The sequence below is a fragment of the Hyla sarda genome, unplaced genomic scaffold, assembly GCF_029499605.1.
Source record: "Hyla sarda isolate aHylSar1 unplaced genomic scaffold, aHylSar1.hap1 scaffold_199, whole genome shotgun sequence".
Lineage (NCBI taxonomy): Eukaryota > Metazoa > Chordata > Amphibia > Anura > Hylidae > Hyla > Hyla sarda.
The window spans coordinates 393,431-456,671 of record NW_026608649.1 but is presented as its reverse complement, the minus strand read 5'-3'; the positions used below and the strand labels follow the sequence as shown (position 1 = coordinate 456,671).

The 63,241-nt window shown below is 46.9% G+C and overlaps 1 protein-coding gene across 1 annotated transcript; it reads right to left on the bottom strand.

The window, feature by feature from the left end:
• Window positions 1-16,466: 16,466 nt before the first annotated feature.
• Window positions 16,467-61,773, bottom strand: LOC130317332 (zinc finger protein 420-like). Its single transcript, XM_056552841.1, has 12 exons — window positions 61,476-61,773; window positions 60,557-60,736; window positions 60,340-60,469; window positions 56,038-56,135; window positions 50,041-50,152; window positions 41,818-42,802; window positions 41,652-41,712; window positions 34,545-34,724; window positions 34,328-34,457; window positions 30,105-30,202; window positions 25,216-25,333; window positions 16,467-17,750 (listed from the first exon to the last, which is right to left on the bottom strand). The coding sequence occupies exons 1-12, from the start codon at window positions 61,539-61,541 to the stop codon at window positions 16,948-16,950; spliced, it is 2,961 nt and encodes a 986-aa protein (XP_056408816.1). The 5' UTR covers window positions 61,542-61,773; the 3' UTR covers window positions 16,467-16,947.
• Between the last annotated feature and the right edge of the window lie 1,468 nt (window positions 61,774-63,241).

Genomic DNA, 63,241 nt, shown 5'->3' with positions numbered 1-63,241 from the left:
GTGTATGTAGGTGTTGCAGTGTAGGTGTATTGAAGGTGTAGTGCAGTGTAGTGTAGGTGTAGTGCAGTGTATTGTAGGTGTAGAGCAGTGTAGTGCAGTGTATTGTAGGTGTAGTGTAGTGCAGTGTAGGTGTAGTGCAGTGTAGGTGTAATGTAGGTGTAGTGTATTGTAGGTGTAGTGCAGTGTAGGTGTAATGTAGGTGTAGTGTATTGTAGGTGTAATGTAGGTGTAGTGTATTGTAGGTGTAGTGCAGTGTAGGTGTAATGTAGGTGTAGTGTATTGTAGTGTAGTGCAGTGTAGGTGTAATGTAGGTGTAGTGTATTGTAGTGTAGTGCAGTGTAGGTGTAATGTAGGTGTAGTGTATTGTAGTGTAGTGCAGTGTAGGTGTAATGTAGGTGTAGTGTATTGAAGGTATAGTGTAGTGTAGGTGTAATGTAAGTGTAGTGTAGTGCAGTGTAGGTGTAATGTAGGTGTAGTGTATTGTAGTGCAGTGTAGGTGTAATGTAGGTGTAGTGTATTGTAGGTGTAGTGCAGTGTAGGTGTAGTGTAGTGTAGTGTAGGTGTAATGTAGGTGTAGTGTATTGAAGGTGTAGTCTAGTGCAGTGTAGGTGTAGTGCAGTGTATGTGTAGTGCAGTGTATTGTAGGTGTAGTGCGGTGTAGTGTAGTGCAGTGTAGGTGTAATGTAGGTGTAGTGTATTGTAGGTGTAGTGTATTGTAGGTGTAGTGCGGTGTAGTGTAATGTAGTGCAGTGTAAGTGCAGTGTAGGTGTAATGTAGGTGTAGTGTAGGTGTAGTGTATTGTAGGTGTAGTGTAGGTGTATTGAAGGTGTAGTGTAGTGCAGTGTATTGTAGGTGTAGTGTAGGTGTAGTGCAGTGTAGGTGCAGTGTAGTGTAGGTGTAGTGCAGTGTAGGTGTAATGTATTGTAGGTGTAGTGCAGTGTAGGTGTAGTGTATTGTAGGTGTAGTGCAGTGTAGGTGTATTGAAGGTGTAGTGCAGTGTAGTGTAGGTGTAGTGCAGTGTATTGTAGGTGTAGAGCAGTGTAGTGTAGTGTATTGTAGGTGTAGTGTAGTGCAGTGTAGGTGTAGTGTAGGTGTAGTGCAGTGTATTGTAGGTGTAGTGTAGTGCAGTGTAGGTGTAGTGCAGTGTAGGTGTAATGTAGGTGTAGTGTATTGTAGGTGTAGTGCAGTGTAGGTGTAATGTAGGTGTAGTGTATTGTAGTGTAGTGCAGTGTAGGTGTAATGTAGGTGTAGTGTATTGTAGGTGTAGTGCAGTGTAGGTGTAATGTAGGTGTAGTGTATTGTAGTGTAGTGCAGTGTAGGTGTAATGTAGGTGTAGTGTATTTGTAGTGTAGTGCAGTGTAGGTGTAATGTAGGTGTAGTGTATTGTAGTGTAGTGCAGTGTAGGTGTAATGTAGGTGTAGTGTATTGAAGGTGTAGTGTAGTGTAGGTGTAATGTAAGTGTAGTGTAGTGCAGTGTAGGTGTAATGTAGGTGTAGTGTATTGTAGTGCAGTGTAGGTGTAATGTAGGTGTAGTGTATTGTAGGTGTAGTGCAGTAGGTGTAGTGTAGTGTAGGTGTAATGTAGGTGTAGTGTATTGAAGGTGTAGTCTAGTGCAGTGTAGGTGTAGTGCAGTGTATGTGTAGTGCAGTGTATTGTAGGTGTAGTGCGGTGTAGTGTAGTGCAGTGTAGGTGTAATGTAGGTGTAGTGTATTGTAGGTGTAGTGTATTGTAGGTGTAGTGCGGTGTAGTGTAATGTAGTGCAGTGTAAGTGCAGTGTAGGTGTAGTGTAGGTGTAGTGTAGGTGTAGTGTATTGTAGGTGTAGTGTAGGTGTATTGAAGGTGTAGTGTAGTGCAGTGTATTGTAGGTGTAGTGTAGGTGTAGTGCAGTGTAGTTGTATTGTAGGTGTAGTGTAGGTGTAGTGTATTGTAGGTGTAGTGCAGTGCAGTGTAGGTGTAGTGTAGTGTATTGTAGGTGTAGTGTAGTGCAGTGTAGGTGTAGTGCAGTTTAGGTGTAATGTAGGTGTAGTGTATTGTAGGTGTAGTGCAGTGTAGGTGTAATGTAGGTGTAGTGTATTGTAGTGTAGTGCAGTGTAGGTGTAATGTAGGTGTAGTGTATTGAAGGTGTAGTGTAGTGTAGGTGTAATGTAAGTGTAGTGTAGTGCAGTGTAGGTGTAATGTAGGTGTAGTGTATTGTAGTGCAGTGTAGGTGTAATGTAGGTGTAGTGTATTGTAGGTGTAGTGCAGTGTAGGTGTAGTGTAGTGTAGGTGTAATGTAGGTGTAGTGTATTGAAGGTGTAGTCTAGTGCAGTGTATGTGTAGTGCAGTGTATTGTAGGTGTAGTGCGGTGTAGTGTAGTGCAGTGTAGGTGTAGTGCAGTGTAGGTGTAATGTAGGTGTAGCGTAGTGCAGTGTATTGTAGGTGTAGTGCAGTGTAGGTGTAGTGCAGTGTAGTATACGTGTAGTGTAGGTGTAATGTAGTTGTAGTGTAGGTGTTGTGCAGTGTAGGTCTATTGAAGGTGTAGTGTAGTGCAGTGTATTGTAGGTGTAGTGTAGGTGTAGTGTATTGTAGGTGTAGTGCAGTGTAGGTGTAGTGCAGTGTAGGTGTAATGTATTGTAGGTGTAGTGCAGTGTAGGTGTAATGTATTGTAGGTGTAGTGTAATGTAGTGCAGTGTAGGTGTAATGTATTGTAGGTGTAGTGTAGTGAAGTGTATTGTAGGTGTAGTGTAGTGCAGTGTAGGTGTAGTGCAGTGTAGTGTAGGTGTAGAGCAGTGTAGTGTAGGTGTAGAGCAGTGTAGTGTAGGTGTAGTGTAGTGCAGTGTATTGTAGGTGTAGTGTAGTGTAGGTGTAGTGTAGGTGTAGTGTAGTGCAGTGTAGTGTATTGCAGTGTAGTGTAGGTGTAGAGCAGTGTATTGTAGGTGTAGTGTAGTGTAGGTGTAGTGCAGTGTATTGTAGGTGTAGTGTAGTGCAGTGTAGGTGTAATGTAGGTGTAGTGTATTGTAGGTGTAGTGTAGTGCAGTGTAGGTGTAATGTAGGTGTAGTGTATTGTAGGTGTAGTGTATTGTAGGTGTAGTGCGGTGTAGTGTAATGTAGTGCAGTGTAAGTGCAGTGTAGGTGTAATGTAGGTGTAGTGTAGGTGTAGTGTAGGTGTAGTGTATTGTAGGTGTAGTGTAGGTGTATTGAAGGTGTAGTGTAGTGCAGTGTATTGTAGGTGTAGTGTAGGTGTAGTGCAGTGTAGTTGTATTGTAGGTGTAGTGTAGGTGTAGTGTATTGTAGGTGTAGTGCAGTGCAGTGTAGGTGTAGTGTAGGTGTAGTGCAGTGTATTGTAGGTGTAGTGTAGTGTAGGTGTAATGTAGGTGTAGTGTATTGTAGGTGTAGTGCAGTGTAGGTGTAATGTAGGTGTAGTGTATTGTAGTGTAGTGCAGTGTAGGTGTAATGTAGGTGTAGTGTATTGAAGGTGTAGTGTAGTGTAGGTGTAATGTAAGTGTAGTGTAGTGCAGTGTAGGTGTAATGTAGGTGTAGTGTATTGTAGTGCAGTGTAGGTGTAATGTAGGTGTAGTGCAGTGTAGGTGTAGTGTAGTGTAGGTGTAATGTAGGTGTAGTGTATTGAAGGTGTAGTCTAGTGCAGTGTAGGTGTAGTGCAGTGTATGTGTAGTGCAGTGTATTGTAGGTGTAGTGCGGTGTAGTGTAGTGCAGTGTAGGTGTAATGTAGGTGTAGTGTATTGTAGGTGTAGTGCGGTGTAGTGTAATGTAGTGCAGTGTAAGTGCAGTGTAGGTGTAATGTAGGTGTAGTGTAGGTGTAGTGTAGGTGTAGTGTATTGTAGGTGTAGTGTAGGTGTATTGAAGGTGTAGTGTAGTGCAGTGTATTGTAGGTGTAGTGTAGGTGTAGTGCAGTGTAGGTGCAGTGTAGTGTAGGTGTAGTGCAGTGTAGGTGTAATGTATTGTAGGTGTAGTGCAGTGTAGGTGTAATGTATTGTAGGTGTAGTGCAGTGTAGGTGTAGTGTATTTTAGGTGTAGTGCAGTGTAGGTGTATTGAAGGTGTAGTGCAGTGTAGTGTAGGTGTAGTGCAGTGTATTGTAGGTGTAGAGCAGTGTAGTGTAGTGTATTGTAGGTGTAGTGTAGTGCAGTGTAGGTGTAGTGTAGGTGTAGTGCAGTGTATTGTAGGTGTAGTGTAGTGCAGTGTAGGTGTAGTGCAGTGTAGGTGTAATGTAGGTGTAGTGTATTGTAGGTGTAGTGCAGTGTAGGTGTAATGTAGGTGTAGTGTATTGTAGTGTAGTGCAGTGTAGGTGTAATGTAGGTGTAGTGTATTGTAGGTGTAGTGCAGTGTAGGTGTAATGTAGGTGTAGTGTATTGTAGTGTAGTGCAGTGTAGGTGTAATGTAGGTGTAGTGTATTGTAGTGTAGTGCAGTGTAGGTGTAATGTAGGTGTAGTGTATTGAAGGTGTAGTGTAGTGTAGGTGTAATGTAAGTGTAGTGTAGTGCAGTGTAGGTGTAATGTAGGTGTAGTGTATTGAAGGTGTAGTCTAGTGCAGTGTAGGTGTAGTGCAGTGTATGTGTAGTGCAGTGTATTGTAGGTGTAGTGCGGTGTAGTGTAGTGCAGTGTAGGTGTAATGTAGGTGTAGTGTATTGTAGGTGTAGTGTATTGTAGGTGTAGTGCGGTGTAGTGTAATGTAGTGCAGTGTAAGTGCAGTGTAGGTGTAATGTAGGTGTAGTGTAGGTGTAGTGTATTGTAGGTGTAGTGTAGGTGTATTGAAGGTGTAGTGTAGTGCAGTGTATTGTAGGTGTAGTGTAGGTGTAGTGCAGTGTAGTTGTATTGTAGGTGTAGTGTAGGTGTAGTGTATTGTAGGTGTAGTGCAGTGCAGTGTAGGTGTAGTGTAGGTGTAGTGCAGTGTATTGTAGGTGTATTGTAGTGCAGTGTAGGTGTAATGTAGGTGTAGTGTATTGTAGGTGTAGTGCAGTGTAGGTGTAATGTAGGTGTAGTGTATTGTAGTGTAGTGCAGTGTAGGTGTAATGTAGGTGTAGTGTATTGAAGGTGTAGTGTAGTGTAGGTGTAATGTAAGTGTAGTGTATTGTAGTGTAGTGCAGTGTAGGTGTAATGTAGGTGTAGTGTATTGTAGTGCAGTGTAGGTGTAATGTAGGTGTAGTGTATTGTAGGTGTAGTGCAGTGTAGGTGTAGTGTAGTGTAGGTGTAATGTAGGTGTAGTGTATTGAAGGTGTAGTCTAGTGCAGTGTAGGTGTAGTGCAGTGTATGTGTAGTGCAGTGTATTGTAGGTGTAGTGCGGTGTAGTGTAGGTGTAGTGCAGTGTAGGTGTAATGTAGGTGTAGCGTAGTGCAGTGTATTGTAGGTGTAGTGCAGTGTAGGTGTAGTGCAGTGTAGTATACGTGTAGTGTAGGTGTAATGTAGTTGTAGTGTAGGTGTTGTGCAGTGTAGGTCTATTGAAGGTGTAGTGTAGTGCAGTGTATTGTAGGTGTAGTGTAGGTGTAGTGTATTGTAGGTGTAGTGCAGTGTAGGTGTAGTGCAGTGTAGGTGTAATGTATTGTAGGTGTAGTGCAGTGTAGGTGTAATGTATTGTAGGTGTAGTGCAGTGTAGGTGTAATGTATTGTAGGTGTAGTGTAATGTAGTGCAGTGTAGGTGTAATGTATTGTAGGTGTAGTGTAGTGCAGTGTATTGTAGGTGTAGTGTAGTGCAGTGTAGGTGTAGTGCAGTGTAGTGTAGGTGTAGAGCAGTGTAGTGTAGGTGTAGAGCAGTGTAGTGTAGGTGTAGAGCAGTGTAGTGTAGGTGTAGTGTAGTGCAGTGTATTGTAGGTGTAGTGTATTGTAGTGTAGGTGTATTGTAGGTGTAGTGTAGTGCAGTGTATTGTAGGTGTAGTGTAGTGCAGTGTAGTGTAGGTGTAGTATAGTGCAGTGTAGTGTAGGTGTAGAGCAGTGTAGGTGTAGTGCAGTGTATTGTAGGTGTAGTGTAGTGCAGTGTAGGTGTAATGTAGGTGTAGTGTATTGTAGGTGTAGTGTATTGTAGGTGTAGTGCGGTGTAGTGTAATGTAGTGCAGTGTAAGTGCAGTGTAGGTGTAATGTAGGTGTAGTGTAGGTGTAGTGTAGGTGTAGTGTATTGTAGGTGTAGTGTAGGTGTATTGAAGGTGTAGTGTAGTGCAGTGTATTGTAGGTGTAGTGTAGGTGTAGTGCAGTGTAGTTGTATTGTAGGTGTAGTGTAGTGTAGGTGTAGTGTATTGTAGGTGTAGTGCAGTGTAGGTGTATTGAAGGTGTAGTGTAGTGCAGTGTATTGTAGGTGTAGTGTAGTGTAGGTGTAGTGTATTGTAGGTGTAGTGTAGGTGTATTGAAGGTGTAGTGTAGTGCAGTGTAGTGTAGGTGTAGTGTATTGTAGGTGTAGTGTAGGTGTATTGAAGGTGTAGTGTAGTGCAGTGTATTGTAGGTGTAGTGTATTGTAGGTGTAGTGTAGGTGTATTGAAGGTGTAGTGTAGTGCAGTGTATTGTAGGTGTAGTGTATTGTAGGTGTAGTGCAGTGTAGGTGTATTGAAGGTGTAGTGTAGTGCAGTGTATTGTAGGTGTAGTGTAGTGCAGTGTAGTGTAGGTGTAGAGCAGTGTAGTGTAGGTGTAGTGCAGTGTATTGTAGGTGTTGTGTAGGTGTAGTGCAGTGTAGTGTAGGTGTAGTGTAGTGCAGTGTAGGTGTAATGTAGGTGTAGTGTATTGTAGGTGTAGTGTAGTGCAGTGTAGGTGTAATGTAGGTGTAGTGTATTGTAGGTGTAGTGCGGTGTAGTGTAATGTAGTGCAGTGTAGGTGTAATGTAGGTGTAGTGTCGTGCAGTGTAGTGTAGTGTAGGTGTATTGAAGGTGTAGTGTAGTGCAGTGTATTGTAGGTGTAGTGTAGTGTAGGTGTAGTGCAGTGTAGGTGTAATGTATTGTAGGTGTAGTGCAGTGTAGGTGTAATGTATTGTAGGTGTAGTGTAGTGTAATGTAGTGCAGTGTAGGTGTAGTGTATTGTAGGTGTAGTGCAGTGTAGATGTATTGAAGGTGTAGTGTAGTGCAGTGTATTGTAGGTGTAGTGTAGTGCAGTGTAGGTGTAGAGCAGTGTAGTGTAGGTGTAGTGCAGTGTATTGTAGGTGTAGTGTAGGTGTAGTGCAGTGTATTGTAGGTATAGTGCAGTGTAGGTGTAGTGTATTGTAGGTGTAGTGCAGTGTAGGTGTATTGAAGGTGTAGTGCAGTGTATTGTAGGTGTAGTGCAGTGTAGGTGCAGTGTAGTGTAGGTGTAGTGCAGTGTAGGTGTAGTGTAGTGCAGTGTAGGTGTATTGAAGGTGTTGTGCAGTGTATTGTAGGTGTAGTGTAGGTGTAGTGCAGTGTAGGTGTAATGTATTGTAGGTGTAGTGCAGTGTAGGTGTAATGTATTGTAGGTGTAGTGCAGTGTAGGTGTAATGTATTGTAGGTGTAGTGCAGTGTAGGTGTAATGTATTGTAGGTGTAGTGCAGTGTAGGTGTAATGTATTGTAGGTGTAGTGCAGTGTAGGTGTAGTGTATTGTAGGTGTAGTGCAGTGTAGGTGTATTGAAGGTGTAGTGCAGTGTAGTGTAGGTGTAGTGCAGTGTATTGTAGGTGTAGAGCAGTGTAGTGTAGTGTATTGTAGGTGTAGTGTAGTGCAGTGTAGGTGTAGTGTAGGTGTAGTGCAGTGTATTGTAGGTGTAGTGTAGTGCAGTGTAGGTGTAGTGCAGTGTAGGTGTAATGTAGGTGTAGTGTATTGTAGTGTAGTGCAGTGTAGGTGTAATGTAGGTGTAGTGTATTGTAGGTGTAGTGCAGTGTAGGTGTAATGTAGGTGTAGTGTATTGTAGTGTAGTGCAGTGTAGGTGTAATGTAGGTGTAGTGTATTGTAGGTGTAGTGCAGTGTAGGTGTAATGTAGGTGTAGTGTATTGTAGTGTAGTGCAGTGTAGGTGTAATGTAGGTGTAGTGTATTGAAGGTGTAGTGTAGTGTAGGTGTAATGTAAGTGTAGTGTAGTGCAGTGTAGGTGTAATGTAGGTGTAGTGTATTGTAGTGCAGTGTAGGTGTAATGTAGGTGTAGTGTATTGTAGGTGTAGTGCAGTGTAGGTGTAGTGTAGTGTAGGTGTAATGTAGGTGTAGTGTATTGAAGGTGTAGTCTAGTGCAGTGTAGGTGTAGTGCAGTGTATGTGTAGTGCAGTGTATTGTAGGTGTAGTGCGGTGTAGTGTAGTGCAGTGTAGGCGTAGTGCAGTGTAGGTGTAATGTAGGTGTAGCGTAGTGCAGTGTATTGTAGGTGTAGTGCAGTGTAGGTGTAGTGCAGTGTAGTATACGTGTAGTGTAGGTGTAATGTAGTTGTAGTGTAGGTGTTGTGCAGTGTAGGTCTATTGAAGGTGTAGTGTAGTGCAGTGTATTGTAGGTGTAGTGTAGGTGTAGTGTATTGTAGGTGTAGTGCAGTGTAGGTGTAGTGCAGTGTAGGTGTAATGTATTGTAGGTGTAGTGCAGTGTAGGTGTAATGTATTGTAGGTGTAGTGCAGTGTAGGTGTAATGTATTGTAGGTGTAGTCTAATTTAGTGCAGTGTAGGTGTAATGTATTGTAGGTGTAGTGTAGTGCAGTGTATTGTAGGTGTAGTGTAGGTGTATTGTAGGTGTAGTGTAGTGTAGTGTATTATAGGTGTAGTGTAGTGCAGTGTAGTGTAGGTGTAGTGTAGTGTAGGTGTAGAGCAGTGTAGTGTAGGTGTAGTGTAGTGCAGTGTATTGTAGGTGTAGTGTAGTGTAGGTGTAGTGCAGTGTATTGTAGGTGTAGTGTAGTGTAGGTGTAGTGTATTGTAGGTGTAGTGTAATGTAGTGCAGTGTAAGTGCAGTGTAGGTGTAATGTAGGTGTAGTGTAGGTGTAGTGTATTGTAGGTGTAGTGTAGGTGTATTGGAGGTGTAGTGTAGTGCAGTGTATTGGAGGTGTAGTGTAGGTGTAGTGCAGTGTAGTTGTATTGTAGGTGTAGTGTAGTGTAGGTGTAGTGTATTGAAGGTGTAGTGCAGTGTAGGTGTATTGAAGGTGTAGTGTAGTGCAGTGTATTGTAGGTGTAGTGTAGTGTAGGTGTAGTGTAGGTGTAGTGTATTGTAGGTGTAGTGCAGTGTAGGTGTATTGAAGGTGTAGTGTAGTGCAGTGTATTGTAGGTGTAGTGTAGTGTAGGTGTAGTGTATTGTAGGTGTAGTGTAGGTGTATTGAAGGTGTAGTGTAGTGCAGTGTATTGTAGGTGTAGTGTATTGTAGGTGTAGTGTAGGTGTATTGAAGGTGTAGTGTAGTGCAGTGTATTGTAGGTGTAGTGTAGGTGTAGTGCAGTGTAGTTGTATTGTAGGTGTAGTGTAGTGTAGGTGTAGTGTAGTGTAGGTGTAGTGCAGTGTAGTTGTATTGTAGGTGTAGTGTAGTGTAGGTGTAGTGTAGTGTAGGTGTAGTGTATTGTAGGTGTAGTGCAGTGTAGGTGTATTGAAGGTGTAGTGTAGTGTATTGTAGGTGTAGTGTAGTGCAGTGTAGTGTAGGTGTAGAGCAGTGTAGTGTAGGTGTAGTGCAGTGTATTGTAGGTGTAGTGTAGGTGTAGTGCAGTGTATTGTAGGTGTAGTGTAGTGCAGTGTAGGTGTAATGTAGGTGTAGTGTATTGTAGGTGTAGTGCAGTGTAGGTGTAATGTAGGTGTAGTGTATTGTAGGTGTAGTGCGGTGTAGTGTAATGTAGTGCAGTGTAGGTGCAGTGTAGGTGTAATGTAGGTGTAGTGTAGTGCAGTGTAGTGTAGTGTAGGTGTATTGAAGGTGTAGTGTAGTGCAGTGTATTGTAGGTGTAGTGTAGTGTAGGTGTAATGTATTGTAGGTGTAGTGCAGTGTAGGTGTAATGTATTGTAGGTGTAGTGTAGTGTAATGTAGTGCAGTGTAGGTGTAGTGTATTGTAGGTGTAGTGCAGTGTAGGTGTATTGAAGGTGTAGTGTAGTGCAGTGTATTGTAGGTGTAGTGTAGTGCAGTGTAGGTGTAGAGCAGTGTAGTGTAGGTGTAGTGCAGTGTATTGTAGGTGTAGTGTAGTGTAGGTGTAGTGCAGTGTATTGTAGGTGTAGTGTAGTGCAGTGTAGGTGTAGAGCAGTGTAGTGTAGGTGTAGTGCAGTGTATTGTAGGTGTAGTGTAGGTGTAGTGCAGTGTATTGTAGGTGTAGTGTAGTGCAGTGTAGGTGTAATGTAGGTGTAGTGTATTGTAGGTGTAGTGTAGTGTAGTGCAGTGTAGGTGTAGAGCAGTGTATTGTAGGTGTGGTGTAGGTGTAGTGCAGTGTATTGTAGGTGTAGTGTATTGTAGTGCAGGTGTAGTGCATTGTAGGTGTAATGTAGGTGTAGTGTATTGAAGGTGTAGTGTAGTGCAGTGTAGGTGTAATGTAGGTGTAGTGTAGTGCAGTGTATTGTAGGTGTAGTGCGGTGTAGTGTAAGTGTAGTGCAGTGTAGGTGTAATGTAGGTGTAGTGTAGTGCAGTGTATTGTAGGTGTAGTGCAGTGTAGGTGTAGTGCAGTGTAGTGTAGGTGTAGTGAAGTGTAGTGTATTGTAGTGTAGGTGTAATGTAGGTGTAGTGTATTGAAGGTGTAGTGTAGTGCAGTGTAGACGTAGTGCAGTGTAGGTGTAGTGCAGTGTAGTATACGTGTAGTGTAGGTGCAGTGTAGTATACGTGTAGTGTAGGTGTAGTGCAGTGTAGTTGTAGTGTAGTGCAGTGTATTGTAGTTGTAGTGTAGTGCAGTGTATTGTAGTTGTAGTGTAGTGCAGTGTATTGTAGTTGTAGTGTAGTGCAGTGTATTGTAGTTGTAGTGTAGTGCAGTGTAGTTGTAGTGTAGGTGTAGTGCAGTGTAGGTGTAGTGTAGGTGTAATGCAGTGTAGGTGTAGTGTAGGTGTAATGCAGTGTAGTGTATTGCAGTGTAGGTGTAGTGCAGTGTAGGTGTAGTGTATTGTAGGTGTAGTGCAGTGTAGGTGTAATGTAGGTGTAGTGTATTGTAGGTGTAGTGCAGTGAAGGTGTAGTGTAGTGTAGGTGTAATGCAGTGTAGTGCAGTGTAGGTGTAATGCAGTGTAGTGTATTGTAGTGTAGGTGTAGTGCAGTGTAGTGTATTGTAGGTGTAGTGCAGTGTAGGTGTAGTGCAGTGTAGTGTATTGTAGGTGTAGTGCAGTGTAGGTGTAGTGCAGTGTATTGTAGTGTAGTGCAGTGTATTGTAGGTGTAGTGTAGTGTAGTGTAGGTGTAGTGCAGTGTATTGTAGGTGTAGTGTAGTGCAGTGTAATGTAGGTGTAGTGTATTGTAGGTGTAGTGTAGTGCAGTGTAGGTGTAATGTAGGTGTAGTGTATTGTAGGTGTAGTGCAGTGTAGGTGTAATGTAGGTGTAGTGTATTGTAGGTGTAGTGTAGTGCAGTGTAGGTGTAATGTAGGTGTAGTGTATTGTAGGTGTAGTGCAGTGTAGGTGTAATGTAGGTGTAGTGTATTGTAGGTGTAGTGTATTGTAGGTGTAGTGCGGTGTAGTGTAATGTAGTGCAGTGTAGGTGTAATGTAGGTGTAGTGTAGTGCAGTGTATTGTAGGTGTAGTGTAGTGTAGGTGTATTGAAGGCGTAGTGTAGTGCAGTGTATTGTAGGTGTAGTGTAGTGTAGTGCAGTGTAGGTGTAATGTATTGTAGGTGTAGTGTAGTGTAATGTAGTGCAGTGTAGGTGTAGTGTATTGTAGGTGTAGTGCAGTGTAGGTGTATTGTAGGTGTAGTGTAGTGTAGGTGTAGGTGTAGAGCAGTGTAGGTGTATTGTAGGTGTAGTGTAGTGTATTGTAGGTGTAGTGCAGTGTAGGTGTATTGTAGGTGTAGTGTAGTGCAGTGTAGGTGTAGAGCAGTGTAGTGTAGGTGTAATGTAGGTGTAGTGTATTGTAGTGCAGGTGTAGTGCATTGTAGGTGTAATGTAGGTGTAGTGTATTGAAGGTGTAGTGTAGTGCAGTGTAGGTGCAGTGTAGGGGTAATGTAGGTGTAGTGTAGTGCAGTGTATTGTAGGTGTAGTGCGGTGTAGGTGTAATGTAGGTGTAGTGTAGTGCAGTGTATTGTAGGTGTAGTGCAGTGTAGGTGTAGTGCAGTGTAGTGTAGGTGTAGTGAAGTGTAGTGTATTGTAGTGTAGGTGTAATGTAGGTGTAGTGTATTGAAGGTGTAGTATAGTGCAGTGTAGGTGTAGTGCAGTGTAGTATACGTGTAGTGTAGGTGCAGTGTAGTATACGTGTAGTGTAGGTGTAGTGCAGTGTAGTTGTAGTGTAGGTGTAGTGCAGTGTATTGTAGTTGTAGTGTAGTGCAGTGTAGTGTAGGTGTAGTGCAGTGTAGTATACGTGTAGTGTAGGTGTAGTGCAGTGTAGTTGTAGTGTAGGTGTAGTGCAGTGTATTGTAGTTGTAGTGTAGTGCAGTGTAGTGTAGGTGTAGTGTAGGTGTAATGCAGTGTAGTGTATTGTAGTGTAGGTGTAGTGCAGTGTAGGTGTAGTGTATTGTAGGTGTAGTGCAGTGAAGGTGTAGTGTAGGTGTAATGCAGTGTAGTGCAGTGTAGGTGTAGTGTAGGTGTAATGCAGTGTAGTGTAGGTGTAGTGCAGTGTAGTGTATTGTAGGTGTAGTGCAGTGCAGTGTATTGTAGGTGTAGTGCAGTGTAGGTGTAGTGCAGTGTAGTGTATTGTAGGTGTAGTGCAGTGTAGGTGTAGTGCAGTGTAGTGTATTGTAGGTGTAGTGCAGTGCAGTGTATTGTAGGTGTAGTGCAGTGTAGTGTATTGTAGGTGTAGTGCAGTGTAGGTGTATTGTAGTTGTAGTGTAGGTGTAGTGTATTGTAGGTGTAGTGTATTGTAGGTGTAGTGCAGTGTGTTGTAGTGTAGGTGTAGTGCAGTGTAGTGTAGGTGTAGTGCAGTGTATTGTAGGTGTAGTGCAGTTGTAGTGTAGGTGTAATGCAGTGTAGTTGTAGTGTAGGTGTAGTGTAGTGCAGTGTATTGTAGATGTAGTGCAGTGTAGGTGTAGTGCAGTGTAGGTGTAGTGTAGGTGTAATGCAGTGTAGTGTATTGTAGGTGTAGTGCAGTGTAGGTGTAGTGTAGGTGTAATGCAGTGTAGTGTATTGTAGGTGTAGTGTAGGTGTAGTGCAGTGTAGGTGTAGTGCAGTGTAGGTGTAGTGTAGGTGTAGTGTATTGTAGTGTAGTGTAGGTGTAGTGTAGTTGTAGTGCAGTGTAGGTGTAGTGTAGGTGTAGTGCAGTGTAGGTGTAGTGTAGGTGTAGTGTAGGTGTAATGCAGTGTAGGTGTAGTGCAGTGTAGGTGTAGTGCAGTGTAGGTGTAGTGTAGGTGTAATGCAGTGTAGTGTATTGTAGTTGTAGTGTAGGTGTAGTGTAGGTGTAATGCAGTGTAGTGTATTGTAGTTGCAGTGTAGGTGTAGTGCAGTGTAGGTGTAGTGTATTGTAGGTGTAGTGCAGTGAAGGAGTAGTGTAGTGTAGTGTTTTTAGGGTACATTCACACGGTCGGGTTTACAGTGAGTTTTCCGCTGAGAGTTTGAGCTGTGGCGGAAAATTAAAATTCGCTGCATCTCAAACTTGCATCGAGAAACTCACTGTAAACCCGAGGGTGACTGTACCCTGTACATACATATGGGGGGGGGTATAACTACAACCCCCAGCATGCACAAACTACCAAATGGCATGCCGGGAGTTGTAGTTGTGCCTTCTGCTGTTACATAACAACTCCCAGCATGCCCTTTGGCACACCCTTACCTCTTGCTGCTGCGCAATCATCCTTCTGTCTGCTGCCGTCTCCAGTCTTGGGGCCCCGCTGGGGATCAGGGGCCTGCGCTCCAGGTACCGACTCCCAGCACCCGCTCTCGCCCTCTGGAATAAGGGCGGAGCATGTGCCGTTAGGGACACCCCCACAGCAGGAGTCCTGATTCGTTGCCCAGTAACGGCCGACAAATCAGGATGATCGTGAGGTGGCACCAGTGCTTCCTCACTCCTGCTGCTAAAGGGTGATAGGCGCCATCTCGGACGGTACTTTTCACCCTTTTTTCCAGGTCACCGGGGACCCGATTGACTCGAAATCACCGCAAAACACCGATCTGAATTGATCGTTGATTTGTGGCAATCGCTGACATGGGGGGGGGGGGGTCTCAGGACACCCCCAGGGGTTTTTGTACGGGGCGTCTTCTGAATGATTTCAGCAGGCATCCCGTTCTGTTCACCGCCGGATTACTGGGGGTAACTGGAAACGTCCAGGGTGTACAGGTACGCCCTGTGTCCTGAAGGGGTTAAAGGGGTATTCCAGGCAAAACCTTTTTTTATATATATCAACTGGCTCCGGAAAGTTAAACAGATTTGTAAATTACTTCTATTAAAAAATCTTAATCCTTCCAATAGTTATTAGCTTCTGAAGTTTTCTGTCTAACGGCTCGATGATGTCACGTCCCGGGAGCTGTGCATGATGGGGAAATATCCCCATAGGGACTGCACAGCTCCCGGGACGTGAGTCATTAGAGAGCAGTTAGACAGAAAACAACAACTCAACTTCAGAAGCTAATAACTATTGGAAGGATTAAGATTTTTTAATAGAAGTAATTTACAAATCTGTTTAACTTTCCGGAGCCAGTTGATATAAAAAAAAAAGTTTTGGCCTGGAATACCCCTTTAAGGACGCAGCCAATTTTATTTTTGCATTTTAGTTTTTTCCTCTTCGCCTTCAAAAAATCCTTAATCTTATATTTTCATCCACAGACATCAATCATTTTACCATAAAATGTGCGGCAGAACCAAAAAAATACTATTTGTGTGGGGAAGTTGAAAAGAAAACCGCAATTTTGCTAATTTTGGAAGGTTTCGTTTTCTCGCCGTGCACTTTACGGTAGAAATGACGTTTTCTTTATTCTGCGGCTCAATACGATTAAAATGATCCCCACAATTAGATTCTTTTCTATTATTGAACCGTTCAAAAAAATCTTTTTAACAAAGTACGTTTAAAATCCCTGTATTTTGACGACCTATAACTTTTCCATTTTTCCGTATAAGCGGCGGTATGGGGCTCATTTTTTGCGCCGTGATCTGTACTTTTTATTGATGCGCCATTTGCATATATAAAAATTTGAATTCATTTGAAAAAAAATTGAGGGGGGGGGGGGGAAATATGATGTGACAAAAATGCAGCAATTTTGGACTTAAAAAAAAATAAATTGACATTTACGCCGTTCACCGTACGGGATCATTAACATTATATTTTGATAGTTCGGACATTTATACACGCGGCGATACCAAATGTGTTTATTCATTTATTTTTTTACACTTTCTGGGGGTAAAATGGGAAAAGGGACAATTTACATTTTTATTGGGGGAGGGGATTTTTCACATTTTTTTAGGTCCCCATAGGGGACTATCTATTTCAATCATTTGATTAAGCATAGGCATAGCACTGATCAGTGTAATCGACGATCTTCTGCTCTGGTCTGCTCCGTCCACCATTATGGATGATCGGATCATCCATTTTACCGCACTGACACAGATGCCGTGATCTGTATTGATCACGGCATCTGAGGGGTTAATGGCAGACATCAGTGCGATGTCCGCCATTACCGGCGGGGATCTGCGGTGCATGAGGTGAGCGGTCATGTACAGGACGTAAATGTACATCCTGGTGCATTAAAGTTAATCTGTCACCAGAGTCAGTACTTATAGGCAGTGCAGGTGACACTGATGACAACGGTACTTACCTTGTCCCGGTCCGTGGCGGGGTCTCCTGTAATCTTCTCCGGTATCTTCACTCCGGGCACCGGCATGGGCGGAGCTTAATGACATAACCGCTGCTGTTCCCAGGACTCTGAGAGCAGCAGCGGTGATGTCACTAAGCTCCGCCCATGCCCCAAGCCGCTGCTGATTTCTGCAGTGTCCCAGGCAGCAGCGGTGATGTCACTAAGCTCCACCCATGCCCCAAGCCGCTGCTGCTTTCTGCAGTGTCCCGGGCAGCAGCGGTTACATCATTAAGCTCCGCCCATGCCCCAAGCCGCTGCTGCTTTCTGCAGTGTCCCGGGCAGCAGCGGTTACATCATTAAGCTCCGCCCATGCCCCAAGCCGCTGCTGCTTTCTGCAGTGTCCCGGGCAGCAGCGGTTACATCATTAAGCTCCGCCCATGCCCCAAGCCGGTGCCCGGAGTGAAGATACTGGAGAAGATTACAGGAGAACCCGCCACGGACCGGGACAAGGTAAGTACTGTTGTCCCCAGTGTCACCTGCACTGCCTATCGGTACCGGCACTGGTGACAGATTTCCTTTAAGTACAAACCGCACCAGGATGGACATTTACCTCCAGCGTCGTTAAGAGGTTAAAGTGGTACTCCGCCCTTAGACATCCAAAGGATAGGGGATAAGGTCTGATCGTGGGGGTCCCAGCGGCGAGAGCTCCGCGATCAGACATCTTATCCCCTATCCTTTGGATGTGCAGCACCTGGTGTTCGTCCACACCCCTTCGTGATGTCATGGCACGCCCCCTCAATGCACGTCCAGGTCTATGGGAGGGGGCATGACGGCACGACTCCCGCCGCCCGATCCAAGCGTTCAGAACAAAATGTTCCGAACGCTTGGGCAGCACAGTACCCCTTTAAGCACTGATTTTCTGTGTCATAGTGATGATAACATGACCCAGTTACAGTAATGAAACACATGTATGCAGCTGTGCTAGAATTAAACAGATGGCGCTGTAGGACTAGTGATGGTGAATGTGCATTATATAGACCAAAACAAACCCCCAAACAAACAGAGTGCTCCTTTAATTGTACCCTAAATGAAGAATTCAAGAACTGGAGAGACAACTCCTATTATTTAAGACAGAACAATCTCCGCCCCTTCCCCCCAAATCGGCTCTATGCTAAATAACAGGAACACAAAAGGTTCCAACAATCTTTTGGGGTGAAGCTTCTCACATTTGGTGCTTATCAGCGTCTTCTCTCACAACTTAAAACAAAAACGACTTCTCCCCTGTGTGAAGTTTTTGATGTATAATAAGTCCTGATTGATAGGCAAATGATTTCCCACATTCTGCACATGAAAACGGCTTCTCTCCTGTGTGAATTCTCTGATGTGTAATAAGAGCAGATTTCATGGTAAAACATTTTCCACATTCCAAACATAAAAACGGTCTCTCTCCTGTGTGGATTCTCTGATGAACATTAAGATCTGATTTCTGAGTGAAACGTTTCCCACATTCCAAACATGGAAACGGCTTCTCCCCCGTGTGAATTCTATAATGTTTGACAAGGTAAGGTTTTTGGGTAAAAGATTTTCCACATTCAAGACATGAAAATGGCTTCACCCCTGTGTGAATCTTATGATGCTCTGCAAGACCACTTTTCTTAATGAAACATTTTCCACATTCCGAACATGAAAATGGCTTCTCTCCAGTGTGGATTTTCTGATGCTCTACTAGCTTTGCTTTCTGGAAAAAACATTTCCCACATTCAGAACACGAAAAAGGCTTCTCCCCTGTATGAATTTTCTGATGTTGTGCTAGAATTGATTTGTTGGTGAAACATTTTCCACATTCCAAACATGAAAATGGCTTCTCTCCTTTGTGAGTTTTCTCATGCTGAATTAGATTTGAATTCTTGGTGAAACATTTCCCACATTCAGAACATGAAAACAGCTTCTCCTTTGTGTGATGTTTCTTATGTTGCAATACATGGGATTTCTTTTTAAAACTTTTTCCTTCTGAGTTTATATATGAAATGAATCTTTGTCCTAAGTCTTTGCTGTGACCATCTAGACAGAAAGTAGAACAGATTTTTGGTGTAAAAAAACAAAATAAGTTATTTATGAAACTGATGTTAGGATGTTATAAAAATAGGAGTCCAGGAGTTTAATGGACACTCTCAGAAAAACATTTTTTTGCTATTGAACTGATTGTGGTAAATAAAAAATGTATTTTGTTTAAAAAAAATGAAGTTTTCTACGTTTTATTTGTGTTTATAAAAGCTGCCACTAGGTGTCTCCCTACTGGTTCAGAGCACATTCCCCTCATCTCTACCATAGATTTTGGACTCCTGCTGGCCTGGCAGAAGTCCAAAATCAGGAAATGCTGAGTGGGGTTTGTGCAGCCTTAGCCAATCATAGCTGATCTCCCATTTAACTTCTCTGGGCTGTGTGTAGCAGAGTGAGGGAGGAAGTTCTCCCCTGTATGGCTTCAGATAATGTCACACCTGCTGGGGAACGCCCCTTCCCAGTCTGTGAATCTGACTGAGACTGAGCAGAAAACACAGAGCAATATCAAGGTAGAAAACTAACAAAAAATAAAAATAAAGGCCGAGGGGGGGGGGTTATCATGATGGGGGCCGTGACCCGGGGGGGATTATATAACATTTATCATGATGGGGGCCGTGACCTGGGAGATTATATAACATTTATCATGATGGGGGCCGTGACCTGGGGGAGTATATAACATTTATCATGATGGGGGCCGTGACCTGGGGGGAGTATATAACATTTATCATGATGGGGGCCGTGACCTGGGGGGATTATATAACATTTATCATGATGGGGGCCGTGACCTGGGGGGATTATATAACATTTATCATGATGGGGGCCGTGACCTGGGAGGATTATATAACATTTATTATGATGGGGGCCGTGACCTGGGAGGAGTATATAACATTTATCATGATGGGGGCCGTGACCTGGGAGGATTATATAACATTTATCATGATGGGGGCCGTGACCTGGGAGGAGTATATAACATTTATCATGATGGGGGCCGTGGCCTGGGAGGAGTATATAACATTTATCATGATGGGGGCCGGGACCTGGGGGGATTATATAACATTTATCATGATGGGGGCCGTGACCTGGGAGGAGTATATAACATTTATCATGATGGGGGCCGTGACCTGGGGGGATTATATAACATTTATCATGATGGGGGCCGTGGCCTGGGAGGAGTATATAACATTTATCATGATGGGGGCCGTGACCTGGGGGGATTATATAACATTTATCATGATGGGGGCCGTGACCTGGGGGGATTATATAACATTTATCATGATGGGGGCCGTGACCTGGGGGGAGTATATAACATTTATCATGATGGGGGCCGTGACCTGGGGGGAGTATATAACATTTATCATGATGGGGGCCGTGACCTGGGGGGAGTATATAACATTTATCATGATGGGGGCCGTGACCTGGGGGGATTATATAACATTTATCATGATGGGGGCCGTGACCTGGGGGGATTATATAACATTTATCATGATGGGGGCCGTGACCTGGGGGGATTATATAACATTTATCATGATGGGGGCCGTGACCTGGGGGGATTATATAACATTTATCATGATGGGGGCCGTGACCTGGGGGGATTATATAACATTTATCATGATGGGGGCCGTGACCTGGGGGGAGTATATAACATTTATCATGATGGGGGCCGTGACCTGGGGGGATTATATAACATTTATCATGATGGGGGCCGTGACCTGGGGGGATTATATAACATTTATCATGATGGGGGCCGTGACCTGGGGGGATTATATAACATTTATCATGATGGGGGCCGTGACCTGGGAGGATTATATAACATTTATCATGATGGGGGCCGTGACCTGGGGGGAGTATATAACATTTATCATGATGGGGGCCGTGACCTGGGGGGAGTATATAACATTTATCATGATGGGGGCCGTGACCTGGGGGGAGTATATAACATTTATCATGATGGGGGCCGTGACCTGGGGGGATTATAACATTTATCATGATGGGGGCCGTGACCTGGGGGGATTATATAACATTTATCATGATGGGGGCCGTGACCTGGGGGGAGTATATAACATTTATCATGATGGGGGCCGTGACCTGGGGGGATTATATAACATTTATCATGATGGGGGCCGTGACCTGGGGGGATTATAACATTTATCATGATGGGGGCCGTGACCTGGGGGGATTATATAACATTTATCATGATGGGGGCCGTGACCTGGGGGGAGTATATAACATTTATCATGATGGGGGCCGTGACCTGGGGGGATTATATAACATTTATCATGATGGGGGCCGTGACCTGGGGGAGTATATAACATTTATCATGATGGGGGCCGTGACCTGGGGGGATTATATAACATTTATCATGATGGGGGCCGTGACCTGGGGGGATTATATAACATTTATCATGATGGGGGCCGTGACCTGGGGGGAGTATATAACATTTATCATGATGGGGGCCGTGACCTGGGAGGAGTATATAACATTTATCATGATGGGGGCCGTGACCTGGGGGGAGTATATAACATTTATCATGATGGGGGCCGTGACCTGGGGGGATTATATAACATTTATCATGATGGGGGCCGTGACCTGGGGGGAGTATATAACATTTATCCTGATGGGGGCCGTGACCTGGGGGGATTATATAACATTTATCATGATGGGGGCCGTGACCTGGGAGGAGTATATAACATTTATCATGATGGGGGCCGTGACCTGGGAGGAGTATATAACATTTATCATGATGGGGGCCGTGACCTGGGGGGATTATATAACATTTATCATGATGGGGGCCGTGACCTGGGGGAGTATATAACATTTATCATGATGGGGGCCGTGACCTGGGGGGATTATATAACATTTATCATGATGGGGGCCGTGACCTGGGGGGATTATATAACATTTATCATGATGGGGGCCGTGACCTGGGGGGAGTATATAACATTTATCATGATGGGGGCCGTGACCTGGGAGGAGTATATAACATTTATCATGATGGGGGCCGTGACCTGGGGGGAGTATATAACATTTATCATGATGGGGGCCGTGACCTGGGGGGATTATATAACATTTATCATGATGGGGGCCGTGACCTGGGGGGAGTATATAACATTTATCATGATGGGGGCCGTGACCTGGGGGGAGTATATAACATTTATCATGATGGGGGCCGTGACCTGGGGGGAGTATATAACATTTATCATGATGGGGGCCGTGACCTGGGGGGATTATATAACATTTATCATGATGGGGGCCGTGACCTGGGGGGATTATATAACATTTATCATGATGGGGGCCGTGACCTGGGGGGATTATATAACATTTATCATGATGGGGGCCGTGACCTGGGAGGATTATATAACATTTATCATGATGGGGGCCGTGACCTGGGGGGAGTATATAACATTTATCATGATGGGGGCCGTGACCTGGGGGGAGTATATAACATTTATCATGATGGGGGCCGTGACCTGGGGGGAGTATATAACATTTATCATGATGGGGGCCGTGACCTGGGGGGATTATAACATTTATCATGATGGGGGCCGTGACCTGGGGGGATTATATAACATTTATCATGATGGGGGCCGTGACCTGGGGGGAGTATATAACATTTATCATGATGGGGGCCGTGACCTGGGGGGATTATATAACATTTATCATGATGGGGGCCGTGACCTGGGGGGATTATAACATTTATCATGATGGGGGCCGTGACCTGGGGGGATTATATAACATTTATCATGATGGGGGCCGTGACCTGGGGGGAGTATATAACATTTATCATGATGGGGGCCGTGACCTGGGGGGATTATATAACATTTATCATGATGGGGGCCGTGACCTGGGGGAGTATATAACATTTATCATGATGGGGGCCGTGACCTGGGGGGATTATATAACATTTATCATGATGGGGGCCGTGACCTGGGGGGATTATATAACATTTATCATGATGGGGGCCGTGACCTGGGGGGAGTATATAACATTTATCATGATGGGGGCCGTGACCTGGGAGGAGTATATAACATTTATCATGATGGGGGCCGTGACCTGGGGGGAGTATATAACATTTATCATGATGGGGGCCGTGACCTGGGGGGATTATATAACATTTATCATGATGGGGGCCGTGACCTGGGGGGAGTATATAACATTTATCCTGATGGGGGCCGTGACCTGGGGGGATTATATAACATTTATCATGATGGGGGCCGTGACCTGGGAGGAGTATATAACATTTATCATGATGGGGGCCGTGACCTGGGAGGAGTATATAACATTTATCATGATGGGGGCCGTGACCTGGGGGGATTATATAACATTTATCATGATGGGGGCCGTGACCTGGGGGAGTATATAACATTTATCATGATGGGGGCCGTGACCTGGGGGGATTATATAACATTTATCATGATGGGGGCCGTGACCTGGGGGGATTATATAACATTTATCATGATGGGGGCCGTGACCTGGGGGGAGTATATAACATTTATCATGATGGGGGCCGTGACCTGGGAGGAGTATATAACATTTATCATGATGGGGGCCGTGACCTGGGGGGAGTATATAACATTTATCATGATGGGGGCCGTGACCTGGGGGGATTATATAACATTTATCATGATGGGGGCCGTGACCTGGGGGGAGTATATAACATTTATCCTGATGGGGGCCGTGACCTGGGGGGATTATATAACATTTATCATGATGGGGGCCGTGACCTGGGAGGAGTATATAACATTTATCATGATGGGGGCCGTGACCTGGGAGGAGTATATAACATTTATCATGATGGGGGCCGTGACCTGGGGGGATTATATAACATTTATCATGATGGGGGCCGTGACCTGGGAGGATTATATAACATTTATCATGATGGGGGCCGTGACCTGGGGGGAGTATATAACATTTATCATGATGGGGGCCGTGACCTGGGGGGAGTATATAACATTTATCATGATGGGGGCCGTGACCTGGGAGGAGTATATAACATTTATCATGATGGGGGCCGTGACCTGGGAGGATTATATAACATTTATCATGATGGGGGCCGTGACCTGGGGGGAGTATATAACATTTATCATGATGGGGGCCGTGACCTGGGGGGATTATATAACATTTATCATGATGGGGGCCGTGACCTGGGGGGATTATATAACATTTATCATGATGGGGGCCGTGACCTGGGGGGATTATATAACATTTATCATGATGGGGGCCGTGACCTGGGAGGAGTATATAACATTTATCATGATGGGGGCCGTGACCTGGGGGAGTATATAACATTTATCATGATGGGGGCCGTGACCTGGGGGGATTATAACATTTATCATGATGGGGGCCGTGACCTGGGAGGAGTATATAACATTTATCATGATGGGGGCCGTGACCTGGGGGGATTATATAACATTTATCATGATGGGGGCCGTGACCTGGGGGGATTATATAACATTTATCATGATGGGGGCCGTGACCCGGGGGGATTATAACATTTATCATGATGGGGGCCGTGACCTGGGAGGAGTATATAACATTTATCATGATGGGGGCCGTGACCTGGGAGGATTATATAACATTTATCATGATGGGGGCAGTGACCTGGGGGGATTATATAACATTTATCATGATGGGGGCCGTGACCTGGGGGGATTATATAACATTTATCATGATGGGGGCCGTGACCCGGGAGGATTATATAACATTTATCATGATGGGGGCCGTGACCTGGGGGGATTATATAACATGTATCATGATGGGGGCCGTGACCTGGGAGGAGTATATAACATGTATCATGATGGGGGCCATGACCTGGGAGGAGTATATAACATTTATCATGATGGGGGCCGTGACCTGGGGGGATTATATAACATTTATCATGATGGGGGCCGTGACCTGGGGGGAGTATATAACATTTATCATGATGGGGGCCGTGACCTGGGGGGATTATATAACATTTATCATGATGGGGGCCGTGACCTGGGGGGATTATATAACATTTATCATGATGGGGGCCGTGACCTGGGGGGATTATATAACATTTATCATGATGGGGGCCGTGACCTGGGGGGATTATAACATTTATCACATGACAGGTACTCTTTAACCCCTTAAGGACAGACCCATTTTTTTACTTTATTGACCAGGCTCTTTTTATTTGATTGGGTCTCTTTAAATGGTAATAACTTTAGAACGTTTTTTCTGAGCGGAGCGATTATTGGGATGGGGGCATTTTTTTTTTTTTTATACTTCATACTTTTATTTAAATGGACACTGTCACAACTTTATTTTTTGATATGTTGTACTACTTATGTACTACAACATATCTCTCATATACTTTTATTTATTTTTTTTTCATTAAAAAGGTTTAATTTACATTTAAAAACCGGCCACTGAAAAAGGACTGATTTTGGAGTGGCAATAGGTCCTTTTTCCGTTAGGCTGCACTCGCTCCCTGCCTGTCAATCATACAGGAGGGAGCGAGCGCATTGGCTCCCCGGCCACTCCTCCCGCACATCACCGCCGCCTCGTTGCCGCCACTGTCCCTGCACGCCCGCTGCTGGACTCTGCAGTAACTGCAAGTGTAATGAGGGAACGGGGTATGCGGGGCGGGGGGGTGGGGGGGGTGGGGGGGGGGGGGGGGAGGAGGGAACAGGCTAGTGCCGTAGCGGGGGGGGGGGGGGGCGTTAACGGTCTAGCAAAAAAAAAAAAAAAATAGGATGGTGGGAGCTACCCTTTAAGAATTTTTTAATTACATTTTACACTTTTTACAGGGTATACAATAAATCCATCTGTACTGCAGCACAGTATGACCTGATCGGCTGCACACAGTACATGGCTGGATCTCACAGGCTTCCATAGCAGGCAGACAGGGGGTCATGATCTGACCTCCTGTTGCCATAGCAACCAACAACGACCCACAATCCTATCGTGACGCCGCCGTTGGTGAACAGGGGGAGCGCGCTCCTCCTGTCAACACCATAGATGCCGCATCTATGGGGTTAATGCTGCAGGTACCGTCATATCACAGCCCCAGCAGCAGCGGCTGGGTCCCACCAGAGCAGGTGATCACCAGGATGTATGCATACGTCCCGGAGCGCTAACGTGTCGGGTGCGGGAACGTATGCATATGTCCTATATGGGAACAACACCTTTCTGGAGGCTTCCACCCATTCGTGAGGACTTCATCAAAACCTTTGTGATTCTAAAAAACCTTGGGAAAGTGTTTAATCCTGCAAAACGAAAAATTCTCAAGACAATATCCTCCATCTGAAGCATTACCGGAGGGAGTAATAAGGCTGCTCTACATGGAGGCCATTTTAAAGGTCTGTTTAAGGCTCAAATCAAGGTGAGAGACCTTAGCGTCTGTTATGACAACTCCAGCCCAGCAGATATCCTATAAGGTATAGATAGAGAGGGAGGAGGAGGAGCATCACATTCCTCCGGGTACTTCCTTTCTATTACTCACCTGGACTAATATCAGTAGGAATGTCCTCTTCCTTACACGCCTGATCCCTCCTCACATCCATTTCTTCTTCTTCTTCTTCTTCAACAACTTCAATTTTAAGGTCTAAGAGATTTTCATCCTGATCCAAAATATGAACCAAATAATAAATTATAATAATTCAGATTTATGGAAACAAGAAAATAATGACACAAATCGTCCATGATGGCCCCGACCATCTACCTGATCATCCTGTAGGACATTGTCCTCTCCATCTACCTGATCATCCTGTAGGACATTGTCCTCTCTACCTGATCATCCTGTAGGACATTGTCCTCTCTACCTGATCATCCTGTAGGACATTGTCCTCTCCATCTACCTGATCATCCTGTAGGACATTGTCCTCTCCATCTACCTGATCATCCTGTAGGACATTGTCCTCTCCATCTACCTGATCATCCTGTAGGACATTGTTCTCTCCATCTACCTGATCATCCTGTAGGACATTGTCCTCTCTACCTGATCATCCTGTAGGACATTGTCATCTCCATCTACCTGATCATCCTGTAGGATATTGTCCTCTCTACCTGATCATCCTGTAGGACATTGTCCTCTCCACCTGATCATTCTGTAGGACATTGTCCTCTCCATCTACCTGATCATCCTATAGGATATTGTCCTCTCTACCTGATCATCCTGTAAGACATTGTCCTCTCTACCTGATCATCCTGTAGGATATTGTCCTCTCCATCTACCTGATCATCCTGTAGGACATTGTCCTCTCCATCTACCTGATCATCCTGTAGGACATTGTCCTCTCTACCTGATCATCTTGTAGGACATTGTCCTCTCTACCTGATCATCCTGTAGGACATTGTCCTCTCCATCTACCTGATCATCCTGTAGGACATTGTCCTCTCCATCTACCTGATCATCCTGTAAGACATTGTCCTCTCCATCTACCTGATCATCATGTAGGACATTGTCCTCTCTACCTGATCATCCTGTAGGACATTGTCCTCTCCATCTACCTGATCATCATGTAGGACATTGTCCTCTCTACCTGATCATCCTGTAGGACATTGTCCTCTCCATCTACCTGATCATCCTGTAGGACATTGTCCTCTCCATCTACCTGATCATCCTGTAGGACACTGTCCTCTCCATCTACCTGATCATCCTGTAGGACATTGTCCTCTCCATCTAACTGATCACCCTGTAGGACATTGTCCTCTCCATCTACCTGATCATCCTGTAGACATTGTCCTCTCCATCTAACTGATCACCCTGTAGGACATTGTCCTCTCCATCTACCTCATCATCCTGTAGGACATTGTCCTCTCCATCTACCTGATCATCCTGTAGGACATTGTCCTCTTCATCTACCTGATCATCCTGTAGGACATTGTCCTCTCCATCTACCTGATCATCCTGTAGGACATTGTCCTCTCCATCTACCTGATCATCCTGTAGGACATTGTCCTCTCTACCTGATCATCCTGTAGGACATTATCCTCTCTACCTGATCATCCTGTAGGACATTGTCCTCTCCATCTACCTGATCATCCTGTAGGACATTGTCCTCTCTACCTGATCATCCTGTAGGACATTGTCCTCTCTACCTGATCATCCTGTAGGACATTGTCATCTCCATCTACCTGATCATCCTGTAGGACATTGTCCTCTCCATCTACCTGATCATCCTGTAGGACATTGTCCTCTCCATCTACCTGATCATCCTGTAGGACATTATCCTCTCTACCTGATCATCCTGTAGGACATTGTCCTCTCCATCTACCTGATCATCCTGTAGGACATTGTCCTCTCTACCTGATCATCCTGTAGGACATTGTCCTCTCTACCTGATCATCCTGTAGGACATTGTCATCTCCATCTACCTGATCATCCTGTAGGACATTGTCCTCTCCATCTACCTGATCATCCTGTAGGACATTGTCCTCTCCATCTACCTGATCATCCTGTAGGACATTGTCCTCTCCATCTACCTGATCATCCTGTAGGACATTGTCCTCTCCATCTACCTGATCATCCTGTAGGACATTGTCCTCTCTACCTGATCATCCTGTAGGACATTGTCCTCTCCATCTACCTGATCATCCTGTAGGACATTGTCCTCTCCATCTAACTGATCACCCTGTAGGACATTGTCCTCTCCATCTACCTGATCATCCTGTAGACATTGTCCTCTTCATTTAACTGATCATCCTGTAGGACATTGTCCTCTCCATCTACCTCATCATCCTGTAGGACATTGTCCTCTCCATCTACCTGATCATCCTGTAGGACATTGTCCTCTCTACCTGATCATCCTGTAGGACATTGTCCTCTCCATCTACCTGATCATCCTGTAGGACATTGTCCTCTCCATCTAACTGATCACCCTGTAGGACATTGTTCTCTCCATCTACCTGATCATCCTGTAGGATATTGTCCTCTCTACCTGATCATCCTGTAGGACATTGTCCTCTCTACCTGATCATCCTGTAGGACATTGTCCTCTCCACCTGATCATCCTGTAGGACATTGTCCTCTCCATCTACCTGATCATCCTGTAGGATATTGTCCTCTCTACCTGATCATCCTGTAGGACATTGTCCTCTCCACCTGATCATTCTGTAGGACATTGTCCTCTCCACCTGATCATCCTGTAGGACATTGTCCTCTCCACCTGATCATCCTGTAGGATATTGTCCTCTCTACCTGATCATCATGTAGGACATTGTCCTCTCTACCTGATCATCCTGTAGGACATTGTCCTCTCCATCTACCTGATCATCCTGTAGGACATTGTCCTCTCCATCTACCTGATCATCCTGTAGGACATTGTCCTCTCTACCTGATCATCCTGTAGGACATTGTCCTCTCCATCTACCTGATCATCCTGTAGGACATTGTCCTCTCCATCTACCTGATCATCCTGTAGGATATTGTCCTCTCTACCTGATCATCCTGTAGGACATTGTCCTCTCTACCTGATCATCCTGTAGGACATTGTCCTCTCCATCTACCTGATCATCCTGTAGGACATTGTCCTCTCCATCTACCTGATCATCCTGTAGGATATTGTCCTCTCTACCTGATCATCCTGTAGGACATTGTCCTCTCCATCTACCTGATCATCCTGTAGGACATTGTCCTCTCCATCTACCTGATCATCCTGTAGGACATTGTCCTCTCCATCTACCTGATCATCCTGTAGGACATTGTCCTCTCCATCTACCTGATCATCCTGTAGGACATTGTCCTCTCTACCTGATCATCCTGTAGGACATTGTCCTCTCCATCTACCTGATCATCCTGTAGGATATTGTCCTCTCTACCTGATCATCCTGTAGGACATTGTCCTCTCCATCTACCTGATCATCCTGTAGGACATTGTCCTCTCCATCTACCTGATCATCATGTAGGACATTGTCCTCTCCATCTACCTGATCATCCTGTAGGACATTGTCCTCTCCATCTACCTGATCATCCTGTAGGACATTGTCATCTCCATCTACCTGATCATCTTGTAGGACATTGTCCTCTCCATCTGCCTGATCATCCTGTAGGACATTGTCCTCTCCATCTACCTGATCCTCCTGTAGGACATTGTCCTCTCCATCTACCTGATCATCTTGTAGGACATTGTCCTCTCCATCTACCTGATCATCCTGTAGGACATTGTCCTCTTCATCTACCTGATCATCCTGTAGGACATTGTCCTCTCTACCTGATCATCCTGTAGGACATTGTCCTCTCCATCTACCTGATCATCCTGTAGGACATTGTCCTCTCCATCTACCTGATCATCCTGTAGGACATTGTCCTCTCTACCTGATCATCCTGTAGGACATTGTCCTCTCCACCTGATCATCCTGTAGGACATTGTCCTCTCCATCTACCTGATCATCATGTAGGACATTGTCCTCTCCATCTACCTGATCATCCTGTAGGACATTGTCCTCTCCATCTACCTGATCATCCTGTAGGACATTGTCCTCTCCATCTACCTGATCATCCTGTAGGACATTGTCCTCTCCATCTACCTGATCATCCTGTAGGACATTGTCCTCTCCATCTACCTGATCATCCTGTAGGACATTGTCCTCTCCATCTACCTGATCATCCTGTAGGACATTGTCCTCTCCATCTACCTGATCATCCTGTAGGACATTGTCCTCTCCATCTACCTGATCATCCTGTAGGACATTGTCCTCTCTACCTGATCATCCTGTAGGACATTGTCCTCTCTACCTGATCATCCTGTAGGACATTGTCCTCTCCATCTACCTGATCATCCTGTAGGACATTGTCCTCTCCATCTACCTGATCATCCTGTAGGACATTGTCCTCTCCATCTACCTCATCATCCTGTAGGACATTGTCCTCTCTACCTGATCATCATGTAGGACATTGTCCTCTCTACCTGATCATCCTGTAGGACATTGTCCTCTCCATCTACCTGATCATCCTGTAGGACATTGTCCTCTCCATCTACCTGATCATCCTGTAAGACATTGTCCTCTCCATCTACCTGATCATCCTGTAGGACATTGTCCTCTCTACCTGATCATCCTGTAGGACATTGTCCTCTCCACCTGATCATCCTGTAGGACATTGTCCTCTCCACCTGATCATCCTGTAGGACATTGTCCTCTCCATCTACCTGATCATCCTGTAGGACATTGTCCTCTCCATCTACCTGATCATCCTGTAGGACATTGTCCTCTCCATCTACCTGATCATCCTGTAGGACATTGTCCTCTCCATCTACCTGATCATCCTGTAGGACATTGTCCTCTCTATCTACCTGATCATCCTGTAAGACATTGTCCTCTCTATCTACCTGATCATCCTGTAGGACATTGTCCTCTCTACCTGATCATCCTGTAGGACATTGTCCTCTCTACCTGATCATCCTGTAGGACATTGTCCTCTCCTCCCGGACAGTCCTTGGAATCCAGAGGAGCAGGACATCTCTCTGGTGGATTCCTCTTCTTGGATCCATCTGTAGGAGACACACAGTGACTGAATACATTGTGTGGATGATCAGATGATGGGGGATCTAGGGGCCCCAATACTGCTCTCTCCTTTACCATCAATGAGAGTCTCCTCTTACCCGGTGGTGATGTTGGGGGCCGGTGGTCTATAATAAATATATCTTACCCAGTGGTGATGTTGGGGGCCGGTGGTCTATAATAAATATATCTTACCCAGTGGTGATGTTGGGGGCCGGTGGTCTATAATAAATATATCTTACCCAGTGGTGATGTTGGGGGCCGGTGGTCTATAATAAATATATCTTACCCAGTGGTGATGTTGGGGGCCGGTGGTCTATAATAAATATATCTTACCCAGTGGTGATGTTGGGGGCCGGTGGTCTATAATAAATATATCTTACACAGTGGTGATGTTGGGGGCCGGTGGTCTATAATAAATATATCTTACCCGGTGGTGATGTTGGGGGCCGGTGGTCTATAATAAATATATCTTACCCAGTGGCGATGTTCGGGGCCGGTGGTCTATAATAAATATATCTTAACCGGTGGTGATGTTCGGGGCCGGTGGTCTATAATAAATATATCTTACCCAGTGGTGATGTTCGGGGCCGGTGGTCTATAATAAATATATCTTACCCGGTGGTGATGTTCGGGGCCAGTGGTATATAATAAATATATCTTACCCAGTGGTGATGTTCGGGGCCGGTGGTCTATAATAAATATATCTTACCCGGTGGTGATGTTGGGGGCCGGTGGTCTATAATAAATATATCTTACCCGGTGGTGATGTGAGGGGCCGGTGGTCTATAATAAATATATCTTACCCGGTGGTGATGTGAGGGGCCGGTGGTCTATAATAAATATATCTTACCCAGTGGTGATGTTGGGGGCCGGTGTCTATAATAAATGTATCTTACCCGGTGGTGATGTTCGGGGCCGGTGGTCTATAATAAATATATCTTACCCGGTGGTGATGTTGGGGGCCGGTGGTCTATAATAAATATATCTTACCCAGTGGTGATGTTGGGGGCCGGTGGTCTATAATAAATATATATTACCCGGTGGTGATGTTGGGGGCCGGTGGTCTATAATAAATATATCTTACCCAGTGGTGATGTTGGGGGCCGGTGGTCTATAATAAATATATCTTACCCAGTGGTGATGTTGGGGGCCGGTGGTCTATAATAAATATATCTTACCCGGTGGTGATGTTGGGGGCCGGTGGTCTATAATAAATATATCTTACCCAGTGGTGATGTTCGGGGCCTGTGGTCTATAATAAATATATCTTACCCAGTGGTGATGTTCGGGGCCGGTGGTCTATAATAAATATATCTTTACCGGTGGTGATGTTCGGGGCCTGTGGTCTATAATAAATATATCTTACCCAGTGGTGATGTTGGGGGCCGGTGGTCTATAATAAATATATCTTACCCAGTGGTGATGTTCGGGGCCGGTGGTCTATAATAAATATATCTTACCCGGTGGTGATGTTCGGGGCCGGTGGTCTATAATAAATATATCTTACCCAGTGGTGATGTTGGGGGCCGGTGGTCTATAATAAATATATCTTACCCAGTGGTGATGTTCGGGGCCGGTGGTCTATAATAAATATATCTTACCCAGTGGTGATGTTCGGGGCCGGTGGTCTATAATAAATAGTGGTGATGTTGGGGGCCGGTGGTCTATAATAAATATATCTTACCCAGTGGTTATGTTGGGGGCCGGTGGTCTATAATAAATATATCTTACCCAGTGGTTATGTTGGGGGCCGGTGGTCTATAATAAATATATCTTACCCAGTGGTGATGTTCAGGGCCGGTGGTCTATAATAAATATATATCTTACCCAGTGGTGATGTTCGGGGCCGGTGGTCTATAATTAATATATCTTACCCGGTGGTGATGTTCGGGGCCGGTGGTCTATAATAAATATATCTTATCCGGTGGTGATGTTCGGGGCCGGTGGTCTATAATAAATATATCTTACCCAGTGGTGATGTTCGGGGCCGGTGATCTATAATAAATATATCTTACCCAGTGGTGATGTTCGGGGCCGGTGGTCTATAATAAATATATCTTACCCAGTGGTGATGTTGGGGGCCGGTGGTCTATAATAAATATATCTTACCCAGTGGTGATGTTGGGGGCCGGTGGTCTATAATAAATATATCTTACCCAGTGGTTATGTTGGGGGCCGGTGGTCTATAATAAATATATCTTACCCAGTGGTGATGTTCGGGGCCGGTGGTCTATAATTAATATATCTTACCCGGTGGTGATGTTCGGGGCCGGTGGTCTATAATAAATATATCTGATCCGGTGGTGATGTTCGGGGCCGGTGGTCTATAATAAATATATCTTACCCAGTGGTGATGTTCGGGGCCGGTGATCTATAATAAATATATCTTACCCAGTGGTGATGTTCGGGGCCGGTGGTCTATAATAAATAGTGGTGATGTTGGGGGCCGGTGGTCTATAATAAATATATCTTACCCAGTGGTTATGTTGGGGGCCGGTGGTCTATAATAAATATATCTTACCCAGTGGTGATGTTGGGGGCCGGTGGTCTATAATAAATATATATCTTACCCAGTGGTGATGTTCGGGGCCGGTGGTCTATAATAAATAGTGGTGATGTTGGGGGCCGGTGGTCTATAATAAATATATCTTACCCAGTGGTTATGTTGGGGGCCGGTGGTCTATAATAAATATATCTTACCCAGTGGTGATGTTGGGGGCCGGTGGTCTATAATAAATATATCTTACCCAGTGGTGATGTTCAGGGCCGGTGGTCTATAATAAATATATATCTTACCCAGTGGTGATGTTCGGGGCCGGTGGTCTATAATTAATATATCTTACCCGGTGGTGATGTTCGGGGCCGGTGGTCTATAATAAATATATCTTACCCGGTGGTGATGTTCGGGGCCGGTGGTCTATAATAAATATATCTTACCCAGTGGTGATGTTGGAGGCCGGTGGTCTATAATAAATATATCTTACCCAGTGGTGATGTTCTGGGCCGGTGGTCTATAATAAATATATCTTACCCGGTGGTGATGTTCGGGGCCGGTGGTCTATAATAAATATATCTTACCCAGTGGTGATGTTGGGGGCCGGTGGTCTATAATAAATATATCTTACCCAGTGGTGATGTAGGGGGCCGGTGGTCTATAATAAATATATCTTACCCAGTGGTGATGTTGGGGGCCGGTGGTCTATAATAAATATATCTTACCCAGTGGTGATGTTGGGGGCCGGTGGTCTATAATAAATATATCTTACCCAGTGGTGATGTTGGGGGCCGGTGGTCTATAATAAATATATCTTACCCAGTGGTGATGTTCGGGGCCGGTGGTCTATAATAAATATATCTTACCCAGTGGTGATGTTCGGGGCCGGTGGTCTATAATAAATATATCTTACCCAGTGGTGATGTTGGGGGCCGGTGGTCTATAATAAATATATCTTACCCAGTGGTGATGTTGGGGGCCGGTGGTCTATAATAAATATATCTTACCCAGTGGTGATGTTGGGGGCCGGTGGTCTATAATAAATATATCTTACCCAGTGGTGATGTTGGGGGCCGGTGGTCTATAATAAATATATCTTACCCAGTGGTGATGTTCGGGGCCGGTGGTCTATAATAAATATATCTTACCCAGTGGTGATGTTCGGGGCCGGTGGTCTATAATAAATATATCTTACCCAGTGGTGATGTTCGGGGCCGGTGGTCTATAATAAATATATCTTACCCAGTGGTGATGTTCGGGGCCGGTGGTCTATAATAAATATATCTTACCCGGTGGTGATGTTGGGGGCCGGTGGTCTATAATAAATATATCTTACCCGGTGGTGATGTTCGGGGCCGGTGGTCTATAATAAATATATCTTACCCGGTGGTGATGTTCGGGGCCGGTGGTCTATAATAAATATATCTTACCCAGTGGTGATGTTGGGGGCCGGTGGTCTATAATAAATATATCTTACCCGGTGGTGATGTTCGGGGCCGGTGGTCTATAATAAATATATCTTACCCGGTGGTGATGTTCGGGGCCGGTGGTCTATAATAAATATATCTTACCCGGTGGTGATGTTCGGGGCCGGTGGTCTATAATAAATATATCTTACCCGGTGGTGATGTTCGGGGCCGGTGGTCCTCCATCATGACTATGTCCTGGTACAGATCCTTGTGTCCTTCTATATACTCCCACTCCTCCATGGAGAAATAGACAGTGACATCCTGACACCTTATAGGAACCTGACACACACAATGATCCAGTCATCATCCAGACCCATCATCCCTTGTGTTCCTGTATAATGTCCCAGCATTCCCAGCAGCGCTCACCTCTCCAGTCAGCAGCTCCATCATCTTGTGGGTGAGTTCTAGGATCTTCTGCTCATTGTTCCTCTCAGGTATCAGTGAGGGAGGTGGAGGCTCCGTGATGGGGCCCCGGGCCCTGCTCCATCCTCCTGACCTGCTGGGGGCCACACACTCTCCAGATGTCTTCTTCACTACTGTGTAATCCTGAGTATGGAGAGACCCCGATAAATATCCCTATATACAGACCCCTCACCTCTCCGGTCATGTCCTGTATTATCCCTAGAGATAAGAGGTCATGTGACCATTTCCCACAATCCCTCACCTCTCCGGTCATGTCCTGTATTATCCCTAGAGATAAGAGGTCATGTGACCATTTCCCACAATCCCTCACCTCTCCGGTCATGTCCTGTATTATCCCTAGAGATAAGAGGTCATGTGACCATTTCCCACAATCCCTCACCTCTCCGGTCATGTCCTGTATTATCCCTAGAGATAAGAGGTCATGTGACCATTTCCCACAATCCCTCACCTCTCCGGTCATGTCCTGTATTATCCCTAGAGATAAGAGGTCATGTGACCATTTCCCACAATCCCTCACCTCTCCGGTCATGTCCTGTATTATCCCTAGAGATAAGAGGTCATGTGACCATTTCCCACAATCCCTCACCTCTCCGGTCATGTCCTGTATTATCCCTAGAGATAAGAGGTCATGTGACCATTTCCCACAATCCCTCACCTCTCCGGTCAGCAGGTAGATGATCTCCAGGCTGAGCTCTAGGATCCTCTCGGTGGTCGGTGACATTCCTCTATAGATCCTATATATACGGCGCTGGAGTTTTCCTTCTCTTCAGGATATATTCGGGGGGCGTCCTGTCCCCTCTATAAAGCCCCTGTGTGCATTGTGTACAGGTGTATAAAGAACTACAAGTCCCACAATAACCAGGAGCAAGATGTTACATCCTGGAGGCTGAAGGACCTGTGATGATGTCATGGCCATGTGACCGCTCATGTGTGTGGGAGGAGTCAGGCTGGGCCATATGACCGCTCATGTGTGTGGGAGGAGTCAGGCTGGGCCATGTGACCGCTCATGTGTGTGGGAGGAGTCAGGCTGGGTCATGTGATCGCTCCTTCCAGGAATCCAGACAATACAGCTCCGCACTGTACACTGTATATACACACGGCTCCGCACTGTACACTGTATATACACACGGCTCCGCACTGTACACTGTATATACACACGGCTCCGCACTGTACACTGTATATACACACGGCTCCGCACCGTACACTGTATACACACACGGCTCCGCACCGTACACTGTATATACACACGGCTCCGCACTGTACACTGTATATACACACGGCTCCGCACTGTACACTGTATATACACACGGCTCCGCACCGTACACTGTATACACACACGGCTCCGCACCGTACACTGTATACACACACGGCTCCGCACCGTACACTGTATACACACACGGCTCCGCACCGTACACTGTATACACACACGGCTCCGCACCGTACACTGTATACACACACGGCTCCGCACCGTACACTGTATACACACACGGCTCCGCACCGTACACTGTATACACACACACGGCTCCGCACCGTACACTGTATACACACACACGGCTCCGCACCGTACACTGTATATACACACGGCTCCGCACCGTACACTGTATACACACACGGCTCCGCACCGTACACTGTATACACACACACGGCTCCGCACCGTACACTGTATACACACACGGCTCCGCACCGTACACTGTATACACACGGCTCCGCACCGTACACTGTATATACACACACGGCTCCGCACCGTACACTGTATATACACACACGGCTCCGCACCGTACACTGTATACACACACGGCTCCGCACCGTACACTGTATACACACACGGCTCCGCACCGTACACTGTATACACACACGGCTCCGCACCGTACACTGTATACACACACGGCTCCGCACCGTACACTGTATACACACACGGCTCCGCACCGTACACTGTATACACACACGGCTCCGCACCGTACACTGTATACACACACGGCTCCGCACCGTACACTGTATACACACACGGCTCCGCACCGTACACTGTATACACACACGGCTCCGCACCGTACACTGTATACACACACGGCTCCGCACCGTACACTGTATACACACACGGCTCCGCACCGTACACTGTATACACACACACGGCTCCGCACCGTACACTGTATACACACACACGGCTCCGCACCGTACACTGTATACACACACACGGCTCCGCACCGTACACTGTATACACACACACGGCTCCGCACCGTACACTGTATACACACACGGCTCCGCACCGTACACTGTATACACACGGCTCCGCACCGTACACTGTATATACACACGGCTCCGCACCGTACACTGTATACACACACGGCTCCGCACCGTACACTGTATACACACACGGCTCCGCACCGTACACTGTATACACACACGGCTCCGCACCGTACACTGTATACACACACGGCTCCGCACCGTACACTGTATACACACACGGCTCCGCACCGTACACTGTATACACACACACGGCTCCGCACCGTACACTGTATACACACACACGGCTCCGCACCGTACACTGTATACACACACACGGCTCCGCACCGTACACTGTATACACACACACGGCTCCGCACCGTACACTGTATACACACACGGCTCCGCACCGTACACTGTATACACACGGCTCCGCACCGTACACTGTATATACACACACGGCTCCGCACCGTACACTGTATACACACACGGCTCCGCACCGTACACTGTATACACACACGGCTCCGCACCGTACACTGTATACACACACGGCTCCGCACCGTACACTGTATACACACACGGCTCCGCACCGTACACTGTATACACACACGGCTCCGCACCGTACACTGTATACACACACGGCTCCGCACCGTACACTGTATACACACACGGCTCCGCACCGTACACTGTATACACACACGGCTCCGCACCGTACACTGTATACACACACGGCTCCGCACCGTACACTGTATACACACACGGCTCCGCACCGTACACTGTATACACACACGGCTCCGCACCGTACACTGTATACACACACGGCTCCGCACCGTACACTGTATACACACACGGCTCCGCACCGTACACTGTATACACACACGGCTCCGCACCGTACACTGTATACACACACGGCTCCGCACCGTACACTGTATATACACACACGGCTCCGCACCGTACACTGTATATACACACACGGCTCCGCACCGTACACTGTATACACACACGGCTCCGCACCGTACACTGTATACACACACGGCTCCGCACCGTACACTGTATACACACACGGCTCCGCACCGTACACTGTATACACACACGGCTCCGCACCGTACACTGTATACACACACGGCTCCGCACCGTACACTGTATACACACACGGCTCCGCACCGTACACTGTATACACACACGGCTCCGCACCGTACACTGTATACACACACGGCTCCGCACCGTACACTGTATACACACACGGCTCCGCACCGTACACTGTATATACACACACGGCTCCGCACCGTACACTGTATACACACACGGCTCCGCACCGTACACTGTATACACACACGGCTCCGCACCGTACACTGTATATACACACGCTGCTCCGCACCGTACACTGTATACACACGCGGCTCCGCACCGTACACTGTATACACACGCGGCTCCGCACCGTACACTGTATACACACGCGGCTCCGCACCGTACACTGTATACACACGCGGCTCCGCACCGTACACTGTATACACACGCGGCTCCGCACCGTACACTGTATACACACGCGGCTCCGCACCGTACACTGTATACACACGCGGCTCCGCACCGTACACTGTATACACACGCGGCTCCGCACCGTACACTGTATACACACGCGGCTCCGCACCGTACACTGTATACACACGCGGCTCCGCACCGTACACTGTATACACACGCGGCTCCGCACCGTACACTGTATACACACGCGGCTCCGCACCGTACACTGTATACACACGCGGCTCCGCACCGTACACTGTATACACACGCGGCTCCGCACCGTACACTGTATACACACGCGGCTCCGCACCGTACACTGTATACACACGCGGCTCCGCACCGTACACTGTATACACACGCGGCTCCGCACCGTACACTGTACACACACGCGGCTCCGCACCGTACACTGTACACACACGCGGCTCCGCACCGTACACTGTACACACACGCGGCTCCGCACCGTACACTGTACACACACGCGGCTCCGCACCGTACACTGTACACACACGCGGCTCCGCACCGTACACTGTACACACACGCGGCTCCGCACCGTACACTGTACACACACGCGGCTCCGCACCGTACACTGTACACACACGCGGCTCCGCACCGTACACTGAACACACACGCGGCTCCGCACCGTACACTGTACACACACGCGGCTCCGCACCGTACACACACGCGGCTCCGCACCGTACACACACGCGGCTCCGCACCGTACACTGTACACACACGCGGCTCCGCACCGTACACTGTACACACACGCGGCTCCGCACCGTACACTGTACACACACGCGGCTCCGCACCGTACACTGTACACACACGCGGCTCCGCACCGTACACTGTACACACACGCGGCTCCGCACCGTACACTGTACACACACGCGGCTCCGCACCGTACACTGTACACACACACGCGGCTCCGCACCGTACACTGTACACACACACGCGGCTCCGCACCGTACACTGTACACACACACGCGGCTCCGCACCGTACACTGTACACACACACGCGGCTCCGCACCGTACACACACACGCGGCTCCGCACCGTACACACACACGCGGCTCCGCACCGTACACTGTACACACACACGCGGCTCCGCACCGTACACTGTACACACACACGCGGCTCCGCACCGTACACTGTACACACACACGCGGCTCCGCACCGTACACTGTACACACACACGCGGCTCCGCACCGTACACTGTACACACACACGCGGCTCCGCACCGTACACTGTACACACACACGCGGCTCCGCACCGTACACTGTACACACACACGCGGCTCCGCACCGTACACTGTACACACACACGCGGCTCCGCACCGTACACTGTACACACACACGCGGCTCCGCACCGTACACTGTACACACACACGCGGCTCCGCACCGTACACTGTACACACACACGCGGCTCCGCACCGTACACTGTACACACACACGCGGCTCCGCACCGTACACTGTACACACACACGCGGCTCCGCACCGTACACTGTACACACACACGCGGCTCCGCACCGTACACTGTACACACACACGCGGCTCCACACTGTATACACACGCGGCTCCGCACCGTACACTGTATACACACGCGGCTCCGCACCGTACACTGTATACACACGCGGCTCCGCACCGTACACTGTATACACACGCGGCTCCGCACCGTACACAGTATACACACGCGGCTCTGCACCGTACACTGTATACACACGCGGCTCCGCACCGTACACTGTATACACACGCGGCTCCGCACCGTACACTGTATATACACACACGGCTCCGCACCGTACACTGTATACACACGCGGCTCCGCACCGTACACTGTATACACACGCGGCTGCCCACCGTACACTGTATATAAACACACACAGCTCCGCACTGCACACCGTATACACACACGGCTATGCACTGTATACACACACGGCTACGCACCGCCCTGGTGACAGTGTAGGCTCTGCCCTGGTTACAGTGTAGGCTCCGCCCTGGTGACAGTGTAGGCTCCGCCCTGGTGACAGTGTAGGCTCCGCCCTGGTGACTCTGTAGGCTCCGCCCTTGTGCTGGTGTTAGCTCTGCCCTGGTGACAGTGTAGGCGCCGCCCTGGTGACTGTAGGCTCCGCCCTTGTGACAGTGTAGGCTCCGCCCTTGTGATGGTGTTAGCTCTGCCCTGGTGACAGTGTAGGCTCCGCCCTTGTGATGTTGTTAGCTCTGCCCTGGTGACAGTGTAGGCGCCGCCCTGGTGACTGTTTAGGCTCCGCCCTTGTGACTGTGTAGGCTCCGCCCTGGTGACGGTTTATATTGTATGGTATACACTGCTTCTATTACAGGGTTATACCTTTATATGCTGATTATTTGTGGGCTCCGTTTTTGGTTTTAAATAAACAAACTTAATGAAATAAATTTCAAAATATGAAATAATTTACACATACAGTAAAGTCTGTACAGTACATGATATCACCGCTGGAAAACAGAAAGGAAACTGTAAAAAAAGAAAAAAAAAGTTCTGTTCCTCAAAGGGTTAATCATAGACAATGCCTCATATACAGTGAAAGATCAATGTAAACTGCAACCAAACTGAAGAAATCCTGATCTGGAGAGACGACTCCGGTTATGTAAGACATTGGGAACAACCTTCATCTCCTAACAGATTTAAGACATTGGGAACAACCTTCATCTCCTAACAGAGGTAAGACATCGGGAACAACCTTCATCTCCTGACAGATGTGAGACATTGGGAACAACCTTCATCTCCTGACAGAGGTAAGACATTGGGAACAACCTTCATCTCCTAACAGAGGTAAGACATCGGGAACAACCTTCATCTCCTGACAGATGTAAGACATCGGGAACAACCTTCATCTCCTAACAGAGGTAAGACATCGGGAACAACCTTCATCTCCTAACAGAGGTAAGACATTGGGAACAACCTTCATCTCCTAACAGAGGTAAGACATTGGGAACAACCTTCATCTCCTAACAGAGGTAAGACATCGGGAACAACCTTCATCTCCTAACAGAGGTAAGACATTGGGAACAACCTTCATCTCCTAACAGAGGTAAGACATCGGGAACAACCTTCCTCTCCTAACAGATCTAAGACATTGGGAACAACCTTAGTCTCCTAACAGAGGTAAGACATCGGGAACAACCTTCCTCTCCTAACAGAGGTAAGACATTGGGAACAACCTTAGTCTCCTAACAGAGGTAAGACATTGGGAACAACCTTCATCTCCTAACAGAGGTAAGACATTGGGAACAACCTTAGTCTCCTAACAGAGGTAAGACATCGGGAACAACCTTCGTCTCCTAACAGATGTAAGACATCGGGAACAACCTTCATCTCCTGACAGGATCTCTGACCAGAACTGATATCTGGGTAAGACATTTACTACATACCAAATGAAACATTGAAGCATCTGTGTGAATGAACAACAAATTATTTTCTGGGGAAAAAGAAGTTTCCAACAATCCTAGCACAAAAATAGCTTCTTTCCTGCATGAAGTTTCTGATGTTCACAAAAAAACGATTGATAGGCGTAAGATTTCTCACATTCTTTACATGAAAAAGGCCTCTCGCCTCTGTGAATTCTCTGATGTGCAACAAGACGTACTTTAATGCTAAAACATTTTCCACACTCTGAACATGAATACGGTCTCTCCCCTGTGTGGATTCTCTGATGAACTGTAAGATCTGATTTCTGAGTGAAACGTTTCCCACATTCCAAACATGAAAACGGCTTCTCCCCCGTGTGAATTCTATAATGTTTGACAAGGTAAGGTTTTTGTGTAAAAGATTTTCCACATTCCTGACATGAAAATGGCTTCACCCCTGTGTGAATCTTATGATGCTCAACCAGACTGTTTTTTTTAATGAAACGTTTCCCACATTCAGAACAGGAAAATGGCTTCTCTCCTGTGTGAATTTTTTGATGTAGTATTAGCTTTGATTTCTGGATAAAACTTCTCCCACATTCGGAACATGAAAACAGCTTCTCTCCTGTGTGGATTTTCTGATGGAGCACTAGAGTTGATTTGCTAGTGAAACATTTCCCACATTCGGAACATGAATGTGGCTTTTCCCCTTTGTGAATTTTCTTATGTTGATTTAGATTTGAATTCTTGGTGAAACGTTTCCCACATTGAGAACATGAAAATGGCTTCTCCCCCATGTGGATCTTCTGATGTTGTACTAGATTTGATTTCTTGGTAAAACATTTCCCACACACTGAACATGAAAATGGCTTCTCTACTATATGAATTTTCTGAAGTTCAGTAGATACTGACTTCTTGGTAGAACATTTCCTACATTCTGAACATTGAAGCTGGATCTCTTCCATGTGAGCTTTTTGATCTAATTTGTGCGTAAACCATTTCCCACATCCTGAACAGAGACTCTGATTTTCTCTTGGATAATCATGTGACGCATTGTTCCGGTCTCCTCCAAAGCCTTTGCCGTGGCCATCTAGAGAAAAAGCGGAAAAAAAAGTTTTCCTTACATTTTCCACATAAAATATCCGGTGCATTTTGTAACGTAGAAGACAAAGGTGCACGTAATAAACTAATATTAGTATTTTACATATAAACCATGAGGGGCATTTACTAATCTTTTACTATGTCGTCTGGTTTTTACCCTGTTTTTTTCTACTTCATTTTTGACTGTGCGACAAATTTACTAAATTGTTGCACGGCGTTAATAAATTTGGCGCACATAGGCAAAAGTGGGAAATTTACTTCATGTAGTAGAAAAAATAGTCTGTTCCTTTCCCTGCTGTCTGAATAGGTTTGGCTGCTGGTTTCCTTCTGGATCTTTTCTTTTTGAGTTTTTTTATAGCTTTTTCCCCACATCTAAATAATTCAATAACTAAATTGTAGTCATGGCTCAGAATAGTGGTAAACGGCGTTTAGGGTGTGTGTGTGTTTATTACATTTTTTTTAACACAGTTTTTTCTCCCTAAATGTACTTACTCTTTTTTTTGTTTGTTTTGTTACTTCTTCTACAGATCCATGTATCCTGTGGACTCCTTCGGATTCGGTGGACTACTTCGACGACCAGCGTTTTTCTTTGCTTTATGTTAATAAAATGGTTAACGAGGGCTTGTGGGGGAGTGTTTTTTGGTAATAAATTTTTTTTTAAACTTTTTTTTTTTATTACTTTACTGGATAGGCTTAGTAGTGGAAGCTGTCTTACAGACAGAGTTCATTACTAAGCCAGGCTTAGCGTTAGCCACAAAAACAGCTAGCGCTAACCCCCAATTATTACCCTGGTACCCAACGCCACAGGAGTGCCGGGAAGAGCCAGTACCAACAGGCCCGGAGCATCAAAAATGGCGCTCCTGGGCCTAGGCGGTAACAGGCTGGCGTTATTTAGGCTGGGGAGGGCCAGTAACAATGGTCCTCGCCCACCCTGGTAACGTCAGGCTGTTACTGTTTGGTTGGTATTTGGCTGAGAATAAAAATAGGGGGGACCCTATGTGTTTTTTTTTTTTTAATTTTTAATTATTTATAAAAAAAAAAAAATGCATAGGGTCCCCCCTATTTTTATTCTCAGCCAAATAACAACCGAACAGTAACAGCCTGACATTACCAGGGTGGGCGAGGACATTGTTACTGGCCCTCCCCAGCCTAAATAACGCCAGCCTGTTACCGCCTAGGCCCAGGAGCGCCATTTTTGACGCTCCAGGCCTGTTGGTACCGTCTCTTCCCGGCACCCCTGTGGCGTTGGGTACCTGGGTAATAATTGGGGGTTAGCGCAAGCTGTTTTTGTGGCTAACGCTAAGCCCAGCTTAGTAATGGACTCCGTCTATAAGACAGCATCCACTACTAAGCCTGTCAAGTAAAGTAAGGAAAAAACACAAGAGGTTTTAAAAAAATTTATTACAAAAAACACTCCCCCACAAGCCCTCGTTAACCATTTTAGTAAAATCTAACAAAGAAAAACGCTGGTCATCGAAGTAGTCCACCGAATCCGAAGGAGTTCACAGGATACACGGATCTGAAATGAGAAGAAAAAATAAATAAAAATGGGTTAGTACATTTATTATCACCTGCTCACACATCTCCCGCCCCGCATGACTACAACTGCCAGCATGCCCTTACAGTAAGGACATGCTGGGAGTTGTAGTTGTGTGGTGCAGGAGATGTGTGGGCAAGTGACAAGCTTGTCCCCTGCCCCCAGCTGCAGGACTACAACTCCCAGCATGCCCTTACAGTAAGGTGGGGCGGAGGCCGGGCACAGTGTTTCCCAACCTGGGAGTTGTAGTTTTGCAACATCTGGAGGCACCCTGGTTGGGAAACACTGTTTTAGGCCAGTGTTTGCCAACCAGGGTGCCTCCAGATGTTGCAAAACTACAACTCCCAGCATGCCTGGACAGCGAAAGGCTGTCCAGGCATTCTGGGAGTTGTAGTCTTGCAACATCTGGAGGCACCCTGGTTGGGAAGCTTGGGCAACATACCGGCTTCCGTAGGATCCAGCGCCGCACGACGATCTCCGTCACCGATCGTCGCTGGAGCCTCAGAAGGGTAAGTGAACGTCTTCGCCGGTCCCCTTCAGCTGTTTAGTTTTGCAACAGCTGGAGGACTACAGTATACAGACCACAAACCAGTGGTCTGCAAACTGTGGCCCTCCAGCTGTTGCAAAACTACAACACCCAGCAATGCCCTGACAGCCAGCGAAGTCATGGCCACGCCCCCTTGTGACATCACACCACACCCCCTCCATTCATGTCTATGGGAGGGGGCATGTCTGCAAAGCCGACACGCCCCCTCCCATAGACATGAATGTAGGGGGCGTGGCGTGACACCACGAGGGGGCGTGGTCATGACAGCACAACCACTGCCGCAGGAACCTATGTCTAGCAGCGGAGTACTGACCGCTCTTGTCTCCTTATATTACTGACTACAGACCGCTCTTGTCTCCTTATATTACTGACTACAGACCGCTCTTGTCTCCTTATATTACTGACTACTGACCGCTCTTGTCTCCTTATATTACTGACTACTGACCGCTCTTGTCTCCCTATATTACTGACTACTGACCGCTCTTGTCTCCTTATATTGCTGACTACTGACCGCTCTTGTCTCCTTATATTGCTGACTACAGACCGCTCTTGTCTCCTTATATTGCTGACTACTGACCGCTCGTCTCCTTATATTGCTGACTACTGACCGCTCTTGTCTCCTTATATTGCTGACTACTGACCGCTCTTGTCTCCTTATATTGCTGACTACTGACCGCTCTTTTCTCCTTATATTGCTGACTACTGACCGCTCTTGTCTCCTTATATTGCTGACTACTGACCGCTCTTGTCTCCTTATATTGCTGACTACTGACCGCTCTTGTCTCCTTATATTGCTGACTACTGACCGCTCTTGTCTCCTTATATTGCTGACTACTGACCGCTCTTGTCTCCTTATATTGCTGACTACTGACCGCTCTTGTCTCCCTATATTGCTGACTACTGACCGCTCTTGTCTCCTTATATTGCTGACTACTGACCGCTCTTGTCTCCTTATATTGCTGACTACTGACCGCTCTTGTCTCCTTATATTACTGACTACTGACCGCTCTTGTCTCCTTATATTGCTGACTACTGACCGCTCTTGTCTCCTTATATTGCTGACTACTGACCGCTCTTGTCTCCTTATATTACTGACTACAGACCGCTCTTGTCTCCTTATATTGCTGACTACTGACCGCTCTTTTCTCCTTATATTGCTGACTACTGACCGCTCTTGTCTCCTTATATTGCTGACTACTGACCGCTCTTGTCTCCTTATATTGCTGACTACTGACCGCTCTTGTCTCCTTATATTGCTGACTACTGACCGCTCTTGTCTCCTTATATTGCTGACTACTGACCGCTCTTGTCTCCTTATATTGCTGACTACTGACCGCTCGTCTCCTTATATTGCTGACTACTGACTGCTCGTCTCCTTATATTGCAGACTACAGACCGCTCTTGTCTCCTCATATTGCTGACTACTGACTGCTCTTGTCTCCTTATATTGCTGACTACTGACCGTTCTTGTCTCCTTATATTGCTGACTACTGACCGCTCTTGTCTCCTTATATTGCTGACTACTGACCGCTCTTGTCTCCTTATATTGCTGACTACAGACCGCTCTCGTCTCCTTATATTGCTGACTACTTATCGCTCTTGTCTCCCTATATTGCTGACTACAGACCGCTCGTCTCCCTATATTGCTGACTACAGACCGCTCCTGTCTCCTTATATTGCTGACTACTGACCGCTCTTGTCTCCTTATATTGCTGACTACTGACCGCTCTTGTCTCCTTATATTGCTGACTAATGACCGCTCTTGTCTCCTTATATTGCTGACTACAGACCGCTCTTGTCTCCCTATATTGCTGACTACTGACCGCTTTTGTCTCCTTATATTGCTGACTACTGACCGCTCTTGTCTCCTTATATTGCTGACTACTGACCGATCTTGTTTCCTTATATTGCTGACTACTGACCGCTCGTCTCTCCTTATATTGCTGACTACTGACCGCTCTTGTCTCCTTATATTGCTGACTACTGACCGCTCTTGTCTCCTTATATTGCTGACTACTGACCGCTCTTGTCTCCTTATATTGCTGACTACTGACTGCTCGTCTCTACTCATATTGCTGACTACTGACTGCTCTTGTCTTTTCTCATTGCTGACTACTGACCGCTCTTGTCTCCTTATATTGCTGATTACAGACTGCTCTTGTCTCCTTATATTGCTGATTACTGACCGCTCTTGTCTCCTTATATTGCTGACTACAGACCGCTCGTCTCCTTATATTGCTGACTACTGACCGCTCTTGTCTCCTTATATTGCTGACTACAGACCGCTCTTGTCTCCTTATATTGCTGACTACTGACCGCTCTTGTCTCCTTATATTGCTGACTACTGACCGCTCTTGTCTCCCTATATTGCTGACTACTGACCGCTCTTGTCTCCTTATATTGCTGACTACTGACCGCTCCTGTCTCCTTATATTGCTGACTACTGACCGCTCTTGTCTCCTTGTATTGCTGACTACTGACCGCTCTTGTCTCCTTGTATTACTGACTACTGACCGCTCTTGTCTCCTTATATTGCTGACTACTGACCGCTCTTGTCTTCTTATATTACTGACTACTGACCGCTCTTGTCTCCTTATATTACTGACTACTGACCGCTCTTGTCTCCTTATATTGCTGACTACTGACCGCTCTTGTCTCCTTATATTACTGACTACAGACCGCTCTTGTCTCCTTGTATTGCTGACTACTGACCGCTCTTGTCTCCTTATATTGCTGACTACAGACCGCTCTTGTCTCCTTATATTGCTAACTACTGACCGCTCTTGTCTCCTTATATTGCTGACTACTGACCGCTCTTGTCTCCTTATATTGCTGACTACTGACCGCTCTTGTCTCCTTATATTGCTGACTACTGACCGCTCTTGTCTCCTTATATTGCTGACTACTGACCGCTCGTCTCCTTATATTGCTGACTACTGACTGCTCGTCTCCTTATATTGCAGACTACAGACCGCTCTTGTCTCCTCATATTGCTGACTACTGACTGCTCTTGTCTCCTTATATTGCTGACTACTGACCGTTCTTGTCTCCTTATATTGCTGACTACTGACCGCTCTTGTCTCCTTATATTGCTGACTACTGACCGCTCTTGTCTCCTTATATTGCTGACTACAGACCGCTCTCGTCTCCTTATATTGCTGACTACTTATCGCTCTTGTCTCCCTATATTGCTGACTACAGACCGCTCGTCTCCCTATATTGCTGACTACAGACCGCTCCTGTCTCCTTATATTGCTGACTACTGACCGCTCTTGTCTCCTTATATTGCTGACTACTGACCGCTCTTGTCTCCTTATATTGCTGACTAATGACCGCTCTTGTCTCCTTATATTGCTGACTACAGACCGCTCTTGTCTCCCTATATTGCTGACTACTGACCGCTTTTGTCTCCTTATATTGCTGACTACTGACCGCTCTTGTCTCCTTATATTGCTGACTACTGACCGATCTTGTTTCCTTATATTGCTGACTACTGACCGCTCGTCTCTCCTTATATTGCTGACTACTGACCGCTCTTGTCTCCTTATATTGCTGACTACTGACCGCTCTTGTCTCCTTATATTGCTGACTACTGACCGCTCTTGTCTCCTTATATTGTTGACTACTGACTGCTCGTCTCTACTCATATTGCTGACTACTGACTGCTCTTGTCTTTTCTCATTGCTGACTACTGACCGCTCTTGTCTCCTTATATTGCTGATTACAGACTGCTCTTGTCTCCTTATATTGCTGATTACTGACCGCTCTTGTCTCCTTATATTGCTGACTACAGACCGCTCGTCTCCTTATATTGCTGACTACTGACCGCTCTTGTCTCCTTATATTGCTGACTACAGACCGCTCTTGTCTCCTTATATTGCTGACTACTGACCGCTCTTGTCTCCTTATATTGCTGACTACTGACCGCTCTTGTCTCCCTATATTGCTGACTACTGACCGCTCTTGTCTCCTTATATTGCTGACTACTGACCGCTCCTGTCTCCTTATATTGCTGACTACTGACCGCTCTTGTCTCCTTGTATTGCTGACTACTGACCGCTCTTGTCTCCTTGTATTACTGACTACTGACCGCTCTTGTCTCCTTATATTGCTGACTACTGACCGCTCTTGTCTTCTTATATTACTGACTACTGACCGCTCTTGTCTCCTTATATTACTGACTACTGACCGCTCTTGTCTCCTTATATTGCTGACTACTGACCGCTCTTGTCTCCTTATATTACTGACTACAGACCGCTCTTGTCTCCTTGTATTGCTGACTACTGACCGCTCTTGTCTCCTTATATTGCTGACTACAGACCGCTCTTGTCTCCTTATATTGCTAACTACTGACCGCTCTTGTCTCCTTATATTGCTGACTACTGACCGCTCTTGTATCCTTGTATTGCTGACTACTGACCGCTCTTGTCTCCTTATATTGCTGACTACTGACCGCTCTTGTCTCCTTATATTACTGACTACTGACCGCTCTTGTCTCCTTATATTGCTGACTACTGACCGCTCTTGTATCCTTGTATTGCTGACTACTGACCGCTCTTGTCTCCTTATATTGCTGACTACTGACCGTTCTTGTCTTTTCTCATTGCTGAATACTGACCGCTCTTGCCTTTTCTCATGGCTGACTACTGACCGCTCGTCTCCTTATATTGCTGACTACTGACCGCTCTTGTCTCTACTCATATTGCTGACTACTGACCACTCTTGTCTCTACTCATATTGCTGACTACTGACCGCTCTTGTCTTTTCTCATTGCTGACTACTGACCGCTCTTGCCTTTTCTCATGGCTGACTACTGACCTCTCTTGTCTTTTCTCATGGCTGACTACTGACCGCTCTTGTCTTTTCTCATGGCTGACTACTGACCGTTCTTGTCTTTTCTCATTGCTGACTACTGACCGCTCTTGCCTTTTCTCATGGCTGACTACTGACTGCTCTTGTCTTTTCTCATGGCTGACTACTGACCGCTTTTGTCTTTTCTCATTGCTGACACCTTTGAACCGTCCTCTGCTTAGACCTGACCATGGTTTCTTGTACGCTGCCTGTATACAGTGTTGTAACTGGACTCTGATCTTGTCTTCAGAACATTATAGTTTCCTCCGGGTACTTCCTTTCTATTACTCACTTGGACTAATATCAGTAGGAATGTCCTCTTCCTTACACGCCCGATCCCTCCTCACATCCATTTCTTCTTCTTCCTGAACAACTTTGATTTTCAGGTCTGGGAGATTTTCATCCTGATCCAAAATATGAACCAAATAATAAACTATAATAATTCAGATTTAGGGAAACAAGAAAATAATGACACAAATCGTCCATGATGGCCCCGACCACGAGGTTATGCTCCTCCCACCGGGTAGTTGCAGGAAGTGGACACTGAGAAGGGCCCCTCCCCCAACACCTTCACAGAGACTTTAGGAAGCTGAGGGGCCCTAAAGAAGTCTTATAAACATCCCTTTTCTATATCATATGAACAATTTATTGCTACAACTCCATTTGCCATTTGAAGCCTCTAAATGCAGGAGCGGTGCGGGGACGTCTCAGACTCTCTCCCCCCAGGACTCCGCTGACTGCAGAACATCCAAGGACAGACACAGCTGAACTAGGGGAGGACCGGGTGGCGACGGTGTTGGTAATGTAGTGTCCTGACAGCCGCCCCTGGTCCTCCTCTAGTCCTGCTGTATGTGACCCCAGATGTTATGCAGTGAGCGGAGGATCAGTGCGGAGCTATATACCCGGCATCTCATATATCCTGTCAGATCTGTGTGTATATACTATGGGGAGACACAGACACAGCCGTACTGGGGCTGAGTGTATAATAGTGACAGAGCAGTGAGGACGGCTGACGTGTGCCCCTGCTATATACTATGGGGAGACACAGCCGTACTGGAGCTGAGTGTATAACAGTGACAGAGCAGGGAGGACGGCTGACGTGTGCCCCTGCTATATACTATGGGGAGACACAGACACAGCCGTACTGGGGCTGAGTGTATAATAGTGACAGAGCAGTGAGGATGGCTGACGTGTGCCCCTGCTATATACTATGGGGAGACACAGACACAGCCGTACTGGGGCTGAGTGTATAACAGTGACAGAGCAGTGAGGACAGCTGACGTGTGCCCCTGCTATATACTATGGGGAGACACAGCCGTACTGGAGCTGAGTGTATAACAGTGACAGAGCAGTGAGGACAGCTGACGTGTGCCCCTGCTATATACTATGGGGAGACACAGACACAGCCGTACTGGGGCTGAGTGTATAATAGTGACAGAGCAGTGAGGACGGCTGACGTGTGCCCCTGCTATATACTATGGGGAGACACAGACACTGCCGTACTGGGGCTGAGTGTATAATAGTGACAGAGCAGTGAGGACGGCTGACGTGTGCCCCTGCTATATACTATGGGGAGACACAGACACAGCCGTACTGGGGCTGAGTGTATAATAGTGACAGAGCAGTGAGGTCGGCTGACGTGTGCCCCTGCTATATACTATGGGGAGACACAGACACAGCCGTACTGGGGGCTGAGTGTATAATAGTGACAGAGCAGTGAGGACGGCTGACGTGTGCCCCTGCTATATACTATGGGGAGACACAGACACAGCCGTACTGGGGGCTGAGTGTATAATAGTGACAGAGCAGTGAGGACAGCTGACGTGTGCCCCTGCTATATACTATGGGGAGACACAGACACTGCCGTACTGGGGCTGAGTGTATAATAGTGACAGAGCAGTGAGGACGGCTGACGTGTGCCCCTGCTATATATTATGGGGAGACACAGACACAGCCGTACTGGGGCTGAGTGTATAATAGTGACAGAGCAGTGAGGACGGCTGACGTATGCCCCTGCTATATACTATGGGGAGACACAGACACAGCCGTACTGGGGCTGAGTGTATAATAGTGACAGAGCAGTGAGGACAGCTGATGTGTGCCCCTGCTATATACTATGGGGAGACACAGACACAGCCGTACTGGGGGCTGAGTGTATAATAGTGGCAGAGCAGTGAGGACAGCTGACGTGTGCCCCTGCTATATACTATGGGGAGACACAGACACTGCCGTACTGGGGCTGAGTGTATAATAGTGACAGAGCAGTGAGGACGGCTGACGTGTGCCCCTGCTATATATTATGGGGAGACACAGACACAGCCGTACTGGGGGCTGAGTGTATAATAGTGACAGAGCAGTGAGGACGGCTGACGTGTGCCCCTGCTATATACTACGGGGAGACACAGCCGTACTGGGGCTGAGTGTATAATAGTGACAGAGCAGTGAGGACGGCTGACGTGTGCCCCTGCTATATACTATGGAGAGACACAGACACAGCCGTACTGGGGCTGAGTGTATAATAGTGACAGAGCAGTGAGGACAGCTGACGTGTGCCCCTGCTATATACTATGGGGAAACACAGATACAGCCGTACTGGGGCTGAGTGTATAATAGCGACAGAGCAGTGAGGACGGCTGACTTGTGCCCCTGCTATATACTATGGGGAGACACAGACACAGCCGTACTGGGGTTGAGTGTATAATAGTGACAGAGCAGTGAGGATGGCTGACATGTGCCCCTGCTATATACTATGGGGAGACACAGCTGTACTGGGGGCTGAGTGTATAATAGCAGCAGAGCAGTGAGGACGGCTGACGTGTGCCCCTGCTATATACTATGGGGAGACACAGACATAGCCGTACTGGGGCTGAGTGTATAATAGTGACAGAGTGGTGAGGACGGCTGACGTGTGCCCCTGCTATATACTATGGAGAGACACAGACACAGCTGTACTGGGGGCTGAGTGTATAATAGTGACAGAGCAGTGAGGACGGCTGACGTGTGCCCCTGCTATATACTATGGAGAGACACAGACACAGCTGTACTGGGGCTGAGTGTATAATAGTGACAGAGTGGTGAGGACAGCTGACGTGTGCCCCTGCTATATACTATGGGGAGACACAGACACTGCCGTACTGGGGGCTGAGTGTATAATAGTGACAGAGCAGTGAGGACGGCTGACGTGTGCCCCTGCTATATATTATGGGGAGACACAGACACAGCCGTACTGGGGGCTGAGTGTATAATAGTGACAGAGCAGTGAGGACGGCTGACGTGTGCCCCTGCTATATACTATGGAGAGACACAGACACAGCTGTACTGGGGCTGAGTGTATAATAGTGACAGAGTGGTGAGGACGGCTGACGTGTGCCCCTGCTATATACTACGGGGAGACACAGACACAGCCGTACTGGGGCTGAGTGTATAATAGTGACAGAGCAGTGAGGACAGCTGACGTGGGCCCCTGCTATATACTATGGGGAGATACAGGTACCTCTCCATCTACCTGATCATCCTGTAGGACATTGTCCTCTCCATCTACCTGATCATCCTGTAGGACATTGTCATCTCTACCTGATCATCCTGTAGGACATTGTCCTCTCCATCTACCTGATCATCCTGTAGGACATTGTCCTCTCTACCTGATCATCCTGTAGGACATTGTCCTCTCCATCTACCTGATCATCCTGCAGGACATTGTCCTCTCTACCTGATCATCCTGTAGGACATTGTCCTCTCCATCTACCTGATCATCCTGTAGGACATTGTCCTCTCCATCTACCTGATCATCCTGTAGGACATTGTCCTCTCCATCTACCTGATCATCCTGTAGGACATTGTCCTCTCCATCTACCTGATCATCCTGTAGGACATTGTCCTCTCTACCTGATCATCCTGTAGGACATTGTCCTCTCCATCTACCTGATCATCCTGTAGGACATTGTCCTCTCCATCTACCTGATCATCCTGTAGGACATTGTCCTCTCCATCTACCTGATCATCCTGTAGGACATTGTCCTCTCCATCTACCTGATCATCCTGTAGGACATTGTCCTCTCCATCTACCTGATCATCCTGTAGGACATTGTCCTCTCTACCTGATCATCCTGTAGGACATTGTCCTCTCTACCTGATCATCCTGTAGGACATTGTCCTCTCCATCTACCTGATCATCCTGTAGGACATTGTCCTCTCCATCTACCTGATCATCCTGTAGGACATTGTCCTCTCTACCTGATCATCCTGTAGGACATTGTCCTCTCTACCTGATCATCCTGTAGGACATTGTCCTCTCCATCTACCTGATCATCCTGTAGGACATTGTCCTCTCCATCTACCTGATCATCCTGTAGGACATTGTCCTCTCCATCTACCTGATCATCCTGTAGGACATTGTCCTCTCTACCTGATCATCCTGTAGGACATTGTCCTCTCCATCTACCTGATCATCCTGTAGGACATTGTCCTCTCTACCTGATCATCCTGTAGGACATTGTCCTCTCCATCTACCTGATCATCCTGTAGGACATTGTCCTCTCCATCTACCTGATCATCCTGTAGGACATTGTCCTCTCCATCTACCTGATCATCCTGTAGGACATTGTCCTCTCTACCTGATCATCCTGTAGGACATTGTCCTCTCCATCTACCTGATCATCCTGTAGGACATTGTCCTCTCCATCTACCTGATCATCCTGTAGGACATTGTCCTCTCCATCTACCTGATCATCCTGTAGGACATTGTCCTCTCCATCTACCTGATCATCCTGTAGGACATTGTCCTCTCCATCTACCTGATCATCCTGTAGGACATTGTCCTCTCCATCTACCTGATCATCCTGTAGGACATTGTCCTCTCTACCTGATCATCCTGTAGGACATTGTCCTCTCTACCTGATCATCCTGTAGGACATTGTCCTCTCCATCTACCTGATCATCCTGTAGGACATTGTCCTCTCCATCTACCTGATCATCCTGTAGGACATTGTCCTCTCTACCTGATCATCCTGTAGGACATTGTCCTCTCCATCTACCTGATCATCCTGTAGGACATTGTCCTCTCCATCTACCTGATCATCCTGTAGGACATTGTCCTCTCCATCTACCTGATCATCCTGTAGGACATTGTCCTCTCTACCTGATCATCCTGTAGGACATTGTCCTCTCCATCTACCTGATCATCCTGTAGGACATTGTCCTCTCCATCTACCTGATCATCCTGTAGGACATTGTCCTCTCCATCTACCTGATCATCCTGTAGGACATTGTCCTCTCCATCTACCTGATCATCCTGTAGGACATTGTCCTCTCCATCTACCTGATCATCCTATAGGACATTGTCCTCTCCATCTACCTGATCATCCTGTGGGACATTGTCATCTCCATCTACCTGATCATCCTGTAGGACATTGTCATCTCCATCTACCTGATCATCCTGTAGGACATTGTCCTCTCTACCTGATCATCCTGTAGGACATTGTCCTCTCTACCTGATCATCCTGTAGGACATTGTCCTCTCCATCTACCTGATCATCCTGTAGGACATTGTCCTCTCCATCTACCTGATCATCCTGTAGGACATTGTCCTCTCCATCTACCTGATCATCCTGTAGGACATTGTCCTCTCCATCTACCTGATCATCCTGTAGGACATTGTCCTCTCCATCTACCTGATCATCCTGTAGGACATTGTCCTCTCCATCTACCTGATCATCCTGTAGGACATTGTCCTCTCTACCTGATCATCCTGTAGGACATTGTCCTCTCCATCTACCTGATCATCCTGTAGGACATTGTCCTCTCCATCTACCTGATCATCCTGTAGGACATTGTCCTCTCTGCCTGATCATCCTGTAGGACATTGTCCTCTCCATCTACCTGATCATCCTGTAGGACATTGTCCTCTCCATCTACCTGATCATCCTGTAGGACATTGTCCTCTCTACCTGATCATCCTGTAGGACATTGTCCTCTCCATCTACCTGATCATCCTGTAGGACATTGTCCTCTCCATCTACCTGATCATCCTGTAGGAAATTGTCCTCTCCATCTACCTGATCATCCTGTAGGACATTGTCCTCTCTACCTGATCATCCTGTAGGACATTGTCCTCTCCATCTACCTGATCATCCTGTAGGACATTGTCCTCTCCATCTACCTGATCATCCTGTAGGACATTGTCCTCTCCATCTACCTGATCATCCTGTAGGACATTGTCCTCTCTACCTGATCATCCTGTAGGACATTGTCCTCTCTACCTGATCATCCTGTAGGACATTGTCCTCTCTACCTGATCATCCTGTAGGACATTGTCATCTCCTCTCGGACAGTTCTGGGAATCCAGAGGAGCAGGACATCTCTCTGGTGGTTTCCTCTTCCTGGATCCATCTGTAGGAGACACACAGTGACTGAATACATTGTGTAGATGATCAGATGATGGGGGATCTAGGGGGCCCAATACTGCTCTCTCCTTTACCATCAATGAGAGTCTCCTCTTACCCAGTGGTGATGTTTGGGGCCAGTGGTCTATAATAAATATATCTTACCCAGTGGTGATGTTGGGGGCCGGTGGTCTATAATAAATATATCTTACCCGGTGGTGATGTTGGGGGCCGGTGGTCTATAATAAATATATCTTACCCAGTGGTGATGTTGGGGTCCGGTGGTCTATAATAAATATATCTTACCCGGTGGTGATGTTGGGGGCCGGTGGTCTATAATAAATATATCTTACCCGGTGGTGTTGTTGGGGGCCGGTGGTCTATAATAAATATATCTTACCCAGTGGTGATGTTGGGGGCCGGTGGTCTATAATAAATATATCTTACCCAGTGGTGATGTTGGGGGCCGGTGGTCTATAATAAATATATCTTACCCAGTGGAGATGTTGGGGGCCGGTGGTCTATAATAAATATATCTTACCCAGTGGTGATGTTCGGGGCCGGTGGTCTATAATAAATATATCTTACCCAGTGGTGATGTTCGGGGCCGGTGGTGTATAATAAATATATCTTACCCGGTGGTGATGTTCGGGGCCGGTTGTCTATAATAAATATATCTTACCCGGTGGTGATGTTGGGGGCCGGTGGTCTATAATAAATATATCTTACCCGGTGGTGATGTTGGGGGCCGGTGGTCTATAATAAATATATCTTACCCGGTGGTGATGTTGGGGGCCGGTGGTCTATAATAAATATATCTTACCCAGTGGTGATGTTGGGGGCCGGTGGTCTATAATAAATATATCTTACCCGGTGGTGATGTTGGGGGCCGGTGATCTATAATAAATATATATCTTACCCAGTGTTGATGTTCGGGGCCGGTGGTCTATAATAAATATATCTTACCCAGTGTTGATGTTCGGGGCCGGTGGTCTATAATAAATATATCTTACCCGGTGGTGATGTTCGGGGCCGGTGGTCTATAATAAATATATCTTACCCAGTGGTGGTGTTCGGGGCCGGTGGTCTATAATAAATATATCTTACCCGGTGGTGATGTTGGGGGCCGGTGGTCTATAATAAATATATCTTACCCAGTGGTGATGTTGGGGGCCGGTGGTCTATAATAAATATATCTTACCCAGTGGTGATGTTCGGGGCCGGTGGTCTATAATAAATATATCTTACCCGGTGGTGATGTTGGGGGCCGGTGGTCTATAATAAATATATCTTACCCAGTGGTGATGTTGGGGGCCGGTGGTCTATAATAAATATATCTTACCCAGTGGTGATGTTCGGGGCCGGTGGTCTATAATAAATATATCTTACCCAGTGGTGATGTTCGGGGCCGGTGGTCTATAATAAATATATCTTACCCAGTGGTGATGTTCGGGGCCGGTGGTCTATAATAAATATATCTTACCCAGTGGTGATGTTCGGGGCCGGTGGTCTATAATAAATATATCTTACCCAGTGGTGATGTTCGGGGCCCGTGGTCTATAATAAATATATCTTACCCGGTGGTGATGTTGGGGGCCGGTGGTCTATAATAAATATATCTTACCCGGTGGTGATGTTCGGGGCCGGTGGTCTATAATAAATATATCTTACCCGGTGGTGATGTTCGGGGCCGGTGGTCTATAATAAATATATCTTACCCAGTGGTGATGTTCGGGGCCCGTGGTCTATAATAAATATATCTTACCCAGTGGTGATGTTCGGGGCCGGTGGTCTATAATAAATATATCTTACCCAGTGGTGATGTTCGGGGCCCGTGGTCTATAATAAATATATCTTACCCGGTGGTGATGTTGGGGGCCGGTGGTCTATAATAAATATATCTTACCCAGTGGTGATGTTCGGGGCCGGTGGTCTATAATAAATATATCTTACCCGGTGGTGATGTTGGGGGCCGGTGGTCTATAATAAATATATCTTACCCGGTGGTGATGTTCGGGGTCGGTGGTCTATAATAAATATATCTTACCCGGTGGTGATGTTCGGGGCCGGTGGTCTATAATAAATATATCTTACCCGGTGGTGATGTTCGGGGCCGGTGGTCTATAATAAATATATCTTACCCAGTGGTGATGTTCGGGGCCGGTGGTCTATAATAAATATATCTTACCCAGTGGTGATGTTCGGGGCCCGTGGTCTATAATAAATATATCTTACCCAGTGGTGATGTTCGGGGCCGGTGGTCTATAATAAATATATCTTACCCAGTGGTGATGTTCGGGGCCCGTGGTCTATAATAAATATATCTTACCCAGTGGTGATGTTGGGGGCCGGTGGTCTATAATAAATATATATTACCCAGTGGTGATGTTCGGGGCCGGTGGTCTATAATAAATATATCTTACCCGGTGGTGATGTTGGGGGCCGGTGGTCTATAATAAATATATCTTACCCAGTGGTGATGTTGGCGGCCGGTGGTCTATAATAAATATATCTTACCCAGTGGTGATGTTCGGGGCCGGTGGTCTATAATAAATATATCTTACCCGGTGGTGATGTTGGGGGCCGGTGATCTATAATAAATATATATCTTACCCAGTGGTGATGTTCGGGGTCGGTGGTCTATAATAAATATATCTTACCCAGTGGTGATGTTCGGGGCCGGTGGTCTATAATAAATATATCTTACCCGGTGGTGATGTTCGGGGCCGGTGGTCTATAATAAATATATCTTACCCGGTGGTGATGTTCGGGGCCGGTGGTCTATAATAAATATATCTTACCCGGTGGTGATGTTCGGGGCCGGTGGTCTATAATAAATATATCTTACCCAGTGGTGATGTTCGGGGCCGGTGATCTATAATAAATATATCTTACCCGGTGGTGATGTTCGGGGTTGGTGGTCTATAATAAATATATCTTACCCAGTGGTGATGTTCGGGGCCGGTGGTCTATAATAAATATATCTTACCCAGTGGTGATGTTGGGGGCCGGTGGTCTATAATAAATATATCTTACCCAGTGGTGATGTTGGGGGCCGGTGGTCTATAATAAATATATCTTACCCAGTGGTGATGTTGGGGGCCGGTGGTGTATAATAAATATATCTTACCCAGTGGTGATGTTCGGGGCCGGTGGTCTATAATAAATATATCTTACCCGGTGGTGATGTTCGGGGCCGTTGGTCTATAATAAATATATCTTACCCGGTGGTGATGTTCGGGGCCGGTGGTCTATAATAAATATATCTTACCCGGTGGTGATGTTGGGGGCCGGTGGTCTATAATAAATATATCTTACCCGGTGGTGATGTTCGGGGCCGGTGGTCTATAATAAATATATCTTACCCGGTGGTGATGTGCGGGGCCGGTGGTCTATAATAAATATATCTTACCCGGTGGTGATGTTCGGGGCCGGTGGTCTATAATAAATATATCTTACCCGGTGGTGATGTGAGGGGCCGGTGGTGTATAATAAATATATCTTACCCGGTGGTGATGTTCGGGGCAGGTGGTCTATAATAAATATATCTTACCCAGTGGTGATGTTGGGGGCCGGTGGTGTATAATAAATATATCTTACCCGGTGGTGATGTTCGGGGCCGGTGGTCTATAATAAATATATCTTACCCGGTGGTGATGTTCGGGGCCGGTGGTCTATAATAAATATATCTTACCCGGTGGTGATGTTCGGGGCCGGTGGTCTATAATAAATATATCTTACCCAGTGGTGATGTTCGGGGCCGGTGGTCTATAATAAATATATCTTACCCGGTGGTGATGTTCGGGGCCGGTGGTCTATAATAAATATATCTTACCCAGTGGTGATGTTCGGGGCCGGTGGTCTATAATAAATATATCTTACCCGGTGGTGATGTTCGGGGCCGGTGGTCTATAATAAATATATCTTACCCAGTGGTGATGTTGGGGGCCGGTAGTCTATAATAAATATATCTTACCTGGTGGTGATGTTCGGGGCCGGTGGTCTATAATAAATATATCTTACCCAGTGGTGATGTTCGGGGCCGGTGGTCTATAATAAATATATCTTACCCGGTGGTGATGTTGGGGGCCGGTGGTCTATAATAAATATATCTTACCCAGTGGTGATGTTCGGGGCCGGTGGTCTATAATAAATATATCTTACCCAGTGGTGATGTTCGGGGCCGGTGGTCAATAATAAATATATCTTACCCGGTGGTGATGTTCGGGGCCGGTGGTCCTCCATCATGACTATGTCCTGGTACAGATCCTTGTGTCCTTCTATATACTCCCACTCCTCCATGGAGAAATAGACAGTGACATCCTGACACCTTATAGGAACCTGACACACACAATGATCCAGTCATCATCCAGACCCATCATCCCTTGTGTTCCTGTATAATGTCCCAGCATTCCCAGCAGCGCTCACCTCTCCAGTCAGCAGCTCCATCATCTTGTGGGTGAGTTCTAGGATCTTCTGCTCATTGTTCCTCTCAGGTATCAGTGAGGGAGGTGGAGGCTCCGTGATGGGGCCCCGGGCCCTGCTCCATCCTCCTGACCTGCTGGGGGCCACACACTCTCCAGATGTCTTCTTCACTACTGTGTAATCCTGAGTATGGAGAGACCCCGATAAATATCCCTATATACAGACCCCTCACCTCTCCGGTCATGTCCTGTATTATCCCTAGAGATAAGAGGTCATGTGACCATTTCCCACAATCCCTCACCTCTCCGGTCATGTCCTGTATTATCCCTAGAGATAAGAGGTCATGTGACCATTTCCCACAATCCCTCACCTCTCCGGTCATGTCTTGTATTATCCCTAGAGATAAGAGGTCATGTGACCATTTCCCACAATCCCTCACCTCTCCGGTCATGTCCTGTATTATCCCTAGAGATAAGAGGTCATGTGACCATTTCCCACAATCCCTCACCTCTCCGGTCATGTCCTGTATTATCCCTAGAGATAAGAGGTCATGTGACCATTTCCCACAATCCCTCACCTCTCCGGTCATGTCCTGTATTATCCCTAGAGATAAGAGGTCATGTGACCATTTCCCACAATCCCTCACCTCTCCGGTCATGTCCTGTATTATCCCTAGAGATAAGAGGTCATGTGACCATTTCCCACAATCCCTCACCTCTCCGGTCATGTCCTGTATTATCCCTAGAGATAAGAGGTCATGTGACCATTTCCCACAATCCCTCACCTCTCCGGTCATGTCCTGTATTATCCCTAGAGATAAGAGGTCATGTGACCATTTCCCACAATCCCTCACCTCTCCGGTCATGTCCTGTATTATCCCTAGAGATAAGAGGTCATGTGACCATTTCCCACAATCCCTCACCTCTCCGGTCAGCAGGTAGATGATCTCCAGGCTGAGCTCTAGGATCCTCTCGGTGGTCGGTGACATTCCTCTATAGATCCTATATATACGGCGCTGGAGTTTTCCTTCTCTTCAGGATATATTCGGGGGGCGTCCTGTCCCCTCTATAAAGCCCCTGTGTGCATTGTGTACAGGTGTATAAAGAACTACAAGTCCCACAATAACCAGGAGCAAGATGTTACATCCTGGAGGCTGAAGGACCTGTGATGATGTCATGGCCATGTGACCGCTCATGTGTGTGGGAGGAGTCAGGCTGGGCCATGTGACTGCTCATGTGTGTGGGAGGAGTCAGGCTGGGCCATGTGACCGCTCATGTGTGTGGGAGGAGTCAGGCTGGGCCATATGACCGCTCATGTGTGTGGGAGGGGTCAGGCTGGGCCATGTGACCGCTCATGTGTGTGGGAGGAGTCAGGCTGGGTCATGTGATCGCTCCTTCCAGGAATCCAGACAATACAGCTCCGCACTGTACACTGTATATACACACGGCTCCGCACTGTACACTGTATACACACACAGCTCCGCACCGTACACTGTATACACACACAGCTCCGCACCGTACACTGTATACACACACGGCTCCGCACCGTACACTGTATACACACGGCTCCGCACCGTACACTGTATACACACACGGCTCCGCACTGTACACTGTATATACACACGGCTCCGCACTGTACACTGTATACACACACAGCTCCGCACCGTACACTGTATACACACACGGCTCCGCACCGTACACTGTATATACACACGGCTCCGCACCGTACACTGTATATACACACGCGGCTCCGCACCGTACACTGTATACACACGGCTCCGCACTGTACACTGTATACACACACGGCTCCGCACCGTACACTGTATACACACACGGCTCCGCACCATACACTGTATATACACACGGCTCCGCACCGTACACTGTATACACACACGGCTCCGCACCGTACACTGTTTACACACACGGCTCCGCACCGTACACTGTATATACACACGGCTCCGCACCGTACACTGTATATACACACGGCTCCGCACCGTACACTGTATATACACACGGCTCCGCACAGTACACTGTATATACACACGGCTCCGCACCGTACACTGTATACACACACGGCTCCGCACCGTACACTGTATATACACACGGCTCCGCACCGTACACTGTATATACACACATGGCTCCGCACCGTACACTGTATACACACACGGCTCCGCACCGTACACTGTATACACACACGGCTCCGCACCGTACACTGTATACACACACGGCTCCGCACCGTACACTGTATACACACACGGCTCCGCACCGTACACTGTATACACACACGGCTCCGCACCGTACACTGTATATACACACGGCTCCGCACTGTACACTGTATACACACACGGCTCCGCACCGTACACTGTATACACACACGGCTCCGCACCGTACACTGTATACACACACGGCTCCGCACCGTACACTGTATACACACACAGCTCCGCACCGTACACTGTATACACACACGGCTCCGCACCGTACACTGTATATACACACGGCTCCGCACCGTACACTGTATACACACACGGCTCCGCACCGTACACTGTATACACACACGGCTCCGCACCGTACACTGTATACACACACGGCTCCGCACCGTACACTGTATACACACACGGCTCCGCACCGTACACTGTATATACACACGGCTCCGCACCGTACACTGTATACACACACGGCTCCGCACCGT

Excerpts from the sequence above, each read along its gene's own strand:
- LOC130317332 (XM_056552841.1), bottom strand. The coding sequence starts at position 61,541 with ATGTCACCGACCACCGAGAGGATCCTAGAGCTCAGCCTGGAGATCATC. Across the intron at positions 34,725-41,651 it reads GTTCCCGATGTCTTACATCT|GATTACACAGTAGTGAAGAA; the intron begins GTTAGGAGACGA and ends CTCCATACTCAG. Across the intron at positions 30,203-34,327 it reads GCCCCGAACATCACCACCGG|ATGGATCCAAGAAGAGGAAT; the intron begins GTAAGATATATT and ends TGTCTCCTACAG.